This window comes from Drosophila hydei, unplaced genomic scaffold (assembly GCF_003285905.1).
Source record: "Drosophila hydei strain 15085-1641.00,03,60 unplaced genomic scaffold, DhydRS2 tig00008135-arrow-pilon, whole genome shotgun sequence".
Lineage (NCBI taxonomy): Eukaryota > Metazoa > Arthropoda > Insecta > Diptera > Drosophilidae > Drosophila > Drosophila hydei.
In genome coordinates, this window is record NW_022045844.1 from 416,394 (window position 1) to 488,482 (window position 72,089).

At 42.1% G+C, this 72,089-nt stretch overlaps 2 protein-coding genes, 1 long non-coding RNA gene and 1 other non-coding gene across 4 annotated transcripts; 1 reads left to right on the plus strand and 3 right to left on the minus strand.

Moving 5' to 3' along the window:
* Positions 1-20,374: 20,374 nt before the first annotated feature.
* Positions 20,375-20,471, minus strand: Trnai-uau. Its single transcript has 2 exons — positions 20,434-20,471; positions 20,375-20,410 (listed from the first exon to the last, which is right to left on the minus strand). It is a non-coding gene; the product is annotated as a tRNA-Ile (tRNA).
* Positions 20,472-38,089: 17,618 nt separating this feature from the next.
* LOC115483474 lies at positions 38,090-40,762 on the minus strand. Its single transcript, XR_003944363.1, has 2 exons — positions 40,727-40,762; positions 38,090-38,488 (listed from the first exon to the last, which is right to left on the minus strand). It is a non-coding gene; the product is annotated as an uncharacterized LOC115483474 (long non-coding RNA).
* On the minus strand, positions 40,757-41,716 carry LOC111598693 (protein extra-macrochaetae; the record flags this gene model as incomplete). The annotated part of the gene is made up of 1 exon (XM_023314058.2): positions 40,757-41,716. A coding segment is annotated over exon 1 (543 nt), but the record flags the coding sequence as incomplete, so codon positions are not given.
* A 15,933-nt stretch (positions 41,717-57,649) lies between these two features.
* LOC111598730 (ras-interacting protein RIP3) lies at positions 57,650-59,024 on the plus strand. Its single transcript, XM_023314122.2, has 2 exons — positions 57,650-57,834; positions 57,942-59,024. Exons 1-2 carry the CDS (start codon positions 57,702-57,704, stop codon positions 58,778-58,780), a joined length of 972 nt encoding a protein of 323 aa, XP_023169890.1. The 5' UTR covers positions 57,650-57,701; the 3' UTR covers positions 58,781-59,024.
* Positions 59,025-72,089: the final 13,065 nt, after the last annotated feature.

Consider the following 72,089-nt stretch of genomic DNA (forward strand, 5'->3'; position numbering starts at 1 on the left):
GCCTCTCAGGCTGTCACGCATCATTGCACAATCTACAGAAAAGTGGAAAAAAGTGATGGGCCTTTCGCCAGGGCCACGACCTACACAGTCTCTGTGCCCACCTGCCGCTAGATGGCGCTGGGCGCAGAATGTGGAGCCCCGGTGAAAGTGTGCGTTGGCATTGTCTCAGCGCTCTCAGCCATTTATGGGGCGTTACTCTTACAATTAGTTAGTGCCATTTAGACAAATTGCCGCCAAGCCACAGCAACAACAACAACAACAACTATGCAAAAAGCTCAAAGTAAACGCCCCGCAATTAGACGCAGTGGACGTCAAAAGGAAAGGCCATTAGATGTGCATGCAGATGCCGATGTTGATGTTGCCAATGGACTGTAGAGCTCTAGCGTACTGCTGCTGCAGCTGTTATCGCAGTCAATCTGCATGCAACAACTGCCAGCAACTGCCTGCAACTGCAACACGACGAGGCCACTGGCCGCCTTGTAACTGTAACAAACTGGCGACGGCCCACGGCGTCTGCACGGCCAACACTTGCAGCAAAGGGGCTCGGCGGGGGCTAACTGGTATTTCCCAGCGGCTGACTAACCCAGCCGGCAACAACAGGTGGCCTGGCTACCTGGCTACCTGTCCAAAACGTGCACCGGCTTAAACTGGAGCAGTTTTCCAATTGGCAGCGACGAGTTTTCCGAAGTGAAATGCAGCAACGCCAACTCCAACTGCAACTCAAACTCCAACTTCAATTGTGCCAACTGCAGCTCCATGTTGAGCGATGATGTATTTATGCTAAATTGCAAGTTAATTAATGTTGTCTTTTAATTCAAACGTTAAGGTGGCAAAGTGTTCGTTGTTGTTTCTTTTTTGCTAACTGCACAGCAGCTACTGAAAAATTGCAGCTGGAAAATTGCCAGGAAATTGGGCTGGCGGCAAACCAGCTGCTGCCCCAAGCGTGGCCAGCAAAAAGGTTTTACAGGTGAGAGAAACATAAAAAAATGGAAAGGTGAATTCGAATTTAGCTTCAAACATTGCTTCAATTTTCCTTATTCAAATTTGCTATGAAAATGCAGTTAATAATTTGCTAGCTGTCTGCAGACTTTTATCACAAACTGTTATGCAAGAGCTAACAATTTCGATCATTTATATATTTAATATTTAAGATATATCAAAGCGATTTATAATGATCTTTTTTTTTTAGGGATTTATGCTTCAAATTAATTGTGCAATTAGAATGAATCAATTTTAGTTTGGTTAACAAATATATTTAGCAAAACTATTAAGAACAGAATTATAATAATAAATTATATAATTATAAACTTATACCTTCATTAATTATTTTAAAAATAATTTGGAAAATAAATAAAAATAATATAAATATAAATAATATAAATATAAAAAATAAATAAAAACAATTAAAATAAATTAAAAATTTTTTCAATAATTTATAAATTATAATAATTCAAAAATAAAAACTTTTTTTATTTAAAAATAATAAATTAATAATTAAATATATGTTTATTTAATTTTTTAATTTTACTTGAGCTTTATAATTTTATAAAACATTTATAATCTTTAATTTCGCACCAATCTGAAGTTTCTATGTAATAAAGAAACTTACAGGGTATCTGCCAGTCGTGCACTGATTCCTAACCGCTGTGATGTTCAACTTAATTAAATTATCTTGACGTGAATTTAGTTTTAATTATTTGAAACGTCTCAAGCAGTTAGCGAACTTAGTCGAACTTAATTTAACATAGGCTTTTTTATTGTTTTAGTTATTATTAAATTATCTTAAGTATTTTTCTGTTCACTTTTTATTGCCTTATGTGCCTTGAATTGTGTTTGGTTTTTTCGTGGGTTTTTTTTATGAATGCCATAAATTATTGCATGAAATATTTGTGAAATTTTTGGCTTAAAATAAGAGACAGAAATTTAAGTTTGTGCGGCGCATTTTTGAATTGTTGTTAATTTGGCGCGCAGCTGCTGTCGATGTGTCTTTCATTGGCTGCCACAAGGCGGCAGCAACAACAATTTGTGGCATGTATATTAAAAACTTTAAGTGTCAATTGTTGTGACAACTCAGAAACGCGTGAAAATATTGCAAATGAATGTCAGAGACGGACGCACGGCGGGACGGACGGATGGACGGACGGACGTCGGTCACAGGTGCGTATGAGTAACATTGAAAGGCGGCCAAGCAAACTAGTTGAGCTACATATAATAATATATATATACATGTATATATATATTCGTATATCTGCTCTGCTTGCAGGCGGCGTTTGCCATAAATCTGTTGGCCATTTAGCGTTCATCAATGTGAATGTGGTTAGTCATCGGGCGGACGGGCGGACAGTCAGGCAGTCAAATGAATTGCCGTCGGCCATTTTGAGCGAACGAGCCAGCGAGCGGTTGCTGTAAATTTGTCAACTTTCGGCGTACGGACAGCGGGACGGACGGACGGACGACAGATGGACGGTCGCACCTGCAGCTGCTGTGCTCATTTCACGGCGGCTGCCATTAGCGGCGGCCCGCTAATGGCCGCCCAGCAGAGAACGCCCCACCAGCAGCAGCAGCAGCAGCAACATGTGGCGCACAGCTGCAACACACATCATTGACAGCATATTGGCCAGAGTTGCCACCCACTGCTGCAGGGCAATGCTACGAATGGTGTCATCAGGCGGCAGACGCGATTCCCTTCACTGCGGCCTGTCATTTTGTTGCCGCATGTTGCATGTTGCACCTGTTTTCAATGCTTTGCGCTTTATTGATTGCGCGCTATAGTTAAAGTTGTGTCTTGAGACGGAGACGAAGACTGTTGCAGTTGCTGCTGCTGCTGTGGCAATTGCTTTAGCATGCCACATTCCGCCCGCTCTCGGCCCCTCGGAAGCGCCTTGATTCGCGGTCATTGAGCCGCTGATTTGTAGCGTTTCTAAATTGTTTTTCATGTTCGACGGCAGCAGCAGCAGCAGCAGCTGCATAATGTGCACACTTTATGGAGCAGCATTTGAATTTTGCAAGAGAGCGCGGGGCCAGCGGAGGCGTGGCATAAAATAACACACGATGACGTGGGCGAGCAGAGCAATCTCAGGCCCAAGGGGCTGGCTAGCGATACGGGGCCTGCGTCATCGAACAGCAACTGCAGCAATTGCTGATAAGAGCGCACAAAGCGAGTACTCACAGTACTATAAATATCGCTATTCGAGTGCAAACAAATGAATTTCTGTATGGGAAGTTTATCAAGCAGCCGCGACAGCGGAACCAGCAACATGACCAGAAATTCGTTATACTCAAGCGACCGAGGCGACGGCGGAAGCGACGCCTGGCAAGCTGATTAGCCCGTTAGCCGTTAACCGTTAGCCTAGTCTCACTCGGCCAAAATGCCGAGTGCAGCCCGTGCCCGTGCCCGTGCCCGATGAGGCTATCGCCCATCAGGGCGTGCCAGTGCCCACCTGTTCAACGACATGCCACTATGACGATCTCTCGCATTAGGCATTTTTCATTTGCTCAGGTGTTATGCACTTGATTCCAGCGCGCTATCAGCCAAACGGCCATTGAACGCGCTCATATCTATATAGACATACCCACACACATACTTAGATATATATCTATCTATATATATATATATATATAGGTTGAGTTGCCACAGCTGGGGGGTCCCAATGTACTCGCTCAGGTAATTACTCAATTCAATTCATATGTGTGCGCAACGCTTTTGTTGTAGATAGTTTTATTTGCGCTTCAATTACCAAAGCTTATTGCACAGGTGACTAGCCAAAGGTGTGCACAGAGCCCATACAAAATGGCGTGCCATTTGACTGCCAGCCGCTTCGAGCTGGCTGCTGCTCTTGGGTTGATTCACAGTCGCATCTCAAAAGGCACTTAGTCATATATATACATATATATATATATATATACACATATATATATATATATCATATAGATATATGGTTTTATTTCCTAGTATATCTAACTAAAATATTATCAATTATAGGTGGAATGCCTAGCGAACGGATGTACCGAACTCTGCTAGATAATAAATCGATTGGTTTGCACCCGAGTCGGAAGTATATAGATAACGGAATATAACTGTTATTTCTGGCTCATTTTCGTATAGATAAATAGAATCGTTTGCCTAAAGATATTTCGGAAACGGAACTGATAAAACAAAGGAAGCTGCCCATGATAGATAGTATGAAATATAATTAATTAATGAAGGCGCTTCGTATATGGATAAGAAGGGTTACTATATTTCTTTATATATATATATTAAAAAGTAGGTTATCGCCTGATAATATACGAAATATGTGTTAGCAGAGAGGGAGCTAAGCTAAGGAGAAGGAGAGGGAGAATGACAGAGTGAGAAAGAGAGAGAGAAAGAGAGAAAGAGAAAGAGAGAGGGAGAGAGAGAGAGAGAGATTGATAGAGCGAGAGTGAGAGAGAGAGTGAGAGAGAGATTGAGAGTGAGAGAGAGTGAGAGAGAGAGAGAGTGAGAGAGAGAGAGAGTGAGAGAGAGAGAGTGAGAGATAGAGAGAGTGAGAGAGAGTGAGAGAGATAGAGTGAGGAGAGACAAAGAGGGAAAGATAAACAAAAAGAAAGATAGAGAGAGATAGAGATAGAGAAGACAGAGATAGAGTTAGAAGTAGACATACATATGTATATGTATGTGTATACTAAATGCATAAATATAAGAAAGAGAATAGGACGATTGATAAGCCAACTCAGAACAGCTGCCAGGGCATCTCGCAGTCGGGCACTCCCGACTTTCACTCTATTTATATACACCTATGCATGTGACATTACAGCTCATGTTTTCAGCTGCTGTTTCTCTATATATTTTGTAGTTTTTGCTGCTGCCAAAATGCCATTAACATATTTCACAATTTTCTAAACGAACATCTGCCACCTGCGTGGAACTATTCACAAAGTGTGAACGAGCGAACGCTTCAGATATATATATATATATATTTTAATACATACATATAAATTATGTGGGTATATATATATTTAAAGCATTTAATGCGGATCACAAAAACGAAAGAAAAGAAAACACAATTGATCAAATGGCTAACAGGTGTGCAAATGACAAATAGCAGGTGGCTTGGTGGGCGGTGGTGGGCGTGTCATAGCTAAAATTTGTGCACTCGCAGATTTACGAACAACTCGAAGCTGGCAATTTGTGCGACAAATGGGCAAACAGACGTAATAATAACATCAGCCGACCAAACACAGAAAACACTTAACAAAAGGGATCAAAAATTGTCAAAAGAGGGCGGGGGCACTCAAGCACTCGACACACACGCACACCCCTTGGCCAACTGTCGCTGGGGGTTGGCTTTTTGTATGACATAGAGTCAAGAGGTTTTGAATAAATTTAACACAAGTTATAAGGCAGATGATGAACTGTTTGAGAGCAATGCCAAGGGGGTGTTGAGCCGACAAATGTTCTCTCTATGTGTGTGCGTGTGTGTGTGTGTGTGTTTGTTGTGCGGCGCGGCTTTTGTTTTGCAATTGGGTTGCTGTTTGCATTGCCTTAATTTGCGCCGTTCATAGGCCATTTGTTCCATTTTATGTCATCATCAGCGTTTCTCACAAAAATGTTGTCAGCTGCCAGCACGAGAGGGCCGCACACACACACACACACACACAGGCACAGAGAGTGTGGCTCGCACACACATGTGCGAATTTGAATGGCATAGAAACTGTAAAAATTGTATGAGCCAACGTTTTTGGCCATGGCCACAACGCGCGGCCCAACAGGTAACAACAGGTGTGCGGCGGGCCAAGATCCAAGACGCTGACAGCGATGCCAACTGTTTGGCCAAAAGCAAAACAATAAAAAAGCCAAGCACTAAAAATTCATTTGGCCATTGGCATTGTCATAACGCATACGTCAAGAGTGTCTATGCCTAGGTGTGTGTGTGTGTGTGTGTATCCCCTCGCTTACTTAATGGCCAAGACGTGTTTAACACATTAACGTTAGCGAAAAACCTCTAAAACTGTGTGTTTTATATTTATAACCATTTTAATATTCCAACATTTTGCCAGCTGCCAGCGCAAAATCTTGGCTCAAATGAAAATGTAAAACAACAGCAAGCGGCAAATGTATGCGCAACTATGTAACACAAAATATACAATAACAATAACACTAACAACAACAACAACAATAACCATTGTTAACAACTTGTTGTACAACTGTGCATTTTACTTTAAGCTTGGCTTAATTGCCGTCAATCAGATTCAAATTGTTGATTCGGCCTGAGCGCTGAATCGATTAGAGATCCTTAGATCTATAAGAGAAAACGTTTACTTTTATGATCTGCATGCTTCAATCTAGACTTTACGATAGTTAACTAAACTTGGGATCAGAATTAGTTGCGGATGCAGTGCAGGGGGCGGCAGCCAGAGAGAAGTTTTTATGTGATATGTCGAACTGATATTTGTAACTCCCTTAGATAGTTGAGTAGTGAAGTGATGAGACTGATAACTAGCATATGGAAAAATAGATATGATTCAGATTGCACTTACATTTAAGTGTAAGTGTAAGTAAGCTAAGGATGTCAACATGTTATGCTTAGTTTTAGTAGTCAAGCGATCTATGTGTTAGCAAAAAGCTGAGAATTCTTAAAGGAAACTCTAAGCTGCCTGGCAATATGGATATTATGCAGCTTATATAACTGTATGAAAATATGACAGTGAAACGTCCGCCTATCCTTCCAATACTCTTGTATATGTGACTTAAGCTCAACTCAAATATCCGACAATTCAGCTGAGCCTTCCTTAAGTATTCCCTCAACTTCCCTAAAAAGATACAAAAATAATAAATAAATAAAAAATAAAAATAATAAGAATTAAAAATAATAAAATATAAAAATAAAAATAAAAAATAGTTTAAATAATATTAAACTAAATACTATAAAGTACAAGTGTGATGTAATTAATGAAATAATTTCAAGCATAAAGAATGCTAAATCACTCGAGATAATCTGAATGGATGCGCCTTGAATTACGCTCGACTAGAACCAAACACTCGAAGCACTCGAGAAACGATCTGAAAAATCACACAATAAATAAAACTCTTTGACTTCCGGCTCTCCCACGCCCCAAAGCGACTTCAATCAATGGCAAAGGCTATAAATTAATTGGAGCGACTATCAAAAAAAAATTATTTTCGATTAGTGCAAAACACCTGTTGACAAAACCGGCCCCAATGAAAAAGCCAGTTTCGAAGACGCAAGCACAAATGTACCCAAAAACAAAAAAAAAACCAAAAACAAACACGAACCCAGATAAAAAACAGATTAGAAATTCAAATGTTCAAACGACACGCTTGTAGCTCTACCTGTACCTGTACCTGTACCTGTATCTGTATCTGTAGCTGTAGCTGTATCTGTATCTGTGGCTGTATTTGCACCCGTTCCCATTGCGTTATAACTAATGCCTATGTATGTATATTTATAGAAGTCGCAATGCGTGCCCGTTCGCGTCGACACCTGTGCCCACTTGGCCTTACCTGCCCATCTAATTGCACCTGGTCCGCCCTCAACTACCAACTTTAAGTGCAAAGCAATTCCATATTATGAAAAAAACGAGTGTGTAAACAATATTTTGTGGCTTTTTTTATTCCACTATCAGTTTGCACTGACAGCGAAAAAAAAAAACGAATTTCGACGTGAAATCGCTGACAAGACTTGATTCATAGGCCTGCTTCCAGTTATATCTATCTTGGGTGCACTCTAGGTGCCGCAGCACTCATTCAGCACCTTGGAACTTGCGGCTGTTATCAGTCCACGCATTACGCCCGCACAGTTGCGGCTGCTGCTTATCAAATTGTGACCAGATGGCCAACCCAGTGCGAACCTCAAGTCGTCGTCGACGTCGTCTTGCTCGTAACAATGTTGTACTCCATAAGTAAAAACCACAAAACGTAGCAGACAGGCGCTTATCAGAGCCTCTGTGTGTGTGTGCTATTTGTGGGTTGCTGCTGCTTCCCCCATTCAGCCCCACTCGCCAGCCAACAGGTGGTTGCACCGAGGGCCCAAGGTTTTGCCATTAGTGATCGTAGCTTCTTATCTGCCGCACGCTTTCAGCATTATGTTTTTGTTGTTGTTATTTTTTTTTTTTTTTTTTTTTTTGCTTTCCTTCTTTCGCGTGCTGCTGCATTTGTTTTTGCTTTTTACGTGCGTTCGTATTAAGTTTATTATTTATTTTTTTTGTTTGCGCTTGTAATTAAGGTGATGAATTTATTGCAATCCCCTGTGCCCGCTGACGAGCATTGCACACACATTGTATGGCGCCTGATATGGCGAGCATGCAAGTCTCAAGTGCGCTGCATTTTGGTCTCGTATACCCTAGGAATTGGAGAGCAAATAGAGATGCAGCAGGCAGGCTTACGTCGAGAAACTGTTTGCCTAGCCTAATCTTTGCTTATAAATGAGTTAAGACTTTGCTGACGCGTACCACATGGGCTAGACCTGTGGCTTATAGATGCCCATTAGCTCTGGCTAATAGAAGTCTTAGCTAAGTATGCACTTGCGTGCAATCAAACTCTAATTATATATAACATATCTCTCTAAACATAGGCATTATTCATTAGCTAATCTGTGTGATTAGATATATATATATATAGTCGTATATATATATATTTGTTTACTTAAACTGCCTAAGCAAGTGTAAACAATGCTTTCAGTGAGCTTAGCCCTCGCATGCAACTTCAGGTATCTGAATTGTGTTACCTTTGCCTCTGCAGGCTAAATTAACAAATTAAGTGCGCAGCGTCTAACCAACCAAGTTCAAATTTTTACACGCTAAGCAAGCAATATGTAATTTATAATCAAATGGCAAATCATATAGAATATTTCAACTGCTAAACATTAAAACTAGCTTAAACAGCAGCTGAGATACAGCGGGCAAAAATAGTATCACTCCTGTGTGGTCACCTGCATTGTTGGCTTAGGCTAAGCAGAACTGTCAGCTAAGCCATTGCATGGGTATGTATGTATGCATATGTGATGTATCTCATGCAGGCACATATATAATACAGCTATATTCATGACCCTGCACTATCAACGGCTGTGTCCTAAGCCAGCCTAGTTTAAGCGCAGCTAAACTCAAGCTAATTACAGGGTATCTCTTAGTCGTCTACTGCGCGCCACGCGCCTGTACTTGTTTTATATATTTATTATAATTTTTTTTTTGGGGTAAGAAAAAAAATTAATTGCACTCGCACGAATTTGAGTTTGGGGCGACGTTTTCAATTTTCGCCTTTTTGACAGCATTTCCATTGATTTTATGTAGCGGCGCGACTGAGCGGCTGAGAGGCTGTCCGCGTTGATAAAGTGAGAACAACGCACATGCAATTTATAGGGCTTTTAATTGATATCGAAGTGCGTCGCCGCTCAATCCGAAACTTATCAATGAGAAATGAGCATTCGAATTTCCGACAGCGGACATCGAGCCCAAAACGGCGTTTCCCCAAAATGATCCGACGCCATGCACTTAGCTATATATCACAGCTGTATATCATCTGAATGGAGTTTTTTTTATTGACTCCGCTCTGATCAAACGTTGCCCTGCAGCCTGGATGCGAATGTGAATCTGTAGCGGATGTACGTGCGGCATGTCGCATGTCGCTTGTCGCAAGTCCCATGTCGCATGTCGCATGTCAATGTTCTGCCTTTTAGGTGGCGAAATTTGTGTGCGGTGTAACACGAATGAGTCGATTTATTGTATTGCTCGTAATTGATTCATTCACAGTACCGGGAGCCAAAAAATTAACATTATTATAATGCAAATCCCGATGCGATGCTGTGGGAGGATAAATGTTTATTGTTTTATTTTGCAACCATAAGTACTTTACTTTAATTAACCAAGACTTAAATAATTTAAGCCAAATTTAGTGTTGGTAAAAGAAGAAAAACCAACAAATTACACCAATTACTTAGTTTAGCTGTGTTTAGTGTTGGCAAACGATTCAGTTCATGCTGTTTAAGTAATTATCCAACACTTAAGTTTGTCTGCAGTATGTTTAGTTTTGGTAAATAATCATATCTGAATTATTTCTAATGCAAAACTATATTTTTATGTAATAAACCAGCAACTAGGTAACTTTGCAATTTTCAGTGTTGGTAAACTCTAAATTGTTCATATATTTTTGCTCTTTAAATTACTTAATTTAACTTACAATACAATTACCCAACACATTCGTCTAGTCTAGTCAAACTCGTAAATAGTGTAGTGTTGGTAAACCATCAATTCTGCTTATACAATGCTTAACCAACACTGAAATAGCTGTAGCTATATTTAGCGTTGGCTACTAGCCCATGGCTATACAATTCCTTGCTATTTTTAACTTGATTTAGCAATTTACCAACACTTCTATCACTCTAATCTAGTTTAGTGTTGGTAAACCATAAAGTTCCAACAGCACTATCTAACTACATGAATCCAACCGATACCCAGCAACATCTGTCCATATTACTCACACTCATATCTAAATTGTGAGTCTTGTCTCTTTAAGTAAAATGGCAACAACAACAAAAACAGTGTTGTTAAGTCGCATAACAAATCTTTCAATTACAACTAGCCGGAGAGCATTTAAAAAGCAATTCCACTGGGGGCTAAAAAAAGAAATAATTAGTAACCATTGCATAAAGATAAAAACTAAATTAGAGGCTAATTTTCTAGCTGACAGAGCTGGCCATAAAAAGCGAGTGGAACCAAATGCGAAAAGTGGAGCAAGAGCCCAGCCAGGCGACAGCAGGGCAGGGGGCAAGGCGGCAACGGGGGGCTGGATGCGATTCGGCTATCTGGTAAATAACTCAATTGAAATGCCAACGGAACTGACACGCGGGCGACAAGAAATTGAAAAATTAAAATTGAAATTGCGCAAAGCAAACGCCAGAGCGCGAAAGAGTGAAGAGTTGGAGAGAGAGAGAGAGAGAGAGAGGGAGGTATATAGTCAAAAGAAACAATTGAAAAGGTTAGCTACCCAGCTACGAGCCACAGCTCGTAAACTAATTAGAAAACGACAGCAACAGCGGCTAATTGCTTGCAAAAAAGGCTAAAAATAAAGCTAAAAACTAAAGCTGAATTTATAGTTGAGGCCAGAAAGAGAGCGACTCAGTCAGCCGAGCCAGCGAGAGGGAGCGAGAGAGCAGGCGAGCAGCTGGCGATTGGCGATTGGCGCAGGTGCAGGCCGAATGCTTGGGACTGGCGCTTAGCTGACGTCGCAGCTAGGCGCACAGGTGGCTTACACAAGCTCAAGCCATGAGGTGACTCAACAACAACAGCAGCAACCACAACAGCAACAATTATCGCAGTTGCTGGCAGGCGGCTCTGGTATTGATATTTGTTTGCTATTTGCCGCTTTGCATTAGCCGACATTTAAGCACGGCTATCGATTTAATTTGAACCCGTCGCATAAATTTCAAACGATTTTTTGTTACTTTTTTTTCTGCTCTCCAAAAGTTCCACCCGCGTGCATAGCACACACACACACACACACAAACTCAGTTGTGGCTACACTGGACGAAAAGTCTTAGCTGCTTCTAGTAAACAATAAAAAGTTGACAAATATTTATATACATATTATTTAAATGCAATTTTAGATATTTTTACATTTTTTACATATGTCACTAATTTTTTTCAGTGTTGCCCTTACATTTAGGCAATTTATAAGGTTATTTAAGTTATTATTATATTTGTATTGGGATTTAAATTCAATTTTAAAAATTTCACTTCTGACTACTTGTTTTTGATTCTTTTGAGTGTATATGTTTCTTAGATAACTGTAAAAATGTATTAATTTCTGTGTAACAAGATTTTAGAGCTGGAATTGAGAATTTTTAATTTTCATTGATATTCAAAAAGTTGAAACTAATTTTTCTCAGTGTTAGGGTATATATTTTAAAGTATTTATTAAGTATTTAATATTATTAACAATCTATTTGTGTATTTTTAACTAAGCTCTGCTTCATTATACACATACTTTATCAACCCTGCCCTGAGTTTTCTCAGTGTATGTTTTCTTCATCGATACATAAAATATATATATATATATATAATATATATAAATTTTCTTTCTTACATAAATTTTTTATTTTCAGTTATCATTGACTTCAACATCTCCCTATTAGTTTCTTTCAGTGTACTCAATATATTTAAGTCATTTTTAAGCTCAAATCTTTTTTGTGTATTTATTTATATTTCGCTTTTCAGGCTTCAGTTTGCAGTTTCCAATATCCAACAAGTGGCCACCGATTTTGCACAGTGTTTGCTTTAGTTGGCATCCATATTTGAACAATTTGTTAACTGCACCTAGTCGCGAGTGCAGCAGCCTCTCGTAAATCTTGGCCCAGTCGGCAGGTTGACAGATTCGTTAAATTTTATACATAAGCGACGGCTGCCTGCCACTCCCCTTTGCCCCTTCCCTGCCCCTCTGGCCTCTAAATAATTTGCGCTTTTTTGTTGCGTCAAATGTCGCCGAAATGTTGGCCAAGTTTTTTGTTGCAGCTGTTGTTGTTGCTGTTGCCATGCGCCATTTATTGAAGTTTTTATGAGCGCATGGATCAAAGTTCAGCATCCCAAATTATCTGACGCCGTGCGCTATATATCTATTTTTTGTAGGCGTTTGTAACGCGTGTCTTGCAGACTGCCAATCGATGCGATGCGATTCGATTTGTATCTGCAATAGGCGGGCAGCCAATTAAGCTATACACACACGCACACACACATGCCACACTCAAGAGTTTCGAGAGTTATTTAATCTATAATTGAATAGTCGTGTAACTGTTTATATACTACATCGAAATACTTGGCCAATGTTTAATAGATGACAAGGTTGAAGCCCGAACTTTGCATTACCACTTATCTTTCGCGCTCTCTATATCTACAGCTCTCCAACTCTCGCTCTCTCTCTCTCTGTCTACATGTCTACATATCTCACTATTTATTTGAATCTCTCCTGCTTTTCATCTCGGTATATCCATCTTGGTGCATAATATCTCTGTCTCTAGCGTTCTCTCTATCTCACTCGCTCCTTCTTACACTCTTTCTAACATTCTCTCTTTCTCTTTCTCTCTTAGTTTACCTTCCTCTCTATCCTTTTCTCTTTCTCTCTTTCTCTTTTTCTTCTCTCTCTGGCTCTTCCTATATACCTAATTTCAAAGCCAAAATACAGCTCTTCTATGTGCACCTATCAAATCTATAAGATCAAAGTTACAACCCTTCCAAAACTCTCCTTAATTGAGTAATACCATCTGAAATTTCACCCAATAATATTGAAGAAAAATCTTTGCTCCGCTTCTGTCGCATCTCACCTGAATAGCAACAGCCGTAGTCAAGCTCAGTCAAGGTTTTGATAGAGCTCAGCTTCCGCTGGCAGCTGTCAAAGACAAATTGCTCAATTGGCCCCGCTCAAAAGTAAACAAAAAACAAAAACTTGAAGCAAAAAAAAAACGTGAAAAACCTATAAAAATAAAAATGTCCAAGTGAAACTTGATGTTTCTTAAAGGCAACCTTCAAAATGAACATTAAAGCGAACGTGCGATGCAGTTTTCCGCAATGCGATGCCGGCGGCTGAGCAAGCGAGAGCGAGGCAGATGCTGCCAGCCATTGACAGACTGACAGAGAGGGAGATGGGGAGCGGAAGAGGGAGATAGCAAGCAGCTAGAGACGAGTCGCGCAAGTTTTTGGGGCGTGGGTTGCAATCAACAGCAACAGCAACAACAACAATGCTAACAAGCAGACGGCGGCAGGTGTGTGCCACAATTATTGACTGACTGATTGACGGACTGACTGAGGCAGACAGTCAGACAGTCAGACAGATATGACATTGCAATGCCGTTTGTCGTAGCCACACAAGCGAAATGGATTTTTAATTTTTTTGTTTTGCTAAGCTACTTAAAAGAAAACAACAACAACAACAACAACAACAACGGCAACGTCAACAATTGTGAATAGAAACTAATATAAAATATGGAAAATTTTCTGTTCATATTTCTTTTTGCTCAACAATAGATAAACAAAACAATTAAGGCACGTGCACAGTTAGCCGAGGGGTTAAACATCATCGACAGCCCTGAACAGAGCCGAACAACCTTATCAAACTGTTATCTGGCCCAGCAGCAACCCTAAGGATCGACCCGTTTAGCTCAATCAATTTCAGCTTTGCGCTCTTAACTGATGGCGAACACGTTTCAGCATTCAGCTGTCCATGGGGAAATCTTGTGCCGCATCTTTGGCCCGTTGCATAATTCATAAATGTGGCATTAAATTTTTTTGTTAAGGGTGTTGCATGGTACTAACAACACTTTCGGTTGCTATGCCATATGCCGCAAATGGTTGCACGCGGCGTATGCGTAATTTAAGCCCTGCTCTAATTGAGTTGGCAACTTGCAGCTCATCGCTGAGCCAACAGCTGGGCGGCCATGGGGAATTATTAGGTTACAATTTGATGCCGAGTTGCCTGACGATTATGACAGATGGCTGCTGCTTGCTCTTGTTGCTGTTGTTGCTGCTGCTGCTGCTGGAGTGGCAGCTTCTCAAGTGCTTGGCTGCGCTTTTGGCATGTGGCATGCGGCCTGTGGCACGACAGGCGCGGCACAACGTCTCGCAGCTCCAGCTCGAGCCTCAATTTCAGCTTCGTTTTTGCAGTCTCAGCCACATGTCATGATTGCTTTTTCGTTGTGGGTGTATGTGCGAGTGTGTGTGTGTGCGAGTGTGTGTGTGTGCGAGTGTGTGTGTGTGCGAGTGTGTGTGTGTGCGTGTGTGTGTTCGCTGTGTGTGAGTCATGGTACGTGCTACTGTGCAAAAAGTTATTAAATTTTTATATGCAGCGTGTGCGCCTTTCCTTAAGCAACCTTCCTCTGCTCTGGGCCACTCCTTAGTGGCTGGCCGTCTGGAGCAGGGGGCGGGGCTGAGGTGGGGCCTTCGCGAAAGGGTTCACGTGTCGTACGTGGCCGCCATTAGCGTAAACATTTACGGACGCGTTCTTGAGTGCCAGCCAAATTGCTAGCAAAATTATACGAAATTTACTCAATGGGTCAACTAAATAAGTTGAATTTGCCAATTTTGCGCAAATCTTGTAAATTTTCCATTTAGCCCAGGCGAGGGGAGTGTGCAGAGCTGCTGGGCAGCGGGGCGGGGTGAATGGGTAAGGAAAACAGAATATATTGTGCGTGCTTTGTGACTTGAACCAAGGCAAAGTACAGTGGAATGAGGTAATATCAAGTGAAATTGGCATGGAATGCATCTCTTGGGCATTTCAAGTGTTTCAAGAAGAAGATATAAAATATAATAATAAATATTAACTGCAAAGCAGTATGAAGTAAAGACAAGCTGCTTACCCATGCTTCAAGGCTGGGTTTTAACAGAAATTATTTTTATGTTTTATTTGATTTATTTTATTTTTTTTTTGTTAATTTTTTATTAAAAATTTTTTTTTTTTATTTGTTAATTTTTTATTTTGTAGTCCTAGACTCGGTACACGCTTTAAGCCCTCATCTAAATCTCAACGACTATTTCGCTTATCTCTTAAAGATACTTTCAATGCTTAGACACACAGCATTTCTTATCAGTAGCCTCTGCCGTCTGCTGACCTAGTAAAATATGTGTGCCACAGGCAGTTTTTGTGCACCACTTGCCTGGCTGCTGCCCATGGTGGATGTCAAGTGACCCAGTGGTCGGTGCCAAAGCAAACACACAGCCTTAGCCACAGCCACAGCCACACAGATATGATCAAAGTGAACACACAGTTCGGCTTCCATATGTTGTTTGCCAGCAGTCAAATGGAAGGCGGTGTGGGGTGTGGCGCGACGTGCACTGTCAGGTTGGGTGGGGACTGTGGTGCATCAACGTCAACAACATCATCATAAATGGCGATGCGATGCGATGCGATGCGATGCAGTGGAGCAACCTACTTACTGCACAGTTGCAGCTGCTACGGCTAAAAACATCAATCAATGGATCAGCTTTGTCTATGCCACTGCATGAGTGCTATTGCAATGAGCGCCATCTATTGGCAGCTGGCTGACACTAAACAATGATGTTCATGAGCAGAGATCAGTTCTCGCCTCGACGCTCTAGCACTCAATGAAATTTTCATTCAGCTTGACGTGCGGCCTAATGAATTTCAATGAAACACACATACACACACACACACACTCGCTTACACTTTGTCAAATTTACGTAACGTTAAATTTCGTATAATGAACATCTGTGCAAACAACGCTCAAAAATGTGCCCCAACCCCAGGCATGAGCTGCCCCTGGTCAGTTGAACTGCGCTTCTTCCACAACAGTAGCACATCCGCCTCGCATCCCAGTGCTGATAATCGTCATCATCATCATCATCTTTATGATCATGATGAAGCATCCGTTGTGCTCCAATTTTCACAGCTGGCCGTTTTGGCGTGCTAATGAAATCGAGCGCATTTTATTTGTTTTTATGGCATTTGTCAGCGCACAAATCGACCGTCGGACCGTCCGTCCGACCGACCGACCGACCGATCGAATGCTCATGCACACACGAATGTATCGAGAACAAAAGTATCGAGTATATACTGTATGCAATGCAGCTGTAATTGAAACGCGGCGTGTGGCTTAATTGAGTCCAAGACAAAAAACAAACTGCAAAAGAAAACCAAAACAAAAGCAAACACAAAACCCACTGACAGACTTGTCCGTCAATTCGCCGCGCGCTCTCCGCTCGCCGTGGCCACCAGCGTCGATCGCCGCTCAAAGATCGAGCCGGAGCCTCACAAATTAGCTGAATGTGTCTCGATATCGCGATCTACATAGATCTCGGCGATCTCTGCTGTCGATCGAATGCAAATTTTCTAATTGTTATTAACAATTGCCGCTGGGCATAGTTAAGCAATTAAAAGACACCAGACATAAATGCAGACGGTAATAAAAGCCGTTATATCTCCTTTTTTTGGCTACTCGAAGACAATTTGTCGAGCTTTTGATTTGGCTTGGTATGGCACAGAGTATGCCAACTATGTCATGTAACTTGCAGCAGACCGGAAATTGGGAGTTTTTATAAAAAATATAATATTCACAAGTCCAGCAACACACATAGCCTTATCAATTGTAAAAAAATTATTATAATTATAAAATTTTTTAAATTTCAGTATCAACTTAAAGATGCTCTTACATTAATTACACTCTACTACAGGGTATTTAATAGTGACACCTTTAGTAATTTTTATCTTTTTGTTTCTTTCTAGTTTGCTTTTCGATTGAGTTTTCGTTTTCGAATTAGCTGTGGATTATGTCATGCAATTAACAATGGCACATTGCGCATTGCCTTTGTTGCTGTTGTTGTTGTAGCTACCGCATTTCGGCTTTGTCAGTGGCACGTTTTGCACTACGTTGCAAAACAAATGCTCGCACTGGCATTCGCATTCGCATTCGCCATTCGCATTCGAATTCGCACTCGTTCTCAAATTTGGCTTGGAATGGCAATTGCAGTCGACGATGTGTTGCGTGCACTTTGTGAACTTTTGTGGTTGCCATTTGTGCAGCTACCGTTGATTAACAGTTGTTGTTGCTGTTGCTGCAGCATGTAATTAAGCAGCATTGACATGTCTAGTTCGAGTTCGAGTTCGAATTCGACAACTAAGCACAGCAAATTGACGTAAGCGCATGCGTCAGCGTTGATTGATGCGGGCATTTATTATGCACAGCAGGAGTGAGAGCATGTGTGTGTGCGAGAGAGAGAGATAGATAGAGAGGGTAGATGGGCAGGGGATAGGTGTAACACGGTTCGGCAATCTGTGATCTCTGCCAGCCGCAGCAGAGCAAGTGAGATCGACATCTGGTTGGGCGTGACTTTGGCATTGTCGTCAGCTAATGCTAATGTTGTGTGACAAATGCATATATGAGTGCGTGTGTGTGTGTGTGTTACTATGTAAGCATGCACATGTGTTTGTAAAGTTATGTCAAGGCTATTTGGAACGACGCTATCATCAACACCATCTCATTGTTAAGCAGCGACACCTGTTGGCGAGTATGAGAGCCCAACTAGCTGGCTTAAGTCAATATTTTTATTTGAAAAATATATTAAAAGTGTTAATATTAAATGTTTTACAAATATTTATGACTAAACGTGAATTGACTTGTATTTGGCGCATTGAAAAATGTAAAATTTATGTACAATAATCTTAATATCAACTGACAAGCATATTAATTTCCAATGTACTTGTTTGTTATCTCTCAGAAATCAGATTTATGTAACAACTCCACATTCTTAATTAAAATGAGCTAAACACAATGTGAACAAAATGTGAAACGGCTTTATAACGAGTATTTCACTTGTTGTTAGCTCATTAATATTCGATATGAAATATACTATAGATATATACCCTCTACAGAGACTGCCGAAGTGCGAGTTCCTCGCACTTGCCACACTCTTGGTGGTGATCGCAATTAGTGTAAAAAGATGTTGGCCAGATATGAACGAAATAGAGAAATTCAGTTAGAACTAATACTACTAATTGGCCCAATTCTCACTTTTTTACTTAGAGAGAGAGAAAGAGGGAGCCCACGCAGCTATCGAGGTGGAAACGGACCGGACAGCTCATAAATAAACAAAGAAACAAAAAAAACCGTGCAACATGAGCAACAAGAAACAGAACAAGCTGGCAACATGGGTGTCAGACAGGCCGAGTAGGTTTTATATGCAGATGCGATCAAGACGACGCCTGCAGATCATGTTGCGAGCGGTGATGGGGAGAGTGGAGAGTGGAGAGAGCGCAGAGGAGAGTGGAGAGTGGAAAGTCGTTCCGGTACGTGTGAGCTGATATGCTGGGTGGTCTGTTCCAAATCAATTGCGGCCCTCCGTAGCAAAGCATAACGAAAGCAGCAGAGCGAGAGCGGAGGGCCCACAGGATGGGGCAGTGTTGTTTATTTTGCATAAATGTTGCCCCAAATATTGCAGCTGTAAACACATATAATGAATGCCAATGATCGAAGCTCGATGATGATCAGCTTGGAGCTCTGCGACTTTTTGCTTCAATAAATATTTGTTTAAAGTTCCGCACGCCACACGGTCGCAGCCTTGGGGCAGGGGCAAGTGGCAAGTGGCCGCGCGCTCTGCAGGCGCCCACACACACCCAGGCTTTGTGGCTTTGAGTGGACCACCAGGCAAGATCGATGGATGTTGCAGCTGCTGCTGCCGCAAATATGCTAAGTGCTTAGTTCGCCCTCTTCTTCTTCATCTTGTTATTGCTGTTGTTGCCTCTTTTTGTAAACAATTGGGGGCAGACGAACTGCAAACATTTTATTGGCTACGCTTGTGTTGCTTCATTTTTATTGAGTTTACTTCAAACAGTCGGCACTCCACACTCCACATGCCACATGCCACATGCCACATGCTACATGCTGCATGCCACTTCATAGTGCCACACAACGCCCACAGCCAACAGCAGCAAGCGCATCTCTTTTTCATCACCTTCTTATAGGCTGCCCCATCTGCCACATCCGAAGACGCCGATCGAAGTCTCCGCCACAAACAACCAACTTTTCATAATTTCTGTTATACTTTGATTTCGTATTGATTAATTTTATATACACATACATATGTACATGTATGTATGTTCGATTGAAGTACATATGTATGATTAACATGTTTGTCTGCCTCTTCAGCAATGTGTGGCATGAAGTGGTTCCCTGTGTTGATATTGTTGAAATTTAAACAAAAAAAACTTTGGCTGCCACTGCGATTTGTTTGGGTGGCATGTTCAGCCTCAGCCGCAGCTGCTTCAAACTGCCACAAAAAAGAAGTGAAAAAGCGGGAAATCGGGAATCTGGGCATCGTAGCTGTCGGCACAGCCTCTGGCCATGTGCTTTATCCACGTTGTTGTTGATGTTTGGCTTCACTTTTTCGGCTGAATCATTTTTGACAGAGCTGTGAAATGTTTATAAGTACATTCTCTGGCCAAAACAATCAAGCGAAGTTATATTCAACAATAACAGAATACATTTTTTATTTATGCCTTAAATTTAACCATAGTCCAAAGTACAACAACAAAAAACTCTTCGAAATCAAAGCATAAAATATACGAGAAAACGCAGATATTAAAAGAACTTAATATAAGATTTAGCTGAAAAATTAATTATTATTTATTATTATATTTATATTATGTTATATTTAACATTAAAAATAATATACTTGCTTAAACAAATAAATTAGTTAAACATATAAAATAAACTTTAAGCTTCTCCCAACAAAAAGTCAATAATAAACCTTAGCTCATATGAAAACTATTTTAAACAATTCGTAATACCCGCATTTTAATGCAAATAAGGTTCAAAACTTCTTTTATATAATATTTGTATAAAAATAATATTTAAAAAATAAAAAATATTAGTCAACAGCGACCTGCTCCAGGTGAGGCTCGAACTCACAACCCCGGCATTGCTCATACACTTTAGTACTGATTATAAGTACCGTGCGCTAACCAATTGCGCCACTGGAGCTGTTGAAATGTGCCTGCCAAATGCGCATGTAAAACAGAGAGCCACTGAGAACTAGAATATTTGCTGAGCGAATTCTGACTCTCGCTCTTTGTGCTCTCCCTCTCTTTTGTTTCTTACTCATTCTCAATCATTTTGTGGCACGCTGTGCGTGCGTGTGTGAGTGTTGCTGTTTCTTTTTGTATATGTGTATATGCATGACATTTGAAATTTTTGTTAATGCCGTGTTAATTCGCCGCGGCAGCAAAGCTGATAAGAATGTATGCTCATATAAAATTAATTTTAAAACCTAATAAATTGAGTCATTGAGAGCATGTAGTACCAGTTAATTAATGCAATAGGCTATCAACAATGGGCAATCGGCAATCGGCAATCGGCAATCGGCAATCGGCCTGACAACAATATAAATTATAAATATGTATTAATGCATTGAAAAGTGAAATTAGTTTAGTAACAGTTTTTACTTTCAATGGACCGTCGATCCAACCCTTGCACAACTAAAGTAAACAATGTAAATTTTATGCTTTTCACTTTCGTTGAGAGAACAGGTGCAGGTTTAGCGGCGATTACGAAAAGCCCGTTAAAATTGCAGCGACATCAGATCCAGCTCCCAGCTCCAGTTGGCACAATGCGAAACGTTAAACAAAACAAAAAATGAAAAGAAAAAAATAAAACAAGAGCAAACAGCAACAACAACAAAAACAGTTACAATTCGATTTCAAATGAATTGCAAAATGCAGCGAAAACAATAGAGTGTGCGGCGAAGTGGAGTAAGAGAGGGGCGCGCCGAGGCGGGGCAAATAAGCTAAAGCTCAACAGTGTAGTGTGTACCGTGCACGGCGAGTACTTTTGCGGCGATTACTGAGAAAATCAAGCTCGGAGTCAGTCAGGAAATGCAAATTGCGCTAATTACGTTGGGCATAAAGCGTTGCGATATTTACTGTTGTATGCGCTGTACTTGCTGTTGTTGTAAGTGTTATTGCCATAATCGTTTCTAACTGAATAAAAATGCAATGCAATGCAATGAACATAAAGTACATACTCACACACATGCATATGTATAGCTAAGTGCAACAACAACAACAACAACGGCTGTGACAAATGACCATTGTATGACATTAATAATAATAATTTAATGCTGGAAAAACGATTTCGCAATGGAAAAAACTTAGCGAAGCGCGCAAAAGCCAAATCCCTTGTCATGTCATGTTGCAATTAAACAAAAACAACAACAAAAAGAATTATAAATGAAAAGCGACAACAGACAGTCAGACATTAAACAGTTAATAATACTCGTCAGCAATTAATGATGTATGTAAAATATGACCTCAAAAACTATAGAACTACTACAGTCTGTGCCACATGCCGTGGCGCCTTACACTTTTATAACTGTAAGCGTAAACGAAATCGAATTAGAATCCAATCAGACAGCGCACATACACACGAGTCTAAGCGTCACATATCAGCTGCGATGTTTTTCCATTTCCAAGCTTCCAGCTCCAGGCAGCAGCTTCTAGTTAAGCGATGGGGCGGTGAGGCCGGGTCGGTGACTGGCGCCACTGAAATCAAAACAAAGATAGAGGCAAAAACAGTTCGAGGAAAAAACACTAAGCTCTACATAATAATAATAATTGTAATAATATAAACAAAAACAAAGACCCACCACTAAAATCTCGGAACATTACAATATTATAAAACCATATGTGGCTATATTAAGCAACAAATCTTTAATCTTTTTTGCAATTCATTTTTATAGACACGATCAAAAATCAAGTTATTTATAATGGAATTTGGCTGTACTTAAGCTGAATACAAAAAATCCCCTTAAAATTCCCAGAAAATTGTATAAAAAAGTGTTTTAAATAAATATCAATCCAAACTGTAAATATTCTATAAATAAAAAATAATTATTAATAACATTTGTATAAAAATAAGTATTTATAAATATATATTTTGTAATTATTTTGTTATTAAAATTTTTAATTATGGCTTTAATGCTCTGAAAATACTTTCAAGATATTTATCTTGAGTAAAAAAGTATTCAGCTGGGCATTTATTATTGTTATCAAAATACAATTTTAAGCAATTTTAAAATTGTTTATTATTCGCTTTTTATTTTTGCACGTTTTATATGAGTCATGTGTAAAAACTTATCTTTATTTTTATGTTTATCAATTAAATCATTTAAGCAAAAGCGCCCTCTTGTGTATTTCTTCTTATCAATTTCAATTCCAATTCCACTTCCAATTGCAGTTCCAGCGTGGAAATTAAGATAAATTCCAAACCCACGCTGCACAGCAACTGATAAACTTAGCTTTACTCATGCATACATACATACATACATACAAAGTAAATATGTATGTATGGATCACCCAAAACACAGCGCTAGCTTAATCTCTTTCAAGCGCTGCATTAAGATTAGAGCGTGTTGTTATTGTCTTAGCCACTTGCCTGTCTATTATTATAATTGTGGTTGTTGTTTGCTTATCAGCTGCAGTCGCTGCTTCTGCTGCTGCTGCTGCGGGCTGCACTTGTAGCGCCACTTTCGGTTTTATTTACTAACGCTGCAGTTTGAGCTCGAGTTCGAGTTCGAATGTGACTCTGTGAGTTCGTTTGAGTTGAGCACGGCGAAATTGTTGCTGGGCTGGAAGTGAAGATTCATTGTGTGTTGACACAGCTGCAGTTGCTTTTGCTGTTGAACTTTGCAATGTTTGCGTTGGCAACGACTTTTACCTCAGGGCCAGACTACGCTGCCCACTTCATCATCATTCCAGCCGCAGGCACTCTATGAAGGCTATTGCGGCGAAACAAAAAACAAACGTAAAATGAGCTTTCGAGAACACGCCTGCGTAGCTAGCTGGTTTGCTTGGCTGCTCTTTCACGCTGTCGCCCCCACATGACAGCTGTCTCTCTCGCACGCATACGCGCACGCACACGCACACGTACACGCACACTGTTATAACAGACACTTTGCATGTTATTTGTTTCGTTTATTTGACTTTCTCATTAACTTTTGCTTGCTTTGGGCTGTTCGGCTCTTTTTTCTTCTCGTATACTTTGTTGTTTTTGTTTAACTGAAAGTTGCCGCAAGATTTGTATGCGCACCTGATCAAACTTCACGTTCACGTCATTTTCATTTTGCCGGCTTGTGGGAATTATTTTGTTGATCTTGTGATTTGCCAAGTTTACACGCGTATTAGTATATGTATCTGTGTAGTATATGCCTGTGTAAATGTGCGTAAGTCTGTGTAACGCCTAAGCTTAGGCCTAGACTTTGAGCCTAGTTGCAGGTGCCGCAATTAAAGTCTATTAAGTTGAATTTATAACCTGCAGCCGCAATGGTTATAAATTAAAAAATTTAGTCAAATTAGCGCAGCGACGATTGCAGCAACGCAAGTCGCTTAAAAAAAGTGCAAAGCAAGGCGTCTAGCGGCCTCTGCAGTGCGAGTGTGAGTGCGAAGGCGAGTGCATTGCAGGTGTTTGAACTCAAATGTCAGCCAAATGTCGACGCGTCGGTCGCTAAGGCGAATGTGAAGGCGAAGGCGAACGGGGCGAATTCGGGGGATGGGCTAAATAATTGGGCGACAGACGCTGACGTTGCGTCGCTGCTGGCAGTAAACATAAAATTTGCGAATGGCGATCGGCGCGTGCAAGGCGAAATGCAAAACAAACAGTTTTTCGATATCACACCTACATACCCACATACACATACACGATATGAACAATTGAATGCGTTCAGGAGTAAAAGTATGTCACACACACACACTTATGCATACATGCGCGGAGTGCAAGAGCGTGAAAGCTCTCTTGAGAGAGCACAACTGGAAAGCAGCAAATGTCTACATTCCAGTTGGGGTGCAGCAGCCTAAGGGCGTTGACATTTCGAGGGCAAAAGTGAACAGTGATTGTTCAAGCTCTCTCTCTCTCTTGCGTGCCCTCCTTTATGGATTGCAATTCCAGTGTCAGTTTTCAGTGCGCTGATTTGTGCCTGTCGGTTGGCCAATTTTTTTATGTGCGCCGCATTTGAATTTCAGTTTCGTCAACTTAATCAAAACGGCGGCCCACTTGGCGCTGGCGCTGAAGCTGACGTCGGCGCCTGCGCCAGCGTCGACGCTGGCAAAACGAGCTGGTGACAAATCTGCAACAGCAGCAGCCGTGCCCATTGTGTTGCACCGCCTGCCACGGCATCTGCATGTGGGCGTCGTTTTGCGGACGCCGATTTCGAATTTGATTTTTGGGCCTGCCTCATGTGTTCCGTGGCGATGGTGGGTCAAATGCCTGGCCAAAAGGGTGTGACGTTTGTTTCATTTCGTTTTATTTTATTTTGTTTTGATTTTTTTGGTGACTGTCTTTGGCTTCGACATCGAATTCGAACTCGCGCTGCGGCTCCGTGTGGCCGCATGTGGGCTTAATTTATTTTGACTTTTGGCCATTTAGCTTGAGATTTATCTGGCCTAAACTATGCGCCGAGCCAACAATGACAACATTTTGGAGTCGCCTGTTGACGCGTGGATTTAATGTGCCAAATCCGAGCTCCGAGTGGCTGTTCGCTCAGCCTGTTAACGGATTAGAGCCTGGGTGGGTCTCCATCTGGTACCATAAACCATTTCTTGACACGCCCGTCAAATTGAGTTGTCACCCATAAGAAACAGTTCTCCGTTCTCGGTTCTCAGTTCTCTGTTGTCTGCTGTCTGCTGTCTGTTGCTCATGTTCTAGGGATTAGCGATAAAGGAATCATTCCAGACCTAGACAACATTTCATAAACTGAGAATTTTTTATCATAAATTTATGTCTGTCTGTGTCAACAGACGGAACTACAAAGTTTCGTTGAGTTTCTGAAATATTCAGATTCTTTATCGTGGAATATTTGTTAGGTTAGGTCTGTTAAGTCATTGGAATGCATTGTCTGCATGGAAGAGCTTGCTGAGTTTTCCATTACAAATTAGTAAGAGCTTTTTCTGGAATTGGCATGCCTGAAATAGAATTTGAATAAGTTTAGTCTTTTCATTGAAATGGTGTGAAAGCCTTAAGGAATAGTTGCTTTCCAGGCTTACTCAATTGTATCTTATGACTTGCCTGGAATTGAAGTGAGGTTAGGTCTGCTGACTCACTTTAATGTTTGCTTGTTTATTGAAGTTTCAGTTATTTCTGAGCTCATATAAATATTTTATAACATCTGCTTTCGGTCATCACTTAACTCTTTTTCACAACTCATAAAATAAACAAACATTTTTGTCACATTTGAATTCCATTTCGTAGCCGAACTCAAGTGTCTTCAAGTCTTGAAGTCTTCCAGACTGGAAATGTGGAATTTTTCAAAAAACTGCTGACATTTTGTGTTTCCGTTGTCTGCTGTTTGTTGTGCTCTTTGTTTATGCAGCTAACTGCGGGTGCGTCTAATGGTTCAATCAGCAGCAAATTTTCCAATCAGTTCCCACATTAATTATGCCACAATTAAAAGACGACTACGTCTAGGCCGGAGTCTGGGCGCGGGAATTCCACTTGAATGGCTGTCAATAGGGCGAACAATGTGCCACTTGAAGTAGGCGAACGCAGCACACAGCAGGCACAGCAGAGGGAGAGAGGAGAGATTGAACCCAAATGGACCCTTAGCCCGCATGTGTGAGCAGCTACTGACGCCCGCACTCTCTTGCCGTCTCTCTCGCTCTCTCGTCGCTGTCTTTGCTGTTGACCTCCAGCGTGGACAAATGCCTTCACAGCTGTAGCCGTGCTCCGGCCTGCCAAGTGTTTGCAAACTGTGTACAGAGAGGCGGCTAATTTCGTAGAAATCACAGAGCGTGATAGATAGAGAGAGAAGGAGAGAGAGAAGGAGAGAGAGAAAGAGACAGGCATAAGCAGCGTCGGCAATTGGACTGGGAACGGGTGGGCATTGTCAGCGTTACGCATTTCCTCTCAGGTGTGCCGATCTGTCAGTCCATCTGTCCGTCTGTGTCGGTGCCAAACAAAAGCGTTAAAAAGTAGGTGCAGCTGGGGCAGCGGCCGTTGCGGCTGCGGCGGGATCGCAATCGGGATTAATGAGCAACAGTCGCAGACAACAACAACAACAACAAAAACAACAACAGCAACAAAGTGAGTGGGAAAATGGAAAGGCCGCTCATTGAGCAAACAAACAGCAAATAAGCAACATGTAAGAAAACTATGTAAGCAACAAGTGGACGAGCCACAAATACCCTGTAAAATCTGAAAAAAATTTAGAATATATAAAAAGTATGTTAAGTATGTTATGTATGTTATGTATGTTATGTATGTTATGTATGTTATGTATGTTATGTATGTTATGTATGTTATGTATGTTATGTATGTTATGTATGTTATGTATGTTATGTATGTTATGTATGTTATGTATGTTATGTATGTTATGTATGTTATGTATGTTATGTATGTTATGTATGTTATGTATGTTATGTATGTTATGTATGTTATGTATGTTATGCATGTTATGTATGTTGGGTTAGCCCTGTTAGCCCTGTGTGAGCAGAGCCAGAATACCCAATCACAGTTATTCAATTGCAGGGTATCATAACAGCAAAGCCGTGTCGCTGTTTGAGCTGGTGGCTGGCGGCTGTTAGCTGTTGGCTGAGGTGAGCTGGTGGTGCGACTGGGACTGAGCTGGTGGCTAATGATGCCGCTGCTACGTGACGTTCGTTGCCAAGTGGCAGCAAAAGAATTGTTTCTGATTTTTTCTCTTTATGAATTGTGGCAGACGTCGTTGCCCGTCGTCAATGTGTCGTCTGTCGTCATGACTGCAACCGCCTTATCTGCCTCTTTCTCGCTCGTTCTCTCTCTCTCTCCGCGTCTCACTCTTTATCTTTATCTGCATCTGTGGCTGCGACGCACCTCGTTTTCCGGCTTACGGTAAAGTCTGTTGACTTAGCCGAAAATAAACTGAGAGATAAGAAAATGCTGAGTGGATTGCAGTTGGCAGGCGGGGCGAGCGGCATGTTGCATGTTGGCTGTGGCAGGCCGCTTCTGTTTTTTATATCCGTCATTTAATTGACGGCTCGAGGACTTTTCCCAATAAATCAAAAATCCACAATGATTTGTTTGCAATTTAAATGCAAATAGCGACCACCCAAATGGCCAACTGGCCAACTGGCCAGAGGAAGCAGAAGCGTCCACTGGAGAGGAGGTGGGGGCAGTGGCAGGGCCATTGCAAAATTATAACTTAATTTCGAGCAACGAAAATGTTGGCAATCGCTCGAATTGCAGCAGAAATCGCCTCGAGCGACAACGGAGCTGGCGCGGGGCAGACGAAGGGGGAGACGATGAATGTGGCCAAAAGTGGAAGCCACACAATGCGAGCCAATGCGACCACGGGGCATGATTTGTCTTCAAAATCAACTCACAGACCGAGCGAAGCTAACGAAAAAACTCGCAGCTTTGTACAAATGAATGCGAAATGCGAGATTTGCAAATCGATTCCGATTGATCGACTGATTGAATGAGCTGTAGCTAAGATTGAAGATGAAAGTCGCGAGAATTCACGTTTCCGAATGCTATAAATAGTTGAAAGATTATCAAAATGAAAAACTTGTTGCTTATATGGCTTGCTTAATGCTTATCGATAAATATCGATTAACAGTAATTCTTTAATATTGCTGTTGGCTATGATGAAAGTTGTAATTATGGAAAATATAAGAACACAGTAGAAGCTGCCCTAACTGTATTGAATATGTTACACATATATGAGTCTAATAAGTTATCGATAAATTTTTAGCATGTTAAGGGCTGCATTTTGCTTAGGTTATTGGATTAAGCACAATATTAATATATATGTTTTTACTTACTCAGCAGCTTGATAGCTGCTACCAATCTTAACAATAAGTTATCGATGAATTGTAAACTTTGGTACTATCGATTACGCTTAGTTATTTGATTGATGTTGACTTAATCACATTTATACCTATAAGTTCTTAGCCTAATTTAAGGAATGACGCATTAGCTATGAATTCGTTAACTGTTATCGATAGGCATACACAGCTATCGCTATAGTTTAAGCAGGAATCTTGGTTTTTTTAGCGAATCTTCTAGCTTTTACTATAGCTAACAGTCTTTACATAGAGTTATCGATAGCTATCTCCAAGGTATTCCGGACTATCTTTGCTGGCAGCCTAATCCACCCTTTCATTTGCTGTGTAGGGCATTTGGCAAGAGCCTGACTAAGCTCTGACTGTAAGGGCAATTCCAAGAAACGCATTGCGCTTTGTTTGACGTCTTCGGCTGTGGGTCTCAGCCAGCCGTTGGCAGATCAAGCTACACTCCAGGGCCCCAGCCAGAGCCGAGCCGAGCCCCAAATATTAATAAAAGTCGTCATCGTCCAAGGGAAGCGCAGTCGAGCCCAAAAATACAAATGAAAGACCAAAGACCAAACCACAAAGCACACAAAAAAGAAGCCAGCCGAAAGAATGAGAAAAAAGTTATGCCACGCCGGTGTTCAGCAAATTTCAATCTCGGCTCAAAGGCAAAAAGGCGGCCAGCAAGCAAAAGAAGCAGCAGTCGGGGCAGCGGCAGGGGCAGCTTTTGAGGCAATGGAGACTGCTTTTGGGGCAAGATGCACGTGCAGCATTGAAATGCGCAGCGCGTTGTGCCCAAAGGATCTGCGCTAAATAAAAAGCAGGCAAGCGAGACAGACGAGCGCAGAAAGAGTGAGAGAGAGGGAGAGCGAGAGGGACGGAGGCAGTTGAAATGAATTGAAAGAATTCCTTGCGGGGCAGAAACGTCGACGGGCAACGTCTCGTCTCGTCGCAGATCAAACGCAAAGATAGCCACAGCCGGGCAGACGCGGTACAGGGTATACAGAGCGCAGGCGGGGCAGCACAGGGTATCACAGGGGTATCTGGATGTGAGGCTTGGTCATTCGTTTTGACCAAAATGCGCCTAAGAATTTCTGTGGCTTCGCCTGCGCCTTTTGATTTCTCAGCGTCTTCTTCAAAATCGCTGCTGTGTGAGTGTGTGTGTGTGTGTGTGTGAATAGTTTTTGGTAGAATTTTATTTTTTTATATATATATTTTTTGGGCTCTTTCAAGGCTTTTGTCGTTTGGCCTTTGTTCTGGCAGCGAGTTGAGGACGGCCACATTATATTACGATTTGAATTTCAGATTGAGTTTTAATAGCACCAGCAGCCACACCGCCGCAGTGTAGTGGAGAGCTGAGCCACACCTGCATTTGCTGTGGTTCTGTGTTACTTTTCGCAGTTGCAACTGCTGCCCACCTTTCCTCTCTCTCTCTTTCTCTCTATCTGTAAATCTTGGCTTCTCGCTCTCTTTTTGGGCGCGTAGATCAGCTGCCACAGCCGTTTGCCTCTTGGCACTGTGCTGCAACATTTCTGGGGTGTGAAATTTGCGCATAAAAAAAAGACCAAGAAAAAAATAAAATTCAATTTCACGCTTTTTTATTAATTGGCCCAGTCGCGTCGAGTCGAGCTTTAGCATCGGCGTTAATGAGATTTTTGCACAGCGATTATGAGGCCCAATCCTCAATCTGCATTCCCCACGCCCCAATGGCCCCTTTCCGCTGCTGCCCAAGCTGCTCGCAATTGAGGTCTTTTAGAGTTTGCCGACTCGGCTTGTTATTGCTCTTAGTGGATCCATTGATAGCGCTGCGCTAATTAGACAGCTGACAGCGCGTTTATCACAGGGTATATATTACATACAGGGTATACAGAGTTACATAATCATATGTATACAACACGAGTCTGAGTGATACTTGTCAGTGTAAGAAAACTCATAACAGGCAGACGAAGCCGGGGACAAGGTACAGTCTTAATTGCTTAATATGGTACATAAACTGATCAGCTGATTGCATAAGCTGTGTGTGCAGCGAATCTAGATCTACACAGCTTAATGCAAGTCAGGCATGGGGTAACACAGACTTGACTATCGAATCTTCTTATCAAGAGAATTTCCCATTCGATAACCAAGTCTGTAATCGAGTTTTATGAATACATTTGGCTCCTCTGAAATGAAGTCTAGAATCGATTCTGCTAGCACTGAAGATTTTCAATATTGAACAGACTTTGCTTAAGCCTAGAATTCTCAACTAGTTAAGGCATTGCCAACAACAGTAAAGGCTTTAGTCGACATCTAAGTCTGATGATTACAGATGATTTTAGAAGTAGTTTAATTTTTGTATAATTAAAGCTATTTAAGCTAAAAATATTCAAATATAAAAGTATCTAAGCAGCAAGTCTTGTAAGTCAAGGAAGTTTAGAGCTGTGAAGTTAGATGTTCAGAGCTAAAAAAGTGATACCTGAGCCAAAGTCTTTCTTCTTATACTCGTTTTAATGGTGCATCAAAGGCTTCTTTCTATGTATGCTTAGTTCTATGTAACATTCGTTCCATATATAATGAGATTTAATAGACTTAAAGCAAAGACTGGACTATGATATTTATAACACGTAAGCTTCTTAATGTGTAACTTAAAGGCAAAGGCTTTAAGGCTTTGCAGAGTTTTGCATCTAAAGTAAACTCAATAAAAATCTTGAAAAATTGCTGCAACATTTTATTTGAAATTAAAAATATATATATAAAAATAAAATTGTTTTATTATTATTATTATTTATTGTATATAATTTATTTGAAATTATATATATATAAAAATAAAAATAAATATAAAGTATAAATAAAAATAAATAAAAACGTATGTAAAATTTTATTTACTACTCAAAACAGCAATAAAAAAAATGTATTTAAAAATAAAAAATATAAAAACAGAATAATTTTATTTGTAATACAAAAAGCCATACAAAAATAAAAATAAAAATAAAGTATAAATAAAAATACTTATATTTATATTAATATATACAATTTTATTTACAATATATTTATTTAAAAAATATAAAATTGATATACGATTTAATCTGAAAGTAATTTTTGTCATTAAAAATAAATTGATCAGTTAACGATTTATTTATTGTATTTTTTATTGTGGCGAGTGTCAAAATGTAAATGAAATAGAATTGTGCATAATTCTTATCGGGGACGGCAATTGAATTGTTTTGGCCAGCGGCTCTGACTAATGCGCCACCAAAGTTGCTATGATTGATATGCGATATGCAAGTTGCAACTGCAACGCGCTGCACGCTACGCAAAACAAAAGACAGTAAGCAGCAGCAGCAGCAGCCGCCGCAGCTGCAAAACGAGGCAAAGCCAAAGCGACTTTGATAAATGCCATCCCACGCCTAGGCCAAGCCGCAGCCTGCAACGTGCCACAGCGACTCCAACTGCGACTGTGGCATGTTGCAAAAAGCCATTTTGTTAGCTGAGTTTCATTCATTTTCATTTTCATTTTGGTTTTGGCTTTGGTTTTTTTCGCGTTTTGCGCTAATTGATTCATTGATCTTGGCGATAGACCGAGCTCGTTAAATAATTCTTGCAGTCATTTGCACACCTGCCCCCCCCCCCTCCCCTTCTCTGCACTCTACCTGTTGGCAGCGTCCAGTTTGTGGCCGTCAATTGTGCACAAAGACATTATTAGAGCCGTCTAAGGAATTCGATTCCATTTCCATTGTGTGCTGTGGGCTTGGTTGCTGCTCCAGCTGCTGCTGCTGCGGCAGCAACAGTTGCTGCTGCAATTTGTTAAATTGACAAAAACTGTGCGATAAAGCTTTGCGCGTTATTAAATTCAATAAATTTTCGTTACGTTCTCGTTTATCGCTGCCACGAGATCAGCAAATACAAATTCTATTTAAGATACAATCCAAAATTTTTGATCGATAACCATGTTAATTGCCGAGCGCAGGGTGGGCGTGGCAGGCTGCCCAAGCGAAGTCGTTGCGACTGCATATCAATGGAAGTCCAACGAAGTTGTCAAGCCCAGTCACAAGAGAGTCTCAGAAGAAGCCGCCATGCATTTGTCTTTGGGCTTACCCCAATGCCCCCACCCCTCCCCCCCTTGGGTCTGCCCAAATAAAGGCAGCTGACAGTTGCCTCAATTCGCGTATAATTTACGATAATGCGCTGCGCTTTGATTTAGGTTTGGCCGTGCAGCCTGCACTGCCAGTTCGTGTACCAGTTCCAGTGCCAAGCTCCAGTTCCAGTTCCAGTTCCAAGTACTTGACTAACTTACGAGCTGCTCGGCGTGATCTGTCTGCGTGTCTGATGGACGCACTTAAATGCGCTGCAAATTTATGTTGACATTCGGTTGACGCACACACGCACACACACACACACACACACACACACACACACACTTGGTATTTGCTGTGCCGTCCCACCTTTTGCCATTTGTTTATGACTAGCTGCCTAATTATTTTATATGGCTGCCGCATATTCACACATGCCACCAATAGTTGCAGCGCTCTTGTGGCATCGTTGGCGTTGGGTGCGCCAAAACAGGCAACGGCAGCAGCAACAGGCGCTGCCAAAAAATGGCTAAAATGGCAATATTCGCGGCGCCGTTTGCTGTCGATATGAAAATTTGTTTGCCATAAATATTGTTTTTCACGCGCCGCGCAGTAGCTGCCGCATGCGGCACATGCAGATGCAACAGCAGCTGGCAACGCCAACGCTGCCGCCTCCTCCTTGTCATTGCCTGCGTGATCCGCAGATCGTCGAATCAGCATTTTGGCCACATTGTTGTCAAACGTCAGCGCCCAAAAGAAAACCTCGAGGAAAAAACTCGCAACTGGCAACTGGCAATTGGCAACTAGCAATTGGCAGCTTGTATAAATATTTGCGCTCTGCTGCATAATATTCAATTTTTTGCATTTTCCGTTTTTCATCTTATTTACATTTTTTATTTATTTTTTTTTGATAATTTATTTAACGCTTTTTGGCAATTTATTGCGCATATTTTTATGGGCTTTAATGAAGTTGACTTTTATTTTGCATATTTTGAGCAATTATTAGCTGCAAGATTAAGTATCTGGATATCTTGCGTGATTTATAATGCAATTAACCCATCAAAAAAGCAACAATGTGGCATTACGATCAGAGATTTACCTGCAAAGAGTGGCCAAGTGTCGATGGATGAAGGGCTGCATATCAAAATGGAGAGCTAGACCGCGTTTATCTGGCTGTGACAGGTAAGTAGATGCTTGTAGATAAAGAATGTGTATAGATACGGGCTATAGTAGATAGATAGATAGTTATAGATAGCTATAGAAATATCGATAAATAGATATACATGTATAGATAGACAGATAGATGTTTAGTTAGATAGATAGATGCATATAGATAATAGATAGATAGATAGATAATAGATAATAGATTGATGTATAGATAGATATATATATAGATATATAGATAGATAGATAGATAGATGTATGGATAAATAGAAAGACAGAAAGACAGAGGAACAGCCAGACAGAAGGTCTGATATACAGAGATATACGCTTAGCTAGATAGATACTCATATATAAATATATACTTTTAGATAAGATACAATTAGATATTCGTTAAAACTCACAAAAATAGATACATATAAATAGATATTACTAGTTACTTCAATCCCAAATTTGAGTTATAGTTCCATTAGGAGAACATTTTCTATGAATTCTTCCAATATTCCTAAAAATAAAATATTTCCAGCAGACTTTAACAATGAAAAATCTTAACGAATATACAAAATGTCTTCATAATGCTAAGATACATTATTTTGGAGACACTAAGTGCGATTGACGCTGTCATGATGATGCTCAAGGTACGTTTAATATAGCTTAGATACAATATTAATGTTTGAGATACATTTACTATAACTTATATATTTCTCACTCTCTCTCTCTCTCTCTCTCCCTTCTTTTCTGCACATTTTTCACTCGCAACTAAAGATACATTTGACACAGCTAAGAGACTATGCAAACTTCCCTTATTATGCTTCAGATACATTCAACATAGCTTGCATACAGTCCAAATGTATCTTTTCTTATTTAAGATACATTTAACATAGCATAGATACAATGTAAACTTTTCATTTAATACCAAAGATACATTTCATAAGACTTAGATACATTGTGAGTTCTCGTGTATCTTCCAGACACTTAAGATACAATTCTCAAAGTTTAAGATACAATTTTTCAATCTTTTATCTTTTTACGGCTTTTCAGTTTTCATTTTCATTTGGCATGTGAAGTGTTGGCAGACAGCAGCCGCTGCAAGCGATCTTAATCAGCGCCTTTTGGCAACGACAACGGTGAAGGCGACGGCAACATGTGGCATGCCACACAGCACAGTCTCTAGTGTGAAGTATGTGCTTCCGCAGCAGCGGCTGGCTTTCGATCAAATGTCTGAGTCGCCGTTGCAAATGCAACTGTTGCCGCCGCACCTCGCAATTGTTGTTGCTGCTGTTGTTGTTGTTGGCGTTGTCATTGTTCCACTGGAAGCTGGAAGCTGAAAGCTGAGAGCTGGAAGACAGAGGGCCGCTGCTGCTGTCATTAGGCCAACATGTGTGGCTGTTGCCACAAAAGAAGGTGACGCAGCTGAAATCAATGCGCTGACCAATTGCCACACATGGCATATGGCAAAATGGGAGGCGGGGCAAGCGGCGCCCATTTGCTGCTTGCGGCAAGCTGAGCGCGACAGCTGCTGCTCGAAAGCTTCCGCCAGCTGATGTTGCCGCTTCCGATGCACAGACCACGCACATAGATAGCTACATATGTCCATATATGTGCAACATGTGCACTTGCACCTGACTAAAAGCCGCCCCATCTGCGCTGCCTTGCGGTTTCACCTGGTGTTAGTCGGCCCGCCGCCCTGGCCACCCCTTTTTGGCTACGCTTCGGTTTCGATTTCCTAACACAGCCAAGAAAGTCAAAGCTAAAAACTCAGCTCGCTGCTGCGGCTGCTTCAATTACACAAAGTCATGCAGAGTTCCAGCTGGAACCTGTCCCCCGCCCCCTCCCAGTCTCCGTCGCCGTCGCCGTCCGGCGAACTCATTCCATCGCGCTGCAGCTGAAAACCCACGAAAGTTGCCGAGCCGTGTCCGCGTTGTTGTTGTTGTTGTTGTTGTTGCTGGCGTTGGTGTCTGACTTTGTTTTAGTTTTTTGCTGCTGCTTAGCAAAACAGGTGCGTTTGCGTTTTGCAGGTGTTTCCCAAAAGCCACCACCAACAACGGCAGCAGCAGCGACTTCCAACTTGGACTCGGCTCGACTTCGACTTCAGCTTCTGCCCGAACCCCTTCCATTTACGTCTACGTCTATGTCTCTTTCTATGTGTGTGTGTGTGTTTTGCTGTCTCGCGCTGTTTAGTAGTTACGCTTTACCGCTAGTTGCACAAATTGCCGCTCGCCTTGCTGCTCGGCCCCAGCAACTGGCGCCAGTTGCTCATGCGCTTTGTGTTTCGTGTGAAAATCACAATTAAATGCAATTTTTATGCGCACCTACAAAGACGTCGCTGGCAGCCGCTTCGGCTGCCGCCTTCGGCTCAGCTTTCCCATTTGGCAGCTTCGGCTTTTCGACTTCGGCTATGCTGCTACACGTTCGGCTCGGCTCAGCTGTCAGCTGCGCTGTTCGAAATGTCAGCTTGACAATTATTATGTCAAAAATTGTTGTTGGTTTTTTTCCTTTTCGTTTTTCGCCGGCTGCGCAGTCGCAGCTGTTGACTGTTACACGAGTTTTTATGGTAATTCAAGTTTCACTGATTTCACGTTCCATGTCGCACCCAAAAAAAAAACAAAAACATAATAAACCACAGCGGCAAATGGGTGAAAATCGAGCTAGGCGCGCTAATTGCCAAACGTCTCGAGCTCGAGCTGGAGCTACAGTTGCTGCCGTAATCGCTTGCTAAGCCAAAGCGTTCCAGAGACATGTCGATTGGAAGCCATTGGAAGCTGTTCCAAGCTCGAGCTCAAGCTTGAGCTTGAGCTTTGTGTTGCCATTGCAGAATGCACAAAAAAACAATTAGCGCATACCAGAGAGAACGCACCACAATGTGGGGGAAACAAAGCACACAATGCATGTGAAACAAAAGCGTAGAGATACCCTGTAATGCGTCGAATGGGTATGCCTATAAATATAAGTAACTAAATGTGAATCTGTTGTAGAATATATGTCAAATTTTAGGGCTTCTAGAACCTTCTCAGATTTGAAGCCCTAATTGATTCTATATAAAAATTGTATAAGAGTCCAGTCTTATACCGGATGCTTTTAGCCATTTTCTATAGTTATACTGTAGAGTACAGGGTAACCGTAAGTCGTGCAGTGGCAGTTGGCAGCTGCAGTTTGATTTGGTTTGCGGGCAGCCAAACTGACATTTGAATGGGGCGACTGGCACCGAGTGGCCCCACTCTCAGTCTCAGTCTCAGTCTCCAGTCGCAGCCCCCAAGGCAATTGGTCAATTGCTTTGTAAGCTGCAATCATTAACGCTAATAGGTGACGGCGACGCTGGCAGCGACGTCAGCAACTGTGACGCAGCTGCAGTCTCGGCCTCAGCCTCTGCCTCAGCTGTGGGTAAAAACCCAAAATTCGAAAAATTTCTCGAAAGAGAATTTTGTTATATATAATTTTTTTTGCACACGTGCAACTGCAGTTGGGCGTCTACCTGAGGCTGTGGCTGGAAAACCCTTAATGGGCAGCAGCAGCGGCGGCAGCGGAGACAATGACAATGCGTGAGAAAACTCGTTCGAGCGCATTATCTATACGTGTGTGCTACCCTAACGGTAGTTGTTACGTTGCACTTGTTTACATGGGAATTGGGTTTTCACATCGTTAAGCCAGCCGCCGTTTGCTTTCCACGTAATTTCGCTGGCCAGGTAGCCAATAACTGCAGTTTTCTGAGAACAATCCGTTACGAAAAATCAAACAAATCGCATTTTGAATAGTATTTTTATGTAATTTATTTTGTAATATCTATAATTTGATTTTTTATTTTTAATTTTTGAATTTTTATTTTTTGCATTCTTTTTTCTTGCATCATGTGTGTGGGACAATGTGATATACCCGATTGGAAAATTACAAATAAACAAAAATTAATGAAAATTTTGTGGCTTTTATTTTTAATTATTATTTTCGAAAATATATATCATATTTTAAAACGCATAATTATGCTAAATAAAAAACACTTTGTACAAAGTATGCTACAGATCACAGAACATAAATATATTTATATATTTATTAATATTATTATTATTATTATTATTCAAGAGTTAAAAAGGAGGAAAACTTTTTTGCTGTCGCTTAAACTAAATGATAAGAAAATTGTTCCTTGAGGTTTTTTCCATGTATGTGTGTATAAATAAATGAAACGATAATAGGATAAAAATTTCTAGTTTGCTTCTGTTATATATTTAAAATTAATAGGAAAATATTTAAATGAAAATGAGAATGAAAAATTTTTGCTTTATTGTTTAGTTTTTCTTTTTATTGCGGTTCTGTTCTTTTTTTTTATTTTTTGTTTCGTTTTTTTTTGCTTTGCATTTTATCATCATTCGTAAAATTACTAACATGTTTTTTTCTTCAATTAAACCAAAAACTAAATATATAGAAAACAAAAATTATTCAGTTTTTCATTTCATTTTATCAAAGGAAAAATTAAATTGTTTAAAGCTTTGCCAAGTTTTTTTCTTCTTCTTCATCTGCTACCTCTGCTTCTTCTACTTCTTAACTGCTGCTAATAGTTAAATGTTAAACGTTAAATGTTAATAATAATAATGTATTAGTGCTTACATTTTGTTTTTAATGCTATTTAGGTTTTCTTTTTGTTTTGTTTTGTTTTTAATAACTAAACTCATTCAATGTATTGGTGTGAAATGCTTTTACAGCCACATGCCCTTTATGTGTGTGCGTATGTATATGGGTGTGTGGCTGCAGTGTCTATGTATTTGTATATATCATTATTTCATTTGTTATTATTGTTTGTTTGTTATTGTGGAGATCTTCACACGAGTTGGTATTTGAGTGGAGTTGAGTTTTGAGTGGAGTTGACTGTACTACACTGCGACTAACATTAATTAATATGATTTCTATAGCTTTAAATGTTTAGTTTTAGTTGTAGTTGTTGCTGCTGCTGCTTCCGCTGCTGGCAGCTGCTTTACGATTGCCTGCTGTCCTTTTCGCCGCTGAATTGCTGCAATGAGAGTAAGCGAGAGAGAGCGAGAAATTAGTCAAAATCGAAAAATATAAGTGTTTTGTATAAGGGTATGTGAAGCTTAAGGCAAAATCTAAGTTTAACTGTAAGTAGTATATGCGTATGCAAGCGAGGTCTAAATATAAATGTATTTTCTGTAAGAAGTGGTTGCATGTGATTTTGAGGCGAAGTCTCAAGTATAAGTGCTTTGTATAAGCGTATGCATGTAAAGCTTGAGGCGAAAGTCTTAGTATAAGTGTATGCCTGACTTGCACAACAAATCACGAATTATCAATTAATTTGCCGTTGTTTTCGTTCTTTATTTTACAGATCTTCTTCTTTCTTTTTTACTTGTCTCGTTTGTTTACGAAACGCTTGAGCTTCGTGTGCATTTTGTTGTTGTTTTTTTATTATTTATTTTTATTTTCATTCGCTGACAGAGAGACGAATCAGGAGAAGGGCCAAAGAAGAGGCGCCAACAGAGCGCCAGCGCAAAACTAAGAAAATCAAATGAGCTTCTAGGAGAAGTTGTTGTTGTTGCGTCTTCTAATGTCACTGCCTGTTATGTTGACTGACCGCAGAGCTTTGTCGGCAGCGAGAAGTAGAGAGAGGTAGAGAAAGAGGTAGGGTAGCGTCAGGGGTGCGGACAATGTAGAAAGCGACCGACTGGCGACTGGCGCACAGCTGCGCGGCGCGAAAAAGTACAAAAAAAGAACAGCAACAGCAAAGCAACACAGCAATAGCAACAACAACAACTACGTAACGAGAACATTTTGAACACGTGCATTTCTTCTTACGTCTTATACATATGTACATACATATGCGCATATGAATGTACATACATAAGTGTGTGCGTGTGTGAATGCTTTTTTTTGCCACTGCTGTGCCTTAACGAAGGAATTTGTTGTTTTGCGGCCAGAGTGACACATCATAATACACACACATACGCAGCAATAGTCGTGGGAAGGCTGGGCAGGAAGGGCGAGAGAAGGGGAGAGTCTGAGGCGTGGGCAGCGTGTCTCAATCTCAGTGCAGATGTTTTGCTTGCTTGTTTTTTTTTTTCTATTTGCAAGAGCAACACAGCCGTTCATAAGGCCTGAATGACCGACTAATTGTGCTGTGGTTTTTTAAATACTTTTTCTAAACGAACAAAAAGATGCAAATGCATAATTAATCAACTGCACAAAAACAAATACCACCAAAGAAGCGAGAAAGAGAGAGAGCGGATAAAGATTGGAAGTTTTATTGGAATTGTTTGAGCACGAATTGTGAAGAAATACATGTACGAATAAATACATCATATTCATAACCTGTTGTACCATTTTTGTATTATTTTGTATACTTTTATATTTTTTATTTATTTTTTTGCTAACATCATTTATTATCGACGCAAAAACTGCAGCGGGAGGCAATGGGAAAAGCCAAAAACTTGCGCTAATGAAGTAAGCAACAAAGTAACAGCAACAGCAACTACAACTACAGCAAGAAGAAGAAGAAGGCGCAGACAGACAGACAGAAATAACTGAAACGGAGGCTGACTGATGATTCTCCAATTCTCCAAATGTCGACGTCAAGCTTAAATCTGCGTTAGCCTCTGTGCGTCTGACTGTGTGTGTAGTTGCTTACAAACACACATACACACATATGAAATAAATTTAAGTATCTGCAGGTGTTCATTTAAAACATCACAGACAGCAACAAAATGGAAGAAGAGAGGAAGACAAAAAAGGCCGCGAGAAAAAAAAACAAAATTAACAGCTACGCCGCAGTCGCGGCCGCAGCTACAACAAAAGAAAGAAAGAAACGGCGACAGCGAAAAATATGTGAAATGTCTACAAAAACAAAATGAAATTGTGCGAGATTTATTATTGTTGTTTTTGTTGTTGTAGCGAAAAGAAAGCAAGGCGAAAAAAATGTAAATTTCACACACACGCACACATGCAAATGAAATGAATTATATTTTTAAGGCGAGAATTGTAAATGCCGACAAACGAACAAACAGACGGACAGACGAAACGTCCTTACGCTGCTTAACAGCAAATGAGGTCACAAAAACAACAATGCAAAAACGTCGCGCTATCGCCGCTTGCTTAATTCGCTTGCATGTGTAATTTTTTTCGATGTTTTAATTTTTCTTTTTTTTTGGGACGACGTCAAAGCGGCAACGTTTCATTTGCAATGCAAATGCAAATCAAAAACAATATTGTGGGTGGGTAGAGGCGAGGGCTCTTGACTTACCGTCGCTAAACTGTTGGGCAGCTGCTGCTGCTGCTGCAGTGGCGCCGTTGCTGCTGCTGCTGCTGACGCTAGCGTTGTTGGTGCTGCTGCTGCTGGCAGAATTGCGTTGGGACTCTGACGATCGGCGAGCGGCAGGCGGACGGCAGCGGGACTAGAGATTTTGGCTAGCTGCTCCTGCTCGGCAGCCAGGCGCAGGGACAATACATCGCCGGCTGCATCGAGATCCATCTCATCGCTCTCTTCCTCGTCCTCATCTTCGGAACCCCCGGCAGCTGCTGCCGCGGCAACGCCACTCAGCGCGGCAGCTGCATCGAAATTATTGATCTCCGGATGGGTCTCCAGCTCCGTTTGCAAATCGCAGATGTAGTCGATGACGTGCTGGATGATTTCCAGTTTGGAGAGTTTGCGGTTCTTGGGCATGAACGGCACCAGATCTTTCAGCTTGGAGAGATACATCTTCATTTCGGCATTCTCGCCGTCACCTCGATGCGGCGGATGGCGCGCGATGCGGCCATTCGGATTCATCGCCGGCATCGAGGCACCTGTTTGACAAACGGCCGTCAAGGACTTCATTTTCGAGATGATCGCTTTACGCTCCTTGAGTAGAATTTTGGCGGCTTTTTACACGGTCGTACCGGTTACTTGCGAGGTTTCAATAAATCGAAGTTAACTGCTTTCAAGGTTCAACTTTGATGTGTTTTGGTTTCGCTGCGAGTTTTGTTTGACTTTGATTTTTTTTTTAATTTTTTGCTATTTCACTTTACACGCACTTTTTGCCCTGTTGTTGCATTTGCATTTGACTTTGATCAACAAAACAAAACACTTTAATCCAGCGTGTTTTTCTATTGCATTTGTTGTCGAGTGTTGCTCAATTTTGCGTTTGCTTTAGCTTTAGCTTAATTTTATTTTATTTCTTTATTATTCTTTTTTTCTTGCGCGGAGTAGCAACAACCATCAACGGACACGATAAATTTCTATTTGGATGTGAGAGCGAGCCGAGCGCGGCTTTTATACCCGTACAAGAGCCGAGCGCCGAGTGCTTCGTGTGTAACAGATACGAAGACGATGTTCGCGCTCACGCTCTCACTCTCCGCTCTCTCTCTGACCAAACAAAACCAACCAACCAACCACCAACAGAGCCAACAGAAAACTCGTTCCACGCTGTAAGAAGGGGAAATATATCGACATTAGCTAACTTATAAAAATATATTGATAAAATATTATTTGTTATTAAACATAAAATGCAACGGGTATTTAAAGTTAAATAATACAAATACTTGTAGCAAACGCTGCAATCAGCCCTCACGAAGAGTAAAAATACGAACGGCTACACGAACGCAAACAAAATGGCTCCGCCTATCGCAGAGCGGGAGAGTGAGAGAGCACCAGAACTGCGTTGGAAAATTTTTGTTAATGCAAAAGGGGCAATGTTGTGTAGAGCCTGACCACAGGATCTCAAACAGTGGAGAGTAATGCGGTGTCGAATTGAATATAATCTCAGTTGTGGTTCTCATGTTGGAGGGGTAAATCAGTGTAGAGGTGAGACTTGTAGAGCAGCAGCAATTGGCAACTGGCAACTGGATATGGTATGTAGAGTGGAATCTGTGGTTTATTAATGCGAATTGAAAGGGGCAATGAGCTACCTTGTGGGTGTTATTGAATTGCGATGGATAAATAAATGTTCGATGCTGAATTTATGAGTCTATAAAATAATTTTATATAGTAAAGAAACAAAATGTTAAATACTTCATTCAAAGTTAAGTGGAAATATGAATAGTCAAAAAGTCTAAGCCTCTGAGGTCTTTTGTAGAGTGGACCACCATCAACTTCTCCAGCTTCCACAAAATCTCAGCTTTAAAGTTGAGCTGTCAACTCTCAACTATGTAGAGTCCACTTGGCTTCCACTCACATGCCACAGCTCTCAACATTGGAGATTGTGGATGTAACAACTTCTGTAGAATTTCCCCAGCCTCCGCAACTATGCTGCGATTGGTCGGCTGCAATGCATTTACTCTCTTGATCTACGCTTCACTCAGCGACTGTAGCAATAACTCTCTCCCTCTCTGAACTAGCTGTGTGATTTTGTGAATGAAAAAGATTCAAAGTATGAGACGTTATATTCTTTCTTTCTTCGTGGCTTATCTTAATTTGGGTTTATGGTATCAGCGACCAGATACATTCATCTTTCTCTGGTATTTGTATGTGTGTGAGTGCCCTGCCGCTCTTGACTCCTCTCCCACATAGTAGAACAACTTGTAGGGTTTCTGCTGGGCATGAAATCACGATCATATTACACGAGACCACGAACCACAACGACGACGACGATGGCGAAGGCGACAACGACGGCAGTCGAGTGTTTGATTTGTATTTGGATGTTTATGTAGATGTAGATGTAGCTGCGGATTTGAGACTGCCGCCCATTGAGGAAATGTGAGGGAAATGTTCATTGAAAGTGAGGTCTGTTTGTGAAAAATGACACGTCTGGAAATAGTCTGCGTTCCAGTGGAGCACTTCGAGTGCTAATTGAAGCGCAGCATTCATTCACTAAGACAAGAGCGAGCGAGACATATTTCTCTCCAAAATTATATTCATTAAGTCAAATTAGCGCCAATCACAGCGAGAGGGGAGGGAAGCGGAGCGCTTGGAAGGAAACTGTAATCTTCGCTGAGGAATTTCGCGCGAATTTCCAAGTAAAGCAGCGAAGGTGTTGCATGAAATACACAAGAAACCGTGTCGAAAAACTAAACTGCAAATAATTATAAAACAAAAAGCCAAAAAAAAAAAAAAAAAACAAAAAATGCTAGCAAAAAATAATATAACCATGCCAACAAACAGTTCAAATTTCCAGCAAAAATACCGATCATAATTTTATGACTTCGCCAAGAGTTTTTTCTTCTGCTTCTTCTTCCCGGCAAGCAGGACTTGCTTTACGACTCTTTAGTGTTTCGCATGAATGACAAATGAGCAGCGACGACGCAAGCAGATGCAACAGGTTGAGCGAAGAGTTGAAGCAGACTGGAAGTGGTGCGGGGAGGGGAAGCTGGGGGAATAGAACTTGCAATGCAAAGCGTTGCGATCACATGTCAATCAGTGGACCTAGAGCTGAGGCCAAAGCTGTAGCTGAAGCTGAAGCTGAAGCAGGGAGTCTGGCAAGGAGGAGCGGATCGGCGGGGGCTTTGCTAGATGGCGTTGCAGATATGCATGCCGCATGCCGCGTGCATGGCATGTCGAAATCCAATACGCGTCACTCAACCAGTGTCCGCGTCTAGGCCATTAAAAAGAAAACCTGAAGGGTGACAACCCCGCCTCGCCTCTCCTCATCCCCCTCGCACTGCCTCCGTCCCTTTCTAGCTTGTTGACATGTCGCATACGCGAATCTCATTAATGAATTCGGCGCGACAATTTCTGCGCTAGCCGTTTGTTTCATTTCGTTTTTGTTTCATTCTTTGTCTTATTTTTAGCTTCACACATAGGTGCGAGTGTGCTTGTGTGTGTTGGTGCGCCTCTCTCCTTTCTCAACAGGCATTCAGCGTATCATTTGGCGACTTTTCGCCATAGCCTTGTCGCTCGCATCCGGCCTTTAGTTGTTATGGTAACTGAATACTAATTCAAGCAGTCAAAGCGCTTCCAATAAGCGGCACTCGTAGAGCTTTTGTTTATTTTGTCTGTTTGCGCAAAAAAAAAACCCAACAATCAGCAGCAATGCGTGGGAATGAGAACTTCAACTGTAATGGCCTTTTTGCTTTGTTTACGCAAATGCGTGAGCACGAGAGCGGGACGCAGCGAGACGAAGAGAGGGCGCTGTGTAGAGTTAGCTTCGCTTGCGCTAATGTGCGCATTGGTATGCGTTGGAGCATCTGCTGAGTAAGCTGCTCATTGAAAAGCTTCCTCGCTGGTAAGCAATTGCTGTTTTTTTTTTTTATTATTTTCAATTGGAAGTTGATCAACAGTTTAATCAAGGACCATTGACAAAGTGCTGCTGTATTGTAATCGAATTTCAATTGTAATTAATAGCAAAAAGAAAAGAGAACTGTATTATATGTATACCGTATTAAAATAGGTAAACTGTATTAAAATAGGTAAACTGAATCAACGTATGTAAATTGAATTGAAAATGTAAACAAACTGAGCTGAATATTGTGATTAATGAGCTAACCACTAAATAGCTGCTAATTTACCTAAATGTAAATGCGCATTAGTCAGGCGTCTTCATTCCAATAACAAACTCCATTTATCCCAGAAGCCACAAGAACAACAGCAACAACAATAGCATGCTGGAAAACGAAATGCAGCCGCACCATGGAACAAATGCGACTGGAAGCCAAATAAAAGTCGACACATTGTGAAACGGAGCTCACTCCAAGTGTTTGAAATGCCGAGGATCAGGCGAGCAGTTGGCTGTGTGTCTGTGTGTGTGACAAATGTCAATGGCATTGCAGAAGGCAGAAGGCAAATGAACTGCTGTCAAAATAACCCCTGCCTATTATAAAAAGGACGGCGACAAAAGACGCACAAAGGACGCGTCGCGCTATTTGTAAAGCTGCCAAAGCATATCGATGAAAATGTGCAGCCGTCGCACAGAAAGAGACAGGCAGAGTGAGAGAGAGAGAGAGAGAGAGAGAGAGAGAGAGAGCGAGCGCGCGAGTATGAGTGTGTGGCAACCAGGTGAACAGATCAGATGCGATTAGGGATTATTATGCTATTACGCAGGATACGATTAACAATGCCAGCAAGGATAACAACTGCGCCGCACGCCGCGGCATATGCTACAACATTTTCGCTCTGCAGTCGCTGAGGGTTGGCGGAGGGAGGGAGGGCGGGGAGCAGGGAAATATATTTAGGCAAATGTGCGCAGCCGCCTCGATTCTCACTATTTTTGCTACCCTAATTGAGTGGGAAAACGTAAGCGAGAGGGTCCTGAGCGCGTCCTGCGTCCTGCATTGCATCTGCAGCATTTTTTTTTTGGCCGGCTGCCGTTATTTGTATTGCATTTTTACCGTTGCGCTGCAGCCGCTGCGTGTCGAGTGGCGGCCAATGACTGCGGCCAGCGGACCACCGGGCCGCCGGGCCACCGGGCTTTTAATACCCTGTTAACTAGTGCAGATGTGTACATACATGAACTGTTGATGATATCGTGAGGTTTCGGAGTTTTAATACCCTGTTAGCTACTGTATTCAAGGGGTAGTTTGACATGTGAGTGTATTAGCAGCAAGGAAAGTCTTTGAAATAGCCAATGCTTATAACTGTAATTAAAAAATGGCGCAGAACTGGCAAAAGAGGTGAATAAATACCCTGTAATTTCTTAAATTCTCTCACACGTGGGGTAGTTTGACATCTGATTGTCTTTGGGAATATATTATCTACTGCTTCTAGCAGTCAAAATAACTCATTTGCATAGTCCTCACATTTTACAGGGTATTTGCGAGCACATAATTTGAATGCGCCTAAATTTGTTGTTTATTGGTGAGCTGCTGGCGTGTTAATTGGGAGCAGCTGGGCGTTGTATGAATATCCTGTCAACATGGCAGGACTAATATCTATGTGGTATGTGGCATGTGGCATGTGGTGCGTCCTTGCATTATGCAGCGCCGCCGGCTGGCCCAGACGCTGTCTAGACACGGCTAACGAGCTGGCTGTGAGGCAGAGCTGAGTTCTAGGCGCTGCACGGATTTAGCCAAGAACTGAGAACTGAGTCATTTAGCTGTTGCGACTTCATTAGCCAACGTCGCGACAACTCAACAGGTAGCGAGCAGGTCGATTGGGCACAAATATTATTGCCACAAGCCAATCATAACAGCAGCTACAACTGAAGAGATTTTCGCACAAAATTGCCACAGCAGGTGGTCCTCAGACGAAGTATTCGCTCTTGTGGCATTTGCCGCACTTCGAGCTCGTCAATTTGTCGCCAGTTGCTAATTGCCAAGTAGTAGGCAAACCTCTCGATCAGCCTAGCTTAGATACACACACATATATATATGCATCTATCTATCCGTCTGTGTGATGGATGATGTTTGCCTAGTGGATGCACCTTTCAGCTCAGCTAAGCCGACATTTGATCTGTGAAGGCGATTCGCTTGCACTTTTTTTTATTTTTAACTCAAAACCCAAAGCCACAAAAATGTTGAAAACTGAAAACTGAAACCTGAAACCGGGCGCAGCTCAATTTTATCTGATGAGCTGTTTGTTGAGCCAAGAAGTTAATCCATTCATTTGGCCTGGCCATTATAACAAAATTGTCTAAATATAATTGTGTTTAGAGTTTACTGACAAATCGTATTTAGGTTTGCTTTTTATTTAGATATTTGTCATATATTTCGAAAGGTTTGCCCCTTACTCAAATGTTTCCTAAGGAACGAGAGATTTTCTTGAGTGTTTAGCTGCCAAGGCTACGGCTAAGGCTAGATATAGATATAGATATATATATAGATATATAGATATAGATATAGATATAGATATAGATATAGATATAGATATAGATATAGATATAGATATAGATATAGATATAGATATAGATATAGATATAGATATAGATATAGATATAGATATAGATATAGATATAGATATACATATACATATAGATATCTCCCCTCTCTCTCTATCTCTCTCCCTCTCTATCTATCTCAATCCCTTCTTCATTTGTTTTTTTTTTAAATCTCAGGAATTTCATACTTTTTCCCATAATCCATTTGAAGAAAGCATTTTCTCAAGCTGTGGCAGCCCACATGAATCGTGTGATTGTGGCATGCAACAGTCCAATGCGGATGCGGGTTCTCTCTTTGTGTCTTTTGGAGATTTGGTTTATCAGCAGCAGACGCGAGCTTGCTACTTGCCACGACTGGTGACACATGCGGCACGGCGCAGATAAGAGTCTCGGGCAGCGACTGTGGCACAGCTGCTAGAGGCATTCGACGCACATGTCCGCCATGTCGCTGGCTTGCCGTGTTGTACTTAGCACAAAAGTTCAGCTGCATTCGTTGCCCGCTTTTTGGGGTTAAAAATCTTGTGGAAAAAGCAAATGCCGCATGCCATAAAAATGATGCGGCAATTGCCAAGCGAACTGGTTGCCGGCTGTCGACTGTCGACGGTCGAGTACCGATCTCAATCGAAGACCATGCCCCTGCCCCTGCCACTGTACTCATGACTTCTGTTGCCGGCTGTGTGGCATGTGTGAAACAAAGCCACATATGTATATCTGTGGCAAGGCGAACGGGGGCAACCAGGGTAGGCCGTACTCAGAAGCAGGCAAAAAAAAAAAAACCAAACGTCCTTGCCAGCAGAACGCAGCAGCAGGAAGCGCCGCCTGTGCCCAATCATAAAAACTTGAAAGAGTCGCAGTTGCAACACGATGTGCCACGTGTGCTGAATTTCCGCGCAAACAAGGAAAAACTGCGAAAAACTGCGGCACAAACATTTCCAATGCCGCTGCCGTCGCCGCTGACGTTGCCATTGCCACATTGATGATGATCAACTCGCTGTGCCGCATATGTCGCACGCAGCAATTGCAACCAGGCCCCGGGGGCAGCTGTTCGCAAACGGTAGCTGGCTGGCAACTTTCTATGCCCCTTGCAATCAAATTGCAACAGCAGCAGCAGCAGCAGCAGCTGCCAATGGCAAAGATCGAGACGGGATCTGGACTATGCGGCGGTCCGCTTGACTTTCATTAGCATTTCTAACGGCCACGCGGCTGCCAGCAGTTGTAAATGAAACTCTGCTCTACTGCTTGATCTACTGCGTAAGCACACACGCACACACACACACACACACACACACACACATGCATATATGTATCTGCTGGACCTGGCACAGTGGCAAATGCTTCATAATGAAAATCTTCAATTCAGCAAATTTCATAAAACTATCATTAAAACATTATAAAAATCAATTCAGCTTTAATCTCTATTAGATCATTATTAAAGCCTTCTATTTAGTTAGTTAGTATATTGCTATATTTAATAATCATATAATATATATAAATATATTTATCTTTAAGCTTTAATAAATATTATCTTTTAAGTTGAAATGAGTTTTCCAAACGAAATTTCAGTCAAAATTACTCAAATTTTTATAATTTTTAAAATAGTTAAATTCAATTTTCTTATCTACATTGCTTAGACTATAGAAATATCAATAAGTTGTATGGGAACTTTGCTTTCAATAATAAATATTCATAATTTTTTAAAATTATTTAATTTATTAAATAAATATTTTTATATTTTTAATAATATAATATATTAAAAATATAAAAATATTTATTATATATATATATATATATATATATATATATATCTTATATATAATATATATATAATAATTTTCTATGCACCAACAACTTTTTTAAAATTTGAATATATTAAAGATATAAAAATATTTATTTAATTTAATTAAATAATTTAAAAAAATTATGAATATTTATTAATATATATATATATATATATATATATATATATATATATATATATATATATATATATATATATATATATATATATATATATATATTAATAAATATTCATAATTTTTTTAAATTATTTAATTAAATTAAATAAATATTTTTATATCTTTAATATATTAAAATTTTAAAAAAGTTGTTGGTGCATAGAAAATTATTATATATATATTATCATATTGTATACAGAGTCTAGAGCTAATAGATTCTATTACTGAGCAGCGTCTAGTACTGATAATATTCGAGATACATAACTGTTTATGTCTATCTTACTCGCAACTTTCCTTATGTGACCTAAGCATTTGGATGGCTGAACAAGCGGAATTTTGTGTTGATATTACATAACTAATGTTCTCTTATTATCAGCAGCTGTCATTCAGTCAAGCAATCAGTCAATCTTTCAGCACAAACAGTTTGCAAACCTCACCTCAGGCGAGAGTAACTCTATTTACTTGATTAGCTGGCACTTCAAATAAGAAGAAGAAATATCTTAAGATCGCATGGTAAACAATTTGAATTTCATTACCTGTTCTTTATCTAAAAAAAATATAATAAATATTGATTTAGTGTTAAGAACTACTTTGAGCTAATATAAAATCTTATATTTTTAATGGGCTCACAGAGACTCGTCTACCAAACTCTCAGTTTAACTAAATTAAAATTAATTTTTCTATTTATTATTTGACTTTTAAAAGGCTTTAAGTAGGCTTAAACAATTTATTGTTGTTCCTGGACTTCATTGACTCATTATGCATAAGTTATATCTACTCTGAGAATCGATAAAAAGCGATTCATATTTTTTTTTTTATATTTTAAACAAAAGTTTCTTTTATATATTACAAGTCTTGTTAAAAGAGTCTCCTATTTTGTATACATAATAAATCTTTATATATGAATCTCATATTTGAGGCTCATATTTATAAAGCAAACACTGTGCGTATTGGCAGTAACTGCTGCTGTTGCTGCGGCTGTTGCTGGTGAAAACAGCAATTTTTGAGCCATGGAGCAGCTGGCGAACGATCTGTCGATCAGTCCAACTGACTCGGAGACTGTCGATTGGCTTTGGGCCCGTTGCATTTGCGTTGTAAATATTTTTAATTGCTATTGGAATTTCTTCGTGTGCGCCTCATGGACACATCTTTCAATTGAAGCCGCAGCTGGAGTCGTGTGGGTTGGCGAACTGTAACACAGCGGTGGCAGCAGCAGCAGTCGCAGCATTTGTTGCAGGTCCGGTTGATCGAGCTGGCGCATTGCCAAACTGCATTTGGCATTGGCAACATGTTGCTATAGTTGCTGCTGCTGCTGTTGCATGACAAGTCATTGGCAAATGTTGCTGCCTGACCGTTTGACATAATAACTGGCCACATTAGCAGCAATTGGCATTAGCCAATTAACTTTTTTGTAGCTCAGCTGCGAGTGCTTTCCTCTGTCATGGTTTTCCTTATGCGCCGCATTCATTGACACCTGCAATTGTTGCTCGCAATGCCAGCAGCAACATTGTGTTGTGTTGCTGTTGCTGTTGCTGTCGTGTTCATGTTGTTGATTGGCAATCAATTTGTTGTCAGTTTTTATGATTCGCAGTGCGTCAAATGTAGCTAACTGTGTTTCTTCCGCTGCTGTTCTGCTTGGCAACTTGTTGTTGTTGTTGTTGTTGTTGCTGCTGCTGCTGAGGAGCCGACAGTCAAATAGATGAAACTTGTTTATGTTGCTGACATGGCCTTTGCATACCTTTTGTTGTTGTTGCTGTTCGCTAATAACAACTGCAACATGTGGGTGCCAACAGTGACGATTGCCGGCGCGCGTGTTGCTCAGCCCAGCAGCAATTCAACTCTCAGCAACCGCAGCAGCAGCAGCAGCTGCTGGCAATGTCAAATCTTGCTGTCTGTCAGCTTTGCTTGTGTCTGCCATTGACTAGACATATGGCCAAGATAAGCGGCATAATTATGCAAATTTGTTATTATAATCAACGGCAATGGCAACAACAACTGTGACGACGACAGCAACATTTTATGGGCAACTTAAATGCCGACAACGGCAATAGCCGAGTGACGCTTATGGAGCGTTAGAATTAACGATTACAACAATAAGATTAACAGTTGTTACTCTATATATGTTTTATATATATGGATATATTAATTATATTTACTGCTATGCAATTTAAGCAACAATTAAAGCGAGCAAAACTATTGATAAAGCCATAAAGAGTTTACTTCCGCTAAGTTTGATTAAATATGAAACTATAAATGCATGTGCGATGCATAATATATATATATATATAGATTAGATTATATATTACCATACCCAACTGCTCATGGATTATGTCTTATATATAGAGATTCATGTTAGGAACTCTGCTAATAGAGATCTCGCTCTAGCAATTACTTAATCTATTTTATAGGGTATCTAAGCACTAGTTACAGCTGCTAGTTATGTAAGCTGTTTTTGCAGTCGTAGTCCAAACAAAGCGCTCATAAATCGCGCTGGCTTTATGCAGACTCGTAAAGTAACATTGTGCATAAGAGATCGGAGTTGAAAATTTTTTTTTTTTTTTTTTTTTTTTTTTTTTTTCGTTTTTATTTCTTTATTTTGTTGCAGCTTATTGTCTTAGACTCTATAGCGCATTTAGCTCTAAACCTTAACTAATGGGAGGGCAGATATGCCAATTATTCTGCACTTGTAGCTACTATCTTAATTAGTTCTAATATTGTCTAGAGGATGCAATCTCTTCAGTCTTCGCCTATTGTTGTTTATAGCCAGGTTGCTTGCGAGATGGTTAGGATGCGCTGCAAGTCTGTCCGCGTATCTTGAACTGTGTCGCCCAATGAGTTCAGCAACTGTGGGAATTGCTAAATCCCTATGTAAGACTGAGTTTCTTACAAACCAGCTGGCTCCAGTCCATCTGCGTAGTGCTTTATTCTGCAGGGTCTGAATTTTGTTCCTTGTAGTCTTCGCCGAGGAGCCCCATAGAGAGATACCATATACGAAGGTTGGGACAACTATTGCCTTGTAGATGGCGGCCTTGCTGCTGTAAGACAACTTGCTTGAAGCTCTCAGCATCCAGTCGAGGGTTTTTAGCTTGCTTTTGCATTTTGAGGTTACTTGACTTATGTGCGCTTTAAAAGTCAGCCTTCTGTCAAGAGTGATACCAAGGTACTTTACTTTTGAGGCTTTGGGAATAGTGGGCCCCAATGCAACGCTTGGGCAATCTCCTCTTCTAGTGGCGAAGGTAGTATGTACAGACTTTTGTGCATTAATGGTGATACACCACCGTTTTGCCCAGCGTCCGAAAGAGTCCAGATATTTTTGTAGTGAGTCTGAAGCTTCTTGCGCAGATACGTGACGTGATAAGATGGCGGTGTCATCTGCATAGGTCGCTATGAGTACTGCATCTGTACTTCCTATATTTGGCTCGGGAGTTGGCATATCTCCTGTGAATAAAGTATAAAGTGTTGGGCCTAGAACACTACCCTGTGGTACTCCAGCCATAATTGGTCTAGTCAAGGATACTGTTTGCCCCCTTGACACTTGGAAGGTTCTTCCAATAAGGTATGAGGATAGCAACGCGAAAAATGGGGCTGGAAGGGTGGTCCTCACTTTCTGCAGCAGTCCCAGGTGCCAAACTCGATCAAACGCCTGTTTGATGTCTAAAAAGACGGCAGAGCAGTACATCTTTTCTTCAAAGGCTCCAAGGATATGGTGCACAACTCTGTGAACCTGTTCCGGTGTTCCATGCTGTCTCCTGAAGCCAAACTGATGGTTTGGAATGGCCTCCTGGCGTCCCAGATGTGTCAGTACTCGTTCCAGAAATATTCTTTCGAATATTTTGGAGAGTACTGGCAACAGGCTAATTGGTCTGTACGACTCAATTTCTCCCACGGGTTTGCCAGGCTTAGGAATCATCACAATCACGGCGCGCTTCCAGCAGGCTGGAAAGTGCCGGATGCGGAGCATGGCGTTGTACACCATAGTTATGTAGTCTATGGTGGAGTCAGGCAGTGCTCTAAGGACTCTGCCGTTTATTAGATCATATCCAGGGGATTTTTTTGCCTTCACTCTTCTGATGTGTTCAAGAACCTCTTCTTTTGTACATCCAGTTATCTGGTCTTCAGCTGGGAGGGGCGAGAGAACGATGTCTTCTGTTGCTTCGATTTCTGAGGCCTCTGCGGTAATCACCGGCGTGAATTGGTCTTGAAGGTGGTTTGCAAAAGCCTCAGCTTGAGCTTCGTCTCCAATGTGCCAGGAACCAGAAATGCTCCGAATGGGATGACGTCGTATTGGCTGCCGTTTGAGCTTTCTTGTAAATTTCCATAATTGAAACTCTGCGTCAGTGGGCGATTCAGCTCGTACCAGCGCATCGCTGATACACCTCTTTTGAAGCAGGGCGAGAGCAGCTTTAAGATGCCTCGTGGCTTCGTTGTACATGGATTTGGCATCAGGCGTGCGTAATCTTAACCAGCGTCTCCTGGCCCATCTTTTGTGTATTAGTAGGTGTTGGGCCTCCAAGGTGAGGGGGATGTTGTACGGAGACTGTTGTCTTGTTTGGCAAGATGGTGGGGCGGCTTGGTGCGCAGCTTTGACTATTTCTTCCTGCAGTTTGTTTGCTGCGTAGTCCACGTCTTCAGGAGTGTTAAGTTCCATTTCTATGTGCAAAGAGTAATGGAGCTCGCGCCTAAAGACTCCTAAATCTGATCCTGCTGGCAGTAGTTGTTTCCTAATGGGCAAGGGCTGTGGCTGCGCGTGGATTGTGACTATTAGTGGCAGGTGGTCAGAGGATAGGTCCAAGGATTCTTCAATGGTCAATTGCCGGTCACAGATGCCTTTGTAGACAGCGAAGTCGATTGCCGAGGGCCTGTGTCCATTAATTGGGTAACGGGTGGGGGCTCCAGTCGCCAATATGCTGAATTGTAAGTTTTGAATCGCCTCAAATATGACTTCTCCGCGACGATTCGCACTATTGCTTCCCCAAAATGGGTGCCATCCATTCCAGTCGCCGCCGATGAGGGTCTTATTCAACCTTTGGCCTAGAACCTGTTCCATGTGATGATCACACAGACCAGTGTTTGGCGGAAGATAAATTGACGCAACTTCGATCGCTCCAATAGACGTAGGCAGGGTGATGGCTGAGACCTGCATTGTTGCGTTGCAAATTGGCAGTAAAGGTGTATGCGGTATTGTTGCTCGTATGAGGATTGAGGATCCACCAAAGCAGTTTGCTCCTTCACCATGAGCCTGATAGTGTTCGTATCCGAAAATTTGTGTAGTGGGGCACTCATGAGTTTCTGTTATTAACATTATATCTATGTTTTCTTGTGAGAGAAACGCAGCCAGTTCCTGAGTCTTGTTTCTCAGGCCATTGGCGTTCCAGATACCCACACGTAAAGCCATTATTTGTAGGCAAGCTTGGTTATGATGGCCATTAAACTGTTTAGCATGGTTGCTTGTTGGGATTGTACTTCTCGCATCGCTTTGAGCTCGGCATTAATTGCGTCAAACTGACGTTGTTGTTGCTGAAGCATTTCAGTGAACAAAGTGTCACTTGTGGTATTCTTATTTGACGGTCCACCTCTAGCGGCCTGTGCGTAAGAAACACCACTAATAGGCGTTGCAAAGCTCGTGGCTTGGGTAATGCTCCGGGGCCTTGTAATTTCGGAAGCAGTACTCGGACCCGTAGACGGTGTTTGTGTGGGACTCCTTTTTTGTGCTGGGGATTGCAATTTGCGCAACCGCTTGTATACTTGGCAGCCCTTATAGTTGGCTGGGTGCTGTAACTCACAGTGCACACAAGTTGGTGCCTGGTCCTTTTCGCGGGTGCAGTCTTTGGATGCGTGTTTCCCGGCGCAACGCACACATCTGGGAGCTTTGTGGCAGTAGCGTTGTGTGTGTCCAAATTCTTGACAGCGATGGCATTGTGTCAGGTCGTTGTATCTTCTTGGCAGTTCCACTGTGCAGCGTTGCCTGCAGACAACTCGAATGTCCAAAATTTCTTTGTTGTTGGGGGCCTGAGCCACGTCAACAAAAAATATATTTAGCGGTGTTTTGTCCATACGGCTCAGTGGGTTGTGCACATTTGTAATTGTGTGGCCTTTGGTTTCCAATTCCTTTTTAATTAGTGTTGTATCAGTGCTGGAGTGAAGCCCTTTGAACACGACTCTATATGGTTTGTCCTCCTTAAGCTGGTAGCAGTGGAACTCCAATTCCAGCTTAGTAAAGTGGTCTATAACTCTGCGATAGTCCTCACTGCATTGGGTTAATACACCTATGTTATTCTTCTTTGGCTTAATTACGTATGATTTAGCATCAATTACTTTATCTATTATCTGTTGAAGTAGGGCCACAGACTTGATGTTTGGACACCATATGGGGGGCGGACGAGGTTTCGGAGTAGTTTGCTGGTCGGTCAATACTGGGGCTTCTGGAGCTACAGGTGATTCGCTGTAGTCTTCATCTTCTTCTACGAGCAGTGAAAATCGATTTTCTGATATTAATGCTGCATTGCTGGTGCTTGGTTCGTCGAAGATGAGCCTTTTCTTGATGGTTTTTGGTGAATTTGGCTGTTTACGTTTCGTGTTTTTGTTGTTAGTGATGCCTTGCACGGAGGCGATATCTATTTTTGAGTTTATTGGCATGATGGAGGCTTGCCTATTTGCCATCACAACGTTAAGCTGGGCTTGCATTTCTGCATTTACCTTTACAGCTGTAGCGAGGTTATTGACATTAGATGTCATCGCGGATTGTGCTTTTGAGTGCAGGCGCACTCGCGCCAAGCGACGAAATTTCGTAAATTGCAATTAAAGCAATTGAGTTACGCGGAAGCAAGCGATAAGAAAACGCTGCGTGTGCGGTTTTTGTTGCTGTTGCGTTGAAGAATGCACCGCAAAGTTCTATTTTTAGAACTCTGCAGCAGTAGAGCTTAAGCGAAGGCTGTTCGAATTCACGTCTTTACAGGTCGAACGACTGATCGCGATTGTGAAAATTTGAATACAAACATTGACGAGAGAGGGAAAAAACAGATTTGGAGTCGGATGCCAAGCTGCAGCTACAAATCAATTGAGCCAGTCACAACAATCACATTGAGAGGCGATCGTCCGGCCGTCCGCTTGTCTGGCTAGGCACAGGTTCCACAGACAAGATCGATGGTACGCATGCATAAATGCCTCCATAATCATTTTGTTGTACGAAATTTAGACGTCACTTAACTGTCAGTCGCTGTAGCTGAAGCGCCTGACGAACTGGACGAACTGCAGCCAGCGAGCATATGGACTGTGGGTATGCGAGGGGGCAGACAGCGCGCACATTGCGCGACAGAATGGAGGAATACAAAAACCCAAACGCGGCACAGCTCTCGGCCAGATCATGTCCATATTTGCATTTTTGAAATGACACATGGAAATTTTTGAAAGCGGAGCAGCCAAAATGGCCAACAGATTGACAGCAGCTGCAACACACATACACACACACACACTTACACAGAGGCAGACAGACAATATGGAACGGAACGCTAAACGAAAGTCGTGCACAAACTGAAACCGTCGACATATGGATATGGATATGCTATATGGCTATATGCCTATGTGTGTGTGTGTGTTTGTGTTTGTTTGTGATTGCGCTCGTTGCCAAAGATAATTGCTGTCGCATATTTTTGGCGTCCACTTGTTGTCGCCGCAACTGTAACTGCAACTGTTACTGCAGCCAACTGTCAGCAACATGTGTTGCCGTTGCTGCCTTTTCGGGCAACATGTTGCAATCGGAATGTTTGCTGCCAAAACGCTAGAAAACTGAATTTATGAAAACGCATATTTTTGCACTTTGTGTCACTGTGCGAGCCGATGACGTTGCCGGTGCGCCAAGTTCAATGTCTGGAACCGACGAAGCAAACGAACACAGCGAGAACATAGCGATGCCAACGCCAACGTCAACGAACGAGAGAGCGAAAAATAAAAAAATAATAAAAAAACAACAACAAACGCGTAGGCTGCAAAGAGCAATGAGACAAGAACGAAAACAAACACGAATAATAGAGATAACGGAACCAGTACCCAACACTCTGAAGCCAATTTAATAATGAAATGGAAACGAGGCTAAAGCTTTGCTAAAAGAAGAGCAAATGCAATAAATAAATGCCGTGCACTTTAAATACCCTAACTAAATTTAAACCAGCGGCCATTAGACTTAGTTGCTAAATATGCAGTTAAATTGAACTTTATTCGCTCTCCATTTGATTGTCGTTTTTCTATGCTCATCAATTTATTATTTACTTTCGAAATAGGATGATTATCAAGCAGCTTGTGTTACAAACGCATTAATGAACTTATCCATGTCGCCTTTCAGTGTATTAAGCGAAATATAAATGCAAAAACAATAAGCGTTGCCCTGTTGAGAGAGCACGCCCAGAGAGCTAGTGAGCGAGGGAGAGCCAGAGAGCGAGCACAGACAGTGCGCGTCGCCGGCAAATTGGTTCTCTCTTTCCCGTGGGCTAGCCACATTGTTGCTGTTGTTGTCATTTTAGTTTTGTGATAAAGACGCAGGCAAATGGACATGCACAGGCTGATCAACGAGGTTAAGCAGCGGCCGGCACTGTGGGACGCCAGCCATCCGGAGCATGCAAACCGCGTGGAGACGCTGCGGCAATGGCGCTGCGTGGCAGATGCGCTGGGCGTCAAAGGTGAGTCAGCCACCACGTCAAGTCAAGCTAAAAGCAAAGCTAACTGCAAGCGCCGTAAATTTCGCTCTCTTTCTCGCTCTCGCCCGCTGTTTCTCTCTGGCGCACAGTGGAACTGTGCCGCAGTAAGTGGAAGAACCTGCGCTGCAGCTATCGACGGCACCAGCATCGCACCCAGCAGCAGCAGCAACAACAACAGGCTTCGCCTTCGCATCAGTGGTCCTATGCGGAGGCCATGAGCTTTCTGGACGGGCGCCGGCTGCGCGCGGACAGCAGCAACAACGAGGACGACGATTGCGATCTCGGCCTGGCCGAGCCCATGTCATTCAAGACGGAATTGCCGGCGGATGAAATGGAGGCGGACAACGATGATCTGATGCTGCAATTCCAAAGCATGGCCACGCCCCAAGCGCTGCGTCGACTATCGCACAGCATTTCGTTGGCTAGCGCCGCCGCCGAAGAGCAGCAGGCGGTGCCACCCGTCAGTCCCATGCCCATGAGCACGCAGTCGGCCATGGCAGCCGCTGCGGCAAGCAGCTGTCATTGTGCCAAGCGTGTGGACGAGCAGGTTAACTTTCTGGAGAGCCTGGAGCGTGAGGAGCAGCAGCTGATGCAGTCCACCAGCCAGGATTTGGCACGCTGCAAGAATATCCTGCACGTGGGCGACTCCGATTACAATTTCCTCATCAGCTTTTTGCCGCTGATGAAGCAAATGTCGCCGCTGCAAAACATTACCTTTCGGGCCAAGATGGGCGAGCTGCTGTTGCAGACGATGCAGCAGTCACACCAACAACAACAACAACAGCAGTCACAGCAACAGCCAGAACAGCAGCAGCAACAGCAACAGCAAGAGGAGCAGCCGCTGCCGTCGCAAATGTTGTTGAACCAGCAGCAGATGGCCTTGGACCAGGCCCAACAAGTCAGCACTAGCTCCACAAATTGGAATTGAGAGCGCGGCTTTTCGCAGCGAATTGAGAGAATAGAGCGAATTGTGAACGAATCAGTGCGCCTGCTCGCCGCACAGTGGGCGGTAAGTGCTTGAAAAGGTTGAGGAAAAATATAAATTTGGTTTGTCATAAATGTGAAAATCTTCCGAGTTAATTTTAATTAAAGGTCGCAAGTGTTTGAGACTCATATATGTTTGTACCATATATGTATGCATGTAAAGCTGTCAACTATATCTAATACTCTCTGTAATTTTAAAACCTATGCTATAAAAATTTCTAGCTGTTACAAATTGTAATTGTAATTGTAAAAGATTTTATTCGCCTGATAAAGAATATGTTTAGCAAACTGTAAGCCGTTTTGAATATTTCAGCTGAGATTATTTAATCAGTTCCTAAATTATGCAGTAACCCTTGACTTTAACTGCTTCACTTGTGCGCTCGGCCAAGCTGACTCGTCAAAACACCCTTAGCCAGACTGAGATCGGAGGAAGTTGTCATTGGGTTTGCCTTTTGTAGTGTGAAGAAAACATTTTATTGTTAACATTTGAACCCTTGTGAAGGGTTAGACGAAGGGTGCGTGAGAAAATTTGTTGATTTGATCATCAAAAAAAAAACAAGGGTTTACGTGTCTTTTTATTTGGCTTGAAATTGGTTTTTACGTTGATCTAAGATCAGGCACAGATTTTGGGAAGCTGTGCGCATAATTGAGAAATGTCCAGAGCAATAAAAAACAAAACTAAAGTCAAGATAACTTAGATAGGGCCAAGCATGGATTTATATGTGAGCAAAATGTAGAAATAAATTCAAAAGAAAGGAGTAACTGGCATCAACTTGAATCAAAATCTAGTTCAAGTTGAAGATATTTTAATAGCAGGTACCCTACACTTGAATAGCAAAAGGTCTATCATAGCTTCGATTGATACACTACGAATCTAGCATGGATTTTTAAGGAAGTTTATCTGTATTCAAAAGAATTTTATTCTTAAATTGTAAGGAATGAGAGTTTACATTTTAGAGAATTAAATTCAATAGTTAAGGATCTTAGATCTTAATCTTATATACTTCAATGACTAAATATATATATATAAATAAATACTTGATGAGATTAGACTTAAAGTCAAAAAAGCCAAATTTCGTAGGGTATAAAAGCTCCCCTTAGCCAACTGGGTGCGCCATCTACAGTTACCCATAACTGTCATATTTACGTAGCCCCAATCGCAGCTGCAGGAATAGCGCTTCATGATTTCCTATTTGCAGTCATGATCTCATCTCGACTGGCTGCATCATTCGAATGGAAGGGGATAGAAGATATGCTTTATAGTCGCGTGGGTGTACAGCAGCTGCACAGTGGAGCTGAGGTTTGGGCAGCGCTATAAGCTGCCTTCTAGACGGCCCACACAAACACGCACACACACACACGCACACACATACATGATCAATAAATTACAGTAGAATGAACCTCATGTAACAGGCTATGGCGGCGAGCGTTCAATGGTCAACGGCGGTGGTCCTGTATTAAAAGCCAAGTCCAAAGTTAACATGGCCATAAAAGCGGCTACAAAACAAACAACAACGGCAACAGCAACAGCAACAACAACAACAACAACCCGATTGGAGAGGTCGCCCGAGAAATCAACGCAGCTGCGGATGACGAATCGAAATTGACATTGAACTGCAGCCGAGGCGACAACAACAACGGCAAACACAACAACTTGTTGCTTGCCTGTAGCCTGGTTGCCAGTTGGCCAACACACACACACACGAGTCAATTGTAAAGGCAAACAATACAAAAAGCGGGCCAAAAAAGTTTAAGGTGTGTTCTTGAGCTTGAAAGTGCTGCTGTTGCTGTAGCTGCTGCTGTTGGTGCTGCTGCGGCTGCTGCTGTGATTGCAGCAGTCAACACTCTTAACTGGGCCCAAACTCAATTGCAAATTAACAGCAGGCCCAGAATCGAATGCAAATTGACATTTGTCACTCGAACGTGCCCACTTGGCAGCTAAATTCCAGCACGAGTTGCTGCTGCTGTTGTCGTTGTTGCTGCAACATGTGTGTGCACATTCCATTGGCCATTTCCATACCCATTTCCATTTCCATTTTCCATGGCCGCGCTTTCAACTATTGCCGCATGGAACGTTTATTTTTTATTTGATGGATTTTCGCACCGTTTTGCTAAACCCCAGCAGAGTTTTTGGTTAGGCATAAACGTGTTAATGACAACAGCAACAACAACAACAACAACAACAACAACAATAGCGGCAAGTCTTACCTGTTGCGCGTCTTTTCATTGGCTTTTCTTTGCCTCTCTTTTTTGTTCTTTTGCCGACAAATGCAAATTTCTCAAATCTATTCTGCTCACGTCAAATATTTGTATAGATTTTCAGGTCCGTTCTCTGGCTTTGCAAGTGCATTGTGGCACACAGGTGTTAAAACTCGCAGCTCATTGTTAATGCGTGTGTTTGCATTGTTATTTTATGGCTCTGGATGCTGTTCGCTTGGCTGTTGGCTGCTGCAGGCCGTTTGCATATTGCGGAATTTCCCAGCATTTGCTCGATTCATCGAAAGGGTTTCCGAAAACCCAAATGCTGACGCCTCATGCAACACCTTTCGCATATTTGCATGTGGCCTAAACAAAAGCCGCAACAGGTGCGTCTCACCTGGCCCAAAACAGATGTAGTTGCTTGCTAACCGATTATGGATTAGAATACGTTAAGTGCTCGCTCGGACAATTGGCTACGCTAGCTGGGCCTCACATGAGTCTCAATTGAACAATTCAAAAGTGATTGTCACAGCGAAACGGCATAGGTAAACGAAGCTCTAAGAAGTCTGCATACAATGGAGGCATAGAATAGCTAAACTGTTCTCTAAGAAGTTAGAGTCGAATAGAGTCGGCGTATAGCTAAAGAAAACCATTTGCATGTAAGGCCAACATCGGCTAGCTTCTGTCTGTAATTCATTTGCAATTCCCAAGTTGTTAAAGCACAATTGCTGTGTTGATCTAGTCCAATCAAACCTTCTAACTACCAGCATCAACTACTTGAGTACTATATGATGTAAGCTGCTTGCATTTACGCACTCTCTGAAATCGTAAGTCGTCGATCTCATTAATCATTAAGCTATATAATATTGAATCGCCGGCACTTTTTTATGCCCAATGATTGATCGGATGGGTTTCCAGCGTTTGCATGCTCAATTCCCATATTCGCCAACGCCTGCCTCCTCGCCCGATCGTAATGATACGTTGCTCAGCTCTTGCTAATGTTGACTCCAATCATTGAGCATAATATCGGAGTGCAGACTAAACAGCGATCGCTCAAACCAATCAAAACAGGCACTTAACATTTGGGCACCCAAAATAATATAAGAAGAAACAACAACAACAACAACACAATGCAGCAAATGCTCGTTAGTTGCTAAAGATAAAATGAAGAAGCAGAGAATACGCTGAGTCACTCGAACATGGCCCAAAATGTGCGTCCAACTATTCTGTTCACTTTGCTTCGCCTTGGCTTCGACTTCGACTTCGACTTTGGCTCCGACTTTGGCTTTGGCTCTGGCTCTCCCGCTCGCAATCAATCCAACAACAACTCTCGCCATCTCGCTCTCTCTACAGCACATGTGGCTCGTTGCCTGGCAGCAATCAATGCTGTATGACAGCTAGGTTAACAGTCGATCCTACGCGCTTCCTCTTGATTTCGTTAAGTAAATCTCCAGCTTGGCTTGGGCAACCTTCACGTGCGCGTCGCCATCGTCGTCGCCAGCTGTCCGTGATGCCCCTGCCCCCGCCGCCTGCTCCTCCTCAGCTGTACAGCTTTCATGGCTTGGCTGTCGAGATCATGATCATGGCTTTAACTGGCTCTTGGCAAGAGGCCAGAGTACGTGTATTTTTAACTTGGCTGTTGCTCTTGGCGTTGGCAGCGACTGCGTTTATTGTTGTGTATGTCTCGACAGACGACAGACAGAGGGACGGACGAATGGACGAATGGACGAATGGACGGACGGACACACAATGTTGGCTCTTTAGGAGCAACCTATGCGAGTCTCCCTCCCCTTCCCTCTGCGCCGCCACTCAAGCTCCATCGGCGTCTGCGTCGGTTTTCTTTTTAAACGCTTTTAAACACCTGAGAAACTTGCTTTTTAATGTGCGCACATGTGTGCGGCTCACGATGATCATAACGACGATCATGACGATGGTGATGATCATGCGAGTCTAGGCTCGGACTGTGGCTCGTTTGTGCGATGATGAAGCAAATATAACAAATCTCAAAGTTATCAGCCCGACACGTTGCCCGGGCCACGCAGCTGAGTAAATCAATTGACGCGCACAATTCTAGGAATTCAGCTCCAAGTGCAGATCCCCTACCGTCCTCCCGCCCTCCTCGCCATCCAACTCTACCCCGGCGCCCTCTTCTAGCCGCTGCCCCTGCCCACGCCTAGCTGGCTGCTCATTTGAATGCGATCGCGTTGGCCGCTGCTCGTTAATGTGTTTGGCTGCCCCCACGGGGCATTTGGCAGCGGCAACATTTGTCAGACGATGCCTCCAGAGGAGGCAGCAGCAGCAGCAGCAGCAGCAGTCGAGATTTATACCTAAATGATTAACCATTTCTTACTCTAGGCTGGGGAGCCCGGATCGCTGCAGTTGCTGCCAGTGGGTGCCACTTGGTGTGAATTTGTAATGCGCCCGCTTTTTACTTGGCATTGACTTTGGATTTGAGTTCTGTGTTTTGGGCTCGGCTCGGCTCGGTTTGGTTTGGTTTGGTATGCTGCCTGCTTCCTCTGCTGACCATTCTTTAGCTGCCTGGCGATTGACACCTGCATGCATTTCTTGTTTCTCAGGTGTGCGACGGCTCAGTTCAGCTCAGCTTAGCTCAGGTGTCTTTCCCCTTATGTATGTGTGTGTTTCTTTATTTCATTTCTTCATCTTTTGCCTCGTTTTATTTTGGAGTTGAGTCATCGACCATTAACAATGTTGTTGTTGCTGTTGCTGCGGCTATTGGAAAGGATTTCATTGCTCATCTCTTGTTTTTTTGTTGTATTTGTGGCTCAGGTAGTTGTTGTTATGGCCCACAGTCGCATTCACAATCACATTTTGGCCGCTTCGGAACGGAACTCGCTTAATGCATTTACTGTGCGTTTTAATTAGGCAAAGTGCATCTTTTATTACCCTCGCTGTATACCCTGTAGATACTAAGAAACAGAAGATAAGACATGTAATGTTTGTTTTATGCGCATGGCTATTTAATGGTAGCATAACATTAGATAAGAGATTGTGAGCTGAAAGGATTATTTGTATTCTGAAAATATTTACATTGCTTCTAAAACGAAATTTATGTGGGGTGAGCAGAAGCACATCAAAGTGCATAGACGTTACGGTAACTCTACGCAGACAATAAGCAATCGCTCTCTCTCTCCCTCTCTCCCTCTCTCTCTCCTATTGCATTCATCCAAAAATAAAAGCTCTCTTCAATTTGTTACTCCTCTTTATGATAGCTTTTGTTGTTTTTTGTTTTTCCTTTTCTTTAGTGCTGGTTCGTTGCTCTCTTAGCTGCTGACCAACAATTTCCGATTGTCTGATTAAGTGACAGAGCAAAAGGCAGAGCCATTACATAAAATCCACTGCAATTCGTTGGCGCATTCACGTATTGCTGTATGTATGTATGTGTGTGCGTGTGTGAGTGTCTTTGTCTGCGTGTGAGTGTCAAAGCGGGTCACAAGCATTTCGCCAGCCGAAAAGTAAACAGCTCCAGAGCTCGAAACTTTTGTAGTTGGCAGCCCAAAAACGAGGGTACTTTACCGTTGTGTGTGCAGGTGTGCGAAAGCATTAAAATTCCACTCGAAAAGAGCTGAAAATTTCGCAAAACAACAAGCGCTAACAACACACAGCAACAACAACGCTGAAATGCTCGCCAGCCAATGGCGCTGGCGTCTTCCAGCCGCAGTTCCAGCCACAGCCAGAGCCAAAGCAACAGCGACTCAAGTTCCAGCTTACAGTTAACAGCTGAAAGCAAAATTAAATGACTGCACAAAGTTCAGGCGTAAGTACGAGTGCTTAAAAAAGTCGCACGACACTCAAATCACGACTAGAAAACTGAAAAGGTTTTGGAGCAGCAGCAACAACAACAACGAATCTTCCAAGTTGCAAGTTCAGTGAAGTTCAACGCGAAAAACGTGCAGGAGCAAAAAAGCAACACTAGTTGTTGCAGCTGGCAACAATAATAATACGCCCCCTATTCAACCGAGCCCCCTTACCAAGGCCCCGCCATCTGCAAGTGGCAGCCAATCATAATCACAGGCAGGCAATCAAAATTTGAAAATTTCTGCTGCAGCGCCGTTAATGAGCGACTCAATGAGCTTTATCTGGCGGAAGCTTCGGCCGCTGCTACTGCCAGGGCCAGCTGCGCAGTCGCAGTCGCAGTCTCAGTCGCCGACGCTGTCGCTGCTTGCAGGTGTTCGGCAAACGAAATATAAAAAAAGCTGCGTCATTGATTAGTACGCAGCGCAGCAAAAAACTAAAACTAGACTGTGTCAAAGAATAACGTAGGAGGGGGAAGAGATAGAGAGACAGAGAGAGAGTGGAGAGTGGAGAGTTCAGAGCGCCTGGAAGAAGTTGAGAAAAGAGAGCGCAAGCAGAGGAAAGCTTAATGGAAATATGCGTAAATTAGACTTTTGCTTTTAAGCATGAAAGTATGAAAATATTTTCATGATTTATACGTATAATATGCCCTTTATGGCATTCGTTATTGCTGGGTATTTTGCAGCTGGACAATTGCTCGGTTCGTTTGCGCCGCTTGCGACAGGCAGCTGCCAAAAAACATAAGTCACGATTTTCGCTTTTGTTAATTCATCAGCGAACAATTTGCATTTTTTTTGTGGTGCGCCGCTGTGCATTTCTTTACGATTTCTTTGGCTCGTTAATCTTTCTGGTGCGACCCTTTGCAACTGCAGCAACAGCAGCTTACAGCAACAACTACAATTGGCAACAAGCAACTTTAATTAGCATTTTTACGCCAACAGCAACGGCAACAACAGCAACACCACTGAATGAGAACTGCAATTATCGAACAACTGCAACTAGTTCGCATTGCTCTGGATTGCGGGTGGTGCAGCAGCAATTGCCAGCTGCAGCAAACGCGACTCCGCGCTCCACATTTCCCACAGCCCATGCAGCAGCAGTCGCCTTCTTTTTGGTTGCAGCGAATTTCAATTAAACGGCACGTCAGCAGCGATAAGCACAAAGACGCGAAACAGCGGCAGCAGTAGCAGCAGCAACAGTTGCTGCCGTTGCTGTTGCAGTTGCAATGACAGCAATGCGTTAACAATTTTCGCGCCACAACAGCTGCGACTGTTGCTGCTGCAGTTGCTGTTGCTGCCGCTGTGCACCATCTGCCAGTAGCCTAATTACGGCTCAAATGCTGACATAGTTGGCAGACGGTAGCCGTTGCTTCTGCACTTCTTCTAGGCCCAAATTGGAGTGCAGTTGCTGCCGCCCGGTTTCGTGCCACATTCTCATCAGCTTCACCTTTTTTCTTTATTTTTAACACAAATCAAATTAAGCGCTCGTTAGCTGTACAAAAATTTCACCACGACATTAAGACACCCTTTAAAAAAAAGACATTTTCCAATTTCGTGTTGCGTTTTATGTCCTGCCGCAGTCTCCGCCTCAGCTCCACCTCTCCAGTTGGGGCAATCAAAGTTCGCGTCGCTGAACGAGGTCGCCCGAAGAACGGGGCATCGTCGCCTGCGCTGTGGCAAGGCGTAATTACATTTAAGTACCGGCAACCGAGCCCAGTCAACTGACAACCCACTGAGCGCTGCAGCCCAAAAAAGAGAGAACAAAAACAATGCAACAACTGCAAATTAAATGCAACGTAGCCTGGCAGGCATAAGGCGCTCGAGTCCTGCTGAATCTGAACGCAAAGTGAATTGTAATTGGGAACACGGCGCATGCAGTTGTTGCTGCTGCTGCCGTTGCTGCTGCTGCTAGTGGCAGCTGTGACGGCAACACTCGAAGCGCGACTAAATGCGCAAAAATGTTGCAAAGACGATAATTTACAATTGCAACAAACTGTTGCTGCGGCACCACAACGCCAACATATTGCCAATTGACGGAGCTGCCCGACTGTTGTTGTACCCTGTGGCCGCAGGGCGACGATTTGCTTATAGCTTGTTGCACCTTGACTACCCTCTGTGAGCATGTCTATTAGCTCGAGTGCGACTTTGGCCATTGCATTGGCACTGGCTTATGATTGCAGCTGGGCGAACTGTGCCCAAAGCTCATTCTAAATTGCCTGTAAGTGCAGCCAAATGAGTTGCATGGACTTGGATATTACTTAAGATATAGCTTGAGTAGGGCGAGAGAGAGCTAGAGAGGGGAGGTTGGGAGACAGTGGCATATGTTAGAGATACAGATGGATAAATAGATACAAATACGTTTTGAGATACATTTGACAGTGCAGATATAGATATGCAGGCAGATAGAGGTATAGAAACAGATGCAGATACATATATAGATGCAGATACAAATGCAAGAATACAGATAGATACAGTTGAAGATACAGATTTTTCTATAGCTACAGATAGAGATACAAATGCTGATACAAATACAGACATAGATACATATATAGATACAGATACATATGCAAAGATACAGATAGAAATAGTTTCAGATACAGATTCTGAAATAGATACAGATAAACATAAATTTACAGATTGAAACAGTGGCCGATATATATACAAGATACATATTCAGATACAGATACATATATAGATACAGATACATATGCAAAGATACAGATAGAAATAGTTTCAGATACAGATTCTGAAATAGATACAGATAAACATAAATTTACAGATTGAAACAGTGGCCGATATATATACAAGATACATATTCAGATACAGATACATATATAGATACAGATATAGATACATGGATAGCTAGATATAGTAATATAAACTGACTTGTAGAGCAAATTCAACAGGCTTCACTAAGACATTTCACAGGGCATTCGGCAGTCGTTGCAGCCGCAGCAACCCTCAATTCAAGCTATCTGCAACTTCTCTAAAAGGTTAACAAAGCGCAGCCGCGTCGCATTCAGCAGCCCATTGGCTACTGTGAGTAGCTGCTGCTGTTGGTGCTGCTGTCCATGGTGAAATCGAAAAGTGTTCTGGACAGGAAACGTGGCTGCCACCAACACCAACAACACAAACAACACCAACAACACCAGCAACGAGGCGCGACAGAAGCCCAAAAGGAATGCAAACATGAAACACGATAATTGAGCAGCGTGGAAAAATTGCCAAAGACGCGAAATGGACAAATACGAATTACAGTATCCAAATCAGTGTCTTCCACTGACTGCGCCCCCTTTTGGGGTCTCCTCGGGCCTGGGGCAGCTCCCAGCAATTTCGTATGTGGCGGCAGCTGCAAAACTCATTTGACAAAAGCAGCGAGAAACAAAACAGCAACTGACCAAGCAGCAGAAGAAGGTGAATGTGGCAGGGCTCGGGCTCTTGCTCTCCCTCTCGCTCTCGCTCTCTGCCTCTTCCCCTCCCGCTCTCATCCTGTACAGGAATTCAAATAACTTGGCGTTTAATTTATGAGAATGCGCGGTAGCCGTTGCTTCAATGTTGCAGATGCTGCTCATGGGCAGCAGCAGCATCGACGGCGATAAAAATATTTTGGCCCAAATTGAAGTGCGCCGTCCGCTGCCCGCTGTCGCCCCTTTTGGGCCCAATTGACTCGCTCCTCGTCGGCGCATTTTATTAATCATGTGCGTAATTTATTTGGGCAGCAGCGCACAATTTCACCCAAATGGAAATTGCCACAGTCCGCGCTGCACGCGCATCCTTCTCGCTCCTTTGATTGGGTTTGCGGCTGCGGCTGCGTCTGCGCCTGGGGCGGTCATCGGGCTGCACATAATTTACATATTTTTACCGCTTGGCCGTCGAAATTGTCACAGGTGAAAGATGCGCAATCATTGCATTCATTACACACACGCACACACACTCTTACCAGCCAGCCACGCCCCTCTATTTCCGCCTCATTCACTGAGTCGTTTATCATTTCTTGTTAACCAGCTCGAGACTCGCCGTGTAATTTGTCGAGGCATGCTTATCAGCCGCCTCGCCTGGCGTGGCGATAATTTTGGACTCGGGCCTGGCACTGGCAATCGCAATCAAATGCCAGTGCAAACAAACATTTGTCTCTGCCCGACCAGGAGTAGGAGTAGGAGTAGGAGCAGCAGCAGCAGCAGCAGCAGGACCACCATTACGACGCCTTATCTTATCTGCTGCCTTCGCTGATGAGTCGACAATTTACTCATTGGGCACTTGCTCCCAGGCTCGAGCGAGGAATGCACAGACTCAGGCCACCATAGGGTAATTATCTGCCAGAAACTAAAGAGGGCTGCTCGAAAAGTTATAAGCAAAATGTGTGAAATGGGAAATATATTCATAACTATGGAGAAAATGCTTCATGCATTTGCAATAATATTTAAATAATGTAAATAATACTTAAAAGATGCTCCATCTGCATATCAAATATTGGCTTGGCAGCTTATACACTAAGAATTTGATAAATGCGTTCTTCCATGGGCTTTTTCTAAAGCAACTTTCAGCTTAGAAACTCTAAAACAAATTTAATTTTTTAGGGTTTCTTCAGTAAGCCTTGAATGGTCTCAAAGCCATAATTTAAGCTCAAATTATATTAAACATTTAAAACACTACATTTTAGTTAGCTCAACTACTTCCAGGCAACTGTTCGTCACACCCTCGCTGTTTCTATTGCTGCGTTGTTTGTGTTTCTATCGCCAACATTTCCCACTTTGCGTTGTCCTTATTTGTTTTGGTGTGTGAAACTCCCGAGAGACAGTGAGAGAGAGAGAGGCAGAGTCGCCCAGGCAGGCAGGCAGTCAGTCAGGCAGTCAGGTAGAGGTACCCAAATTGATAGGAACCTCTTCGAAGGGGTCTATATCTTCCTGTCGCCCGCTCGCTGTATCTATCGCTGTGACCTCCACTTGAGTCGCACAGCGCGTTGCACGTGTGCATCGTGTGTTAATCTCTGTTGACATTCCTGGAACTCTGATCTTTGATTTTGGCCGACAAATTGTTTCTGTTCTTTAGTTGGTTTCGCATTACGCACGTTCGAGAATCCTCGCTGCCTGTCTCTTGGGCTTGGCTTTAATAAGCGTTAACTTGGCAGGACTCAGCGACAAATTATGCTGAAGAATTTGTGCAGCGACTCAATTTGCCTGCGCTGCTGTGTTTTGGTTGCATGCCCCGCAGTGGCAGCCAAAGCCAACAAGTGTTCAAATTAATGATCCACAGATTTGTTAAATTTCGTGGCTCATTTCTGATGCCAATATGGGCGTGGCAAACACACGCAGCAGCAGCAACCACGACCGACCGCAGCCATACATTAATCGTGAATCAAACCTCAACTGCAGACCCTGAAAGACCATCATTTTTATCGAATGGGTCGCTTAAGCCGCTAGCCCCTGAGCATATTAATGGCTTTTGTGCGTTAAGATTGAGGAATTTCATAAAAAAGAGAAAAGAAATAAAAAACAAGGGGCATAAATATCTTTTCGTGGAAGCAAGTGCAGCGCAGGGGCTGCCATTGTTGCTGATGATGATGAGGCACGGCAGAGGCGCAAGAAAGGAAAGGGATCAGGATCGAGGCTTAAGTAAACAGCATGAGGTTTCTACAGGTTCACGTCTTGAGGTTTATTGTCGCACAGGATGGGGGCGCGCTTATTATTCCATTTAATTATTCCAATTTGAATGCAAACACTTGTCGACGTGATTACCATGCCACGCATTCAGCCAGGTAGTCGGCTGCCTGGTTAACTGGATACCTGGAATACCTGTGTGCCCTGTGCCCTGTGCCCTGTGGGCGTTCATATCAATTCGTTTTGAGTTTCATTTGTTTTCGTCAACGTCTTTCCACTACAAAATGCGTCTTATCAGTGCAGAGCTCCCTTTTCTTTAAGTTCGCTTCACTTCAGGGCAGACAGGCAGCTTATCAGCAGCGCTCAGCCTTAATCAGAGCAAATATTAGCTTACATTAGGTCATCGAAACGATAAAAGAAAAACTGAAAGTAGCTGCTCTTGAGGTCTGAGCTCAGTTCAAATATGAACTGGGATAGGGACAGGAAATGCATTCACATTTTGTGGACATCATATTTCACTTGATAAGAAATGTAATTCATGACAAGCACAACAACAACAGCAACAACATGGATCAACAAGTGCCCAAACGCACTTGTAGCTGAACCTGGACTTGTGGCTGACTTGTGTGCAGTCATAAATAAATATATATATATATATATATTACATATATATATAGAGAGTGTCAGGTTTGTCCATAACCAAATCCAAGTGCTGCGACTGTATCGCATTACCCACTCGACTTGGCGCTGTTTATTTTTTTGCTTTTTCCCAGGCGCAGAACTTTCAGAAAAGAAAGAGACTGAAAGTCACGTCGCATTCGCTGCGGAGAATGTCTTTGCTAGATGGAGTTGTCGGGGTCATCGACGCACATATACTATACTATATATATATATATATATATATATGTGTATAGTTATACAAATATATGTGACTGCTTTGACCATTATGTTTTATGTTTTGCGTTTCTTTTTACACCCAATGCAAGTGGACACAAATGGGGTATATTAGTTCTAGTAAGACCTTAGCTGACGAGCTAAGTTAATCTGCATATGAAAGTAAGACTGAAGCAGGGCAGAGTTCAGCTAGGTTAGAAACTGGTGAAGGTATTTGACGAGCTGCAACATCTGATACAGAGCAGCTCATACAGGGTATCTGATGCAGGAAGATGCAATCTATCAATGTACAAAAAGTATCTGCTAGCATCATATCAAATGCAGGGTATCTGCTAGTCAGTCAAGCGCCAGCAGAACACACTTGTTTCTCTTATATATATTTCTTTAAATTTAAGCGTCTGTGACAGTTTTATGGCGCATTTGGTTGCATTGATTTGGGTTCCATTTTTAACACTTTTCGAAATTTAATACAAGCCGCATTCATATGGATAGTGTAATACGAGATTTATTGGACAAGTATGGGTATTATCGACCAGAATGCGCCACAAATGTGAAGCCCACATCATTTTCGGTGCGATTAACGCGCCAACAGAAGAAGAAAAAGTTGTTCCGAATCTAACTCAGAAATTGCCGTTGCCCATTGTGTGTGTGTGTGTGTGTGTGCGTGTGTGTGAGTGTGGATAATAGGCTGGAAATTATGTTTTTATTGAAATAAATTAAGTGCACGTGCGTATATGTGGGCTGAAGCACG

Bases quoted from the DNA above. Each gene is read 5' to 3' on its own strand.
- LOC111598730 (XM_023314122.2), top strand. From the start codon at position 57,702: ATGGACATGCACAGGCTGATCAACGAGGTTAAGCAGCGGCCGGCACTG. The intron at 57,835-57,941 runs GTGAGTCAGCCA...TCTGGCGCACAG, and splicing joins AGATGCGCTGGGCGTCAAAG to TGGAACTGTGCCGCAGTAAG.